Source organism: Taudactylus pleione, unplaced genomic scaffold (genome assembly GCF_031769625.1).
Source record: "Taudactylus pleione unplaced genomic scaffold, aTauple2 ptg000567l, whole genome shotgun sequence".
Classification (NCBI taxonomy): Eukaryota; Metazoa; Chordata; class Amphibia; order Anura; family Myobatrachidae; genus Taudactylus; species Taudactylus pleione.
In genome coordinates this window covers 1,441,146-1,513,234 of record NW_028284969.1, presented here as the reverse complement: position 1 = coordinate 1,513,234, position 72,089 = coordinate 1,441,146, and positions in this window count along the sequence as shown.

Here is a 72,089-nt window from a genome sequence, read left to right as displayed (position 1 = left end):
TTTTCTGTTAGAGAATTCCGTCAACTTCAAAGTAACAGTGCATTAATGAATTATTTAATGTTTTCCAAATCATGTGGAGTGTGGGCTTTGGTAACCCAGTGCTGCAAATTCCCTATCTGAAACAGATGATAACAGTACTACTGATGCAGCAGTTTTGTTTCCTGTACTGCTACCCTCATGCTACTTTGCAATCTGTTTCACCTTTAAACCTTGGGGGTCTCATTATATTTAGGAAAACATCCTGCATAGCAAAATGAAGAGAAGTGCACAGATGGTCTTCTGGATGTGGACAGGGGCAATATCCAGGCTGTATACCACCAGCAATGCAGAGCCAGTGATCCTCTATGCTCTGCTGCTCACACACATACAGGGAGCCTAGGAAGTATATGTTTGATAGATGAGTCAGCCAATTTGAGATTTCAGACAATGGAATTATAGGGCATGGAGTAGAATAACAATATGATATGTTGTCACTTGCACATTGGATCACCCAGTACAGAAAGGCTGCACACTACATCCAGGCAGCAGATGGAACTCAGGCTCGGTGCTTGCATTAATCGAATCTGACCTTGTGCAATAGAGTTGTTATCTCTCTAATTAATCAGATAATATATTATGATGAAGACATAATCAGTATCCCATAAAATATAGTAGTAGGGTTTGTCATTTATATAAAAATCTGCTGATTGAGGTTAATCAATGGACCTTCATGCAGGGTGGCATGGCTGCACAGTAGTATGTGTTGCTGCCTCACAGATGTTAAGTCTAACAAAGAATGCTCCATGGAGTTTGCATATTCACCACAAGTCCATGTGGGCTTTCTATGGGTTGCCCCACTTCCTTCCACAGTCCAAAAACATGTTGGTAATTCACTGATTTAAGCTCTTCAGGATGTTAATAATATAATATGCTGTGTTAATACTAATGATAACTTTAACAACAATACAACATGGAAATAAGAATTTGGGTAATACAGACTCAATCTACTGTACAAATATAATTCATGTAGTACATTATGTAAAACTAGCTCATGTGCCCGGTTTCACCCGGGTAGACCTTACGCAAATCAAGTGAAGTACCGTATTACAATTCAAATTAAGGCCGTATTCAATTAGTTTTGCACCCGCGATAAAGTTCTGCCTGCCGGACTTTTTGCTTACATCACGTCTTTTAGCCATGGAAACTTATCGTGTGCGTACCCGCTATTTGCCCTATTCAATTCCAAAAGACGCATAAAGGGCGACATGTGAAGTCAGAACAGGCGGAAAGTGGTGTCAGAATCGGGGAAATCAGTCTGTACCCCCCAAAAAGATGCAAAAACATTGGGGATCAATGGGGATCAATGTAGTAGGGCCCAATTAGTCCTTATAAAACTGTTTGGGGTACTTAAGTTGGTACAATTGCCTCTAATTAGAGTATTTGCACAAGTGGTGAAGAATGGCATAAAGCAGTATTTTTTTGGTGAAAATAAGTAATCCTGGCAAATTTTGGGTACCTGAAAATGGGTGTAAGCATATTTTAATGTCTCTAAAGTGAAGTTTAAATAAAAGTGAATTTCCTCCCTCCTAAAAGCACCTGCAATCCCCAAAACACGTAACCCCTTCATGGAGCACCCTCTGAACCTTATTTTGCTAGTTTGCGAAGTTGTCCCCCCACTTTGTGCTTTTTCACCCCCAAATTTAAAGTACTGGGGAGTTCTTACCTTTTTTCTTGGAATTTTATGACGGAGTTGTCCTTTGGGGGCTGTCCTATGGGTTCTGAGTGGTTCCCCCACCTTTGCCCCCCAAACTAAAAATGATGCACTTCTTTTCTCCTGCTATTCAGAGGCGAATCTTTTTCGCCTATTATATTGCATTGACTTTCCGCGTACGCAAAAAGCGGATGGAATTGGATACGGAGAGAAGTTTCCAACAGGTGAAAAGACGCAATCGGTGATACTTTTTCATGGATCTCGGCTTTTCGCTTCTAATTGAATATGGCCCTAAGGTTGTTTTCAGTATCCAGATACAAGTAAAGTGAATTTTCTAAAAAGAAAAAAACTAGTCAAAGTGCTAAGTCTTTAGCAGTGGTGGTCTCCAGAGGTGAGGCTGCAGCTCAGTCCAATATTCAAATAGGGTATCCACACCAACTGCCACCCCAAATGTTGCCAACCATCACTGGCAGTTGGTGTGGCTCCCCTATTTGAATATTGGACTGCGCTCAGGGCTGGATTATAGGGAGGGCGACAAGGGCAGTCGTCCTGGGGCCCCCACACATAGGGGGCCCCCACACTCTGGGCCTAATTCAGAACCGCTCGTGAGCGCGAGTGCTGAGCGCGAGCAAGCTGGTCAATGTTGGCCCAGTGTGCATGCGCACGACGGAGGTGGCTCCGTCTCTGTCTCTCTCTTTTTCTCTCTCTGTCTTTCTCCCTCCCTCTCCCCTTCCCTCCCCCCCTCCCTCTCTTTCTCTCACTTTTTCTCTCTCTTTTTCCCTCTCTCTTTCTCTCTCCCTCTCTCTTTCTCTCCCTCCCTCTCTCTTTTTTTCTCTCTCTCTCTCTCTCTCTTTTTCTCTCTCTGTCTTTCTCCCACCCTCTCCCCCTCCCTCCCTCTTCTCCCTCCCTCTTTCTTTTTCTCCCTCTGTCTGTGTTTGTTTTTGTTGTTATGGAGGCTCTGTTCACTATTTATACAGTTTATCTGTTTCCAAATGGTTTTGATGGAAACTCTTCTTTTTCCACAGTCCTACCACCATCACCACCACCGGCGACACCACCACCACCACCACCCAGTGGCATCTCCATGCCGTGTAAGTGCAGTACACCACATTGTTTTCTACAGCACTGTATCTCTCTCCTTTTTTTCCCTTGTCAGTCTCTCTCTATCTCTCTCCCTCTGTCTTTCTCACTCCATCTCCCCCTCCCTCTCCCACTCCCTCCCCCACCCTCCCTCTCTTTCTCTCTCTTTTTCTCTCTCTTTTTCCCTCTCTCCCTCTCTGTCTTTCTCTCCCTCCCTCTCTCTTTTTCTCTCTCTCTCTCTTTTTCTCTCTCTGTCTTTGTCCCTCCCTCTCCCCCTCCCTCCCTCTCCCCCCCTCCCCCTCCCTCTTTCTTTTTCTCCCTCTGTCTGTGTTTGTTTTTGTTGTTATGGAGGCTCTGTTCAAGATTTATACAGTTTATTTGTTTCCAAATGGTTTTGATGGAAACTGTTCTTTTTCCACAGTCCTACCACCATCACCACCACCGGCGGCACCACCACCACCACCCAGTGGCGTCTCCATGCCGCGTAAGTGCAGTACACCACATTGTTTTCTACAGCACTGTATCTCTCCCCTTTTTTTCCCTTGTCAGTCTCTCTCTCTCTCTCACTTTCTCCCTCTCTTTTTCCCTCTCTCTTTCTCTCTCCCTTTCTGTCTTTCTCTCCCTGCCTCTCTCTTTCTCTCTCTCTCTCTCTTTTTCTCTCTCTGTCTTTCTCCTTCCCTCTCCCCCTCCCTCCCTCTCCACCCCCTCCCTCTTTCTTTTTCTCCCTCTGTCTGTGTTTGTTTTTGTTGTTATGGAGCCTCTGTTCAAGATTTATACAGTTTATTTGTTTCCAAATGGATTTGATGGAAACTGTTCTTTTTCCACCGTCCTACCACCATCACCACCACCAGCGGCACCACCACCACCAACACCACCCAGTGGCATCTCCATGCTGCGTAAGTACAGTACACCACATTGTTTTCTACAGCACTGTATCTCTCTCCTTTTTGTCCCTTGTCAGTCTCTCTCTCGACTTCTCTCTTTCTTTCTCTCCCTCCCTCTTCTGTACTTGTGTAACAGAAACATAATTTTTTTTCAACAGCATCAACAACTGAAGGGCCCCAGTCCTTTGCAACCTTTAAAACGTGGCTTGCCGCCCTGAGTAAGTACCGTGCACTACTGTACAGTACATTGTGCTCTCCTTTTTACAGTGCCTCTCTCTTCCTCCTGTACTCCAAAGACCCATCTCCAACCTCTTCCCCTTACACACTAATTGTTTCTGTACTTGTGTAACAGGAATATATTTTTTTTTCCCCACAGTGCGGGAACGTGGAAGGCCACAGCCACAGCCACAGCCCCCCACCGGCCAGTTGCCGGAACCTGGGCCAAGCAGGCCTCACAGGCCGTGTAAGTACTGTACCCTACACAACTGTACATTGTCTTCTTCTGTACTGTCTCTCTCTCCTTTTTTTCTTTTCACAGCGTCTCTTTCTCTCTCTTCTGTACTACAAAGACGCATCTCCAACCTCTTCTCCTTACACACTTTGTGTTTTTATTTTTTTTATAAAGGACATCACTCTAAAGGTGCCCATCCACTTAAAGATACCGGTATGACAACCACTGATGATTACGACATTGTAATCATGCAGTCGTTTGTCAGTACAGTACAGTACAGTTGTTCAGTGCAGGGTCATCAGTCATTTGCAAACATGCTTTGCAGATACTGTACAGTAATAGTCATTAAATTGTGGGAGGTTATTGTACTGTATCTACACCACACCTAAAGTATCCCTCTGTCTGCCAGCCTGAAGCTTCAGTCACTATAATGACCTTTGGTGTAGCAATGTTTAGACTGTACAGTACTTTTCCTGCATTGTACCGTATTTTAGTGTACAGTACTGTACTTTGTTAGGAGCTACAGTAGCCAAACCATGTACAGTAGCACCATACCATATAAAGGTAAATACAGCACTGTTAATGTGAATATATTTTTTTCCAATACAGTCTTCCATCAGGGACCCCAAGGGAGGCAGGGACCACGCCTGACTTGAGGTAGAGTACAGTATTTATGGTAGTGTCAAGATTGTACAATATTGTATATTAGTGTTGTAATACTGTACCGTTTTTTTTCTTCCACAGAACAAATAATTTTTTTTTAGGGCTGTATCGCCAGATGGCCCACCACCTGGTCGATTTATTTTTTAATTTTTTGTTTACTTTATTTTTGTTTATTTTTGATTTTTATTAAAATTATTTATATACAGTACAACGTTTTCTGTTTTTACTTGGTTCTGTGAATAAAGTACAGTATACTGTATTTAAATTTATTGATACTGTAGCAACAATACGGTAAAAAAATACAGTACAGTAAGTCACCCATTCAGTACTTTTATTAATTGCACACCACTCTTAAGGGGTGATTTAATAAAGCTTGGAGAGAGATAAAATTTGAGAAACTGTAAATACAGTAGCACCAACCAATTAGCTACTACAGAAACTGTCATTTTTCAAACACAGCCTGTACAGTGAGTTAGGATCTGATTAGTTGGTGCTATTTATCTACAATTTTATCACTGTCTAAGCTTTAACTAAATAAATACACAACAACATAAACTTTTTTTAGCCAATCAAGTGTTTTTGCTCCAATGGGTGAAAAAGTGCCAACCAATGTGCTCCCAACTGTCATCTCACAGGCTGTGTTTGAAAAATGACAGTTGGGAGCTGATTGACTGATACCTCATCACTTTTTTATCACTTTTCACTCTGTCTCCTAACACTGCTTAGTACAGTAAATAGACCCCTTGGAGTGAAAAGACGAGACCGGCTAAAAAAAGTAAATAGACCCCTAAATTGAAAACGGCCCTCAGTGTATACAGTACTGTATGTCTACTGTACTGTATACTACTGTAAGTGCTGGGCAGCTGTGAAACCACTGGGATGGGCAACAGGGATACTGTACAGTATATGACTGTGGGCGGCAACCCCCATCGGCCGGCGTGCCCCTAGTGAGTGAAATCGCCCATTGTCCCATATAGTCTCCCGTGAGTGACCGTCCTGTCCCCGCCACCATCTTGTTTTGCTCAGCGGCCATTTTAGTTTCAGTCGCAAAACTGCTGTGTTTAATATCCAGCTGCCTCGGCATGCTCCGTCCCTGTAGTCACTTATTTGCGTATCAAGCTTCAATTAAACACACCGTATACCATTGATCGATTCCTAGTCGCCCATTGTCCCATATATGTCCCGTGAGTGACCGTTCTGTCCCCGCTGCCATCTTGTTTTGCTCAGCGGCCATCTTAGTTTCAGTCGCAATATTGCTGTGTTTATTGTCCTGTTTGTCTCCTTCATACGGTAGATGCATCTTTGCGTATTAAGGGGTATACTGTATGTACTGTATGAAAGCTTGATGTGAGATTAAATTGGGAAATATATATCACTAATTAGCTCAAAACTATCATTTATTAAACACAGCCTGCAAAATTAAATTTACTAGCTGATTATACTGTATATACCGGTGTACACATGTTACGGCTGATGTACAGTAAGAATGTAATACCCCCCTGTGTTCTAAAAGACTGTACAGTACTGTGTTATACAGTATATATTTTTTAAGATACTGAACATTAAATTATGTACTGTATACTGTACTCAGTCTGTATACTCAGCAACAGTACTGTACCGTATTTCTCTTGTTCTCTCCACAGAGTTTGTCGTCAAACATGGCAAAAATCAGCAAAGCCATCAGCAAGATAATTGCAAGCATGAAAAAAGAACACAAAACAACACGACAGATCCTGGCCTGGCTGAAAGAGTGTGGTGTTCTTGTTAGTTTACAGACTATCATGCATTTGAGAGAACGCGGACCAGATATAGATTTCCTTCTAAATGCACATGGTAGGTACTTTACAGCAACCTTTTTTTTATTATACTGTATGTTGCTAGATTGCTACTGTATTGTGTTCCAATTTCAACACTAACTGCCCAATAATTGCTACAATATATGCACTGTATGTGTTCTACCGTAGGAGCGTCAAAAAGATTGTGCACAAATTGACTTGTGAGGATGATGAGCGTACAGCTTTACAAATCCAACGTATTCTAAAAGCAGAATGTGACCTGAACATCTCCTGTTCCAGCATCAAACGGATGCGTAAGGAACTGGGATGGACTTTTGGCCCTACAAGGTACTATACATAAAATATATATATATATATTAATAATGCACTGATTTTACATGACAGTAAACTAAAACTTGTTTTTATTCCACAGGATAAATCCCATGATAAGGGATGTTAATAAAGTAAAGAGAGTTGAACAAGCACGACGGTGGATAGAGAGTGGAGAGAATTTTAATGATGTAATTTTCACAGATGAAACTTCGGTTTCTCTCGAAAGGTTCTCAAGACTGTCCTTCCAACACCGTGCACATCTCTCACTTAAACCACGTCCGAAGCATCCGTTAAAGGTCCATGTATGGGGAGGTATATCTCGTTGGGGTGCAGGATCGATCTATATTTTTGAAGGTGCAGTACAGTAATGTTTGTTGCAAAAATTATTTACAGTCCTGTACAGTGTACACTTGTTACTGACAATAATTTCTCATCTCTTTAGGCATCATGGATAAGACCTTCTTCCAAGAAAAAATAGTAGATTGCTGTATGGTGCCATTTGTGAGAAACTGCTTTCCATCAGGACATCGATTATTCCAGGATAATGATCCAAAACATTCGGCTTCAGCGAAATTCATGGAAGAGAGAGGCCATTTTAGAAATTGGGAACGCACACCACCAGAGTGAGTATTGTCCTATAGTACTGTATTAACTGTTTATTGTACAAAAAAGTACTGTATGTACAGTACCGAGCAGTAATTATTCTAGTACACTTTTTACTAAAGTACAGTACTGTGACTGAATATTTGATTTTTTTTACTTTCCTGTAGGTCACCGGACATGAATCCCATTGAATTGGTCTGGGCCCAGTTGAAGAGGTTCATCAGGTCTGATGTGAAACCAACAACTAAACAGGAACTTTTGGATGAGATAATGAAGTTTTGGAGAACAATATTGACACGTGCCCAGTGTAACAATTATATTGATCATCTCCATAGAGTCTTACCAGTTGTCATCGAAAGAAACGGTCAAGCAACTGCTATGTAGCTTATACTGTACTGTATATAATTAGAAATGTGGAGGAGGGGTTTAACTTCCTCTTTTCAGTTTGTGATCTGGACTGCTAAGTACTGTACACTGTGTCCATACTGTATGTACAGTATTGTGGTTGTGCTTTCTGTCCCTACATTATACAGTATACAGTATTCTCCTAATTTATTTTATAAGCTCTTTATTTACAATACCTTTCCCTTACTGTACCTTATGTACTGTACTTCATACTTTTCCTCTTTTCCTTTCATTCTTTAATTTCATTAATTTCTCTCTTCCCCTCCCCTGTCCTTGCATTTCTGCTGTCGCACACCTCTGTTCATACAGTATTTAACCCTATTCCCCAGCCATGCCCCATCACCACCGCACTGCTCCCCCTCCCGGCCACCTGGTCAAAGCCGTGAGACCTCTAACGGTCATTGCAACCACAATTAGTGGGGTTTAATCAGCAGTTTTGCACCCCCTGCTTTCCTCATGGCCCAGTACAAATCTCACAGCATTATGTCACTGCCCCTACACTGTTTAACCCTTATGCACAGCAGGTTCAATACTGTACAGTACAGTATGTGCCTAGTCAGTGTGCAAGCCCGCAGCTAATGGTTCAACCACCCCTTCCACTGGCTCCTATAGTACACCTACTTTTACTGTACATTGCCCCCTGTTTCAAGGCACACATTGGCATCGTCACAGATTGTGCTGCAGCTGCCAGTTTCTGCTACTGCGCTTGATGTTGCTGTTTGTAATGAGGATGTTTCAAGTTTTCAGGTTCCTTTGGTTCATATACAGTACAGTAGTAGTGGCTGCTTCAACATCCACATCCATAGTTGCAGACATACAGTACTATACATTAGTGGGTGCACCGTGCATTGAGAGACAGGCTTCTACTGTACATCTACTGTATGGTTGGAGTGGCGGTCCCTTCAACATCAGAATCAGGTGAGAAAAGCATTTTTGGTAATGTTAGTGCTCTGTTATCGCATTCAGATGAATCATCTGATACTTCTAGCTCCCTGCCAGTTTGTTTTTTGGGAAACCCAGGGCCACCTGCTGCTACAGTAGGGGGGGGGGTGAGTAGGGGGGTTGGAGTTATTTTCACTTTTGACCTCAAAATGACAGCTGATGTTCACCTCCATCTGGGGCACCCAAATACTGTCTTGTTTCATGTATTTTTTTTTTAATCGTTACATGGGCTGTGGGCCTAGGGGCACTGCTTACAGTATTTCACCACCAGGCTTAACTATAATACAAATTCGTTATTAATAAATTTGTTAGGCTGGGTAGTTAGGGCATACAGTATATTAATGTGGAGAAGTGGATTAGTGTGAAACTGTTAGAGCAGGAAGGGGCCCTGCACAGCGGATTCTCTCTCCTACAGTACAGGGTGTGTGGGATCGAGCAGGATGAAGAACAAGAGCATCTCCGGTGAGAACCTGTGTGTCTGTCTTTTACTGTCTGTTCATCTCTGCCTATCCTCCTTTCTTCAGGGCGTACGGTGGACCTTGCACTCCGATGCAAGGTAGAGTCTGCACCTGGTATAGGTGAAACTCTGGATCTGGGGCCAAAAGTGCCAGTGATGATTTTAACTTAAAAGCCTAATCTTTCTGTGTAGTCCTTGGTCCAGTAGGGCGTATCGGTCGGCATTGAGGAAGGACAGTTCTCACGTCATCTCCTTCCTCCTAGGTACTGTACAGTAGTCATGTCCATGTCCAGCTTGGAATTCCAGGACATGCCAGCGGCAGAAGAAAGAAGCGGGGGACAGTAGAGGACTACGGGGGTGGAAAGCTAAAGAAGTTTCCCCCCCCCTCTGTAAAGCATGTTACTGTACTGTAGGTTAAATAAAAATTGTCATTAATTTATAAAATTGGTGTTTGTACTGTATGTAATTCAGTCTTTAAGTGCGCCTGAGACCCAACACGTGCATCTGTCATTAAAAAGGTACAAAAAGTCAATAACACACAGATGCAGGGGTGTATCATCCTATTGGCAAGGATTTCACTCACTAGGGGCGCGCCAGCCGATGGGGGTTGCCGCCCACAGTCATATACTGTACAGTATCCCTGTTGCCCATCCCAGTGATTTAACAGTTGCCCGGCACTTACAGTAGTATACAGTACAGTAGACATACAGTACTGTACACACTGAGGGCCGTTTTCAATTTAGGGGTCTATTTACTTTTTTTTGCCGGTCGGCTAAAAAAACTTTCGCCGATTACGTCATTTTGCCAGGCGTAAAATTATCGCTGTATTCAATTTGAAAGCTTTTCTGCCTACTGTAGGCGGGAAGTCAATGCAATGTACATTAAGACAGTATGTGAAAAAGTTTCACCTACTGTATGAATAGCAGGCGGAAAAAATTGGTGAATTGGGGTGCAACGTTGCGGGAAGCCTTCAACGTGCAGCCTTAAGACAGTCCCCTAAAGGTACTGTAAACTGCATAACTTTAAAAAAAAAAAACAGTCAGAACACACCAAAAATTCACTTTCATTTTGGGGGCAGAAGAAAAAAAATTTGGGGGAAAAAGTTAAACATGTAGGGGTAAATTTACTAAGATGGGAGTTCTATTTAAGAAGTTACTGTACTGTATGTTGCCCATAGCAACCAATCAGATTCTACTTCTCATTTATCTACAGTAGCACCTTCTAGAAGATAATACATGGAATCTGATTGGTTGCTATGGGCAATATCACTTCTTAATAGAACTCCCATCTTAGTAAATTTACCCCCTAATATATAAAATGTACTGAGTTTAGTAAGGGTTGGATAACAATACTGAATAAAAGTAGCGAAGACTTAAAAAAGAGAAGAAGCCCTACATGGGTATACCGTAGATCTGGGCATGCGCCTGAGATACGATGACGTACAGTATTGTAGGACACACTCAAGCCAGGTGCAACCTTGGTATTGCAGGCGGCTGTAGTGTAATGGTAAATAATCAAACCAATACATTACGTCGCTTGTACAACCCTTTTTTCGGGTTCGAAACTTGAAAGGTTACACTTTTTATTTTTTATTATTATTACACAGTCAAGGTTACACTTTTTAGTCATAAAGTACTGTGGCTTAGAAATACCAGAATTTCTGGATAATGTATTAGTGAAGATTTAAAACAATATAAAGTTACTGTATACAGTATATATTTTAAAGGTCTCGAACCAGCGGCACAAGAAAATGGTAGATGCAGTAGGGCTAGGCATTAGCCCCCTAGACTACTGCATCTACTGTACTGTAGTTCCTAGAGTCATGGAATCACTACAATGTCTACCGTAAGTCCGGGACAGGGTCGACAGTATTGTACTTACTATAATACAGACAACTGGGCATGCGCAGTGCTATGAGACTCAATATGCTACAGTGTAGCGCGCAACTAGCAATGCGGTATATGGCATACCGTATGGAGCAACAAACTACAGTACTGTAGCTGGGCACATCTACAGTTCATACAGTATAATATATTGAGTTTTGTAAGGGTTGGATAACAATACTCAACTACAGTACTATAGTGAACATTAAAAAATAAATAAATTATCAAGGTCTCGAACATAAGGAGAGAAGTGTAAGCAAGACGGATCACCTAATCCCTTGCTCACAAGTCTCTCCTAGTAAGAATTGCATCTGTCCTCTACAGTACTTTATGTGACATCTACAGTACCATACGATGAAGTACTCAGGTGTCTGTAGCGTAGAGTAAGAAATCAAACTTCTACATTGCAGATGTCTGTACAACCCAGTTCCGGGTTCGAAACCTGGAAGGTTAAACTTTTTTTTTAATTTTTTTTATTATTATTAGACAGTCAAGGTTACACTTTTTATTTTTAATATTATTATTACACAGTCAGTGTGTAATACGGAGATCCCACTTTCACTGTGTGTGAATCATGACCCGCTACTGTATGATCTTCCATACTGTACACCATGGCATAGCGCTACAAGGGTATGGCTACGGCGCAGCACCACTGGCAATGCATTGCAACCCCGCCACTGGGCATGCACCAGAGATCCTATTTGTACCGTAACCCCTCAGAACTGGCTATAAGTCACCACAGCGCCAACTGTGCTGACATTGATGCAATTTTGCGGTTTAAATGCAGAGTCAGTTTTCTAGTGCAGGGACCTCTCTCTCAAACAGAGTCAACTATCAGTTAATGAACACTTTAAGTCACTAAAGTTTCCAAGTCTGGGACAGCATTGCCATTGACGCAAGTTTGCGCTCTAGAGCACAGTCAGTTTGTAATACAGAGACTTCCCTCCAAACAAAGTCCACTACTGTAGCACTTTCTGAAGTCATGAATTTACTATTGTGTATACTGTAAGTCTCGGACAGTGCAGAATGGCACAAGTGTGAAAATTCAACAGTACTGTAGCAATACAGACAACTAGGCATAGCGCTAGTTGGTTTATGGCTTGGCTCCACTGGACATGCGGCACACATTTCATTGTCGGCATGTGCTGACATTGATGCAATTTTGTGGTTTAAACGCACAATCAGTTTGTTATACAGCGACCACTCTCTTTAACAAAGCCTATTACCACTTGATGGTCATAAAAAATCACTATAATGTCCACATCTGGGTCAGCGCCGGCATTGACGCAAGTTTGCGTTCTAAGGTACAGTACTGTATGTACAATAATAAAAATCCTATTTTCGCTTTTTGACTCCCGAAGCACTGGGCATGCGCTCCACATGTACTGTATTGAATACTGAATATTTTAAGTGAAGATTTTAAAACTAATTAAAAAAAACATATTTTCAATGTCTCGAACCCACGGAACAAGAAGAGGGGAGAAGCAGTGAGACTAGGCATTAGACCGGAGAGGGGAGAAGCAGTGAGACTAGGCCACATGTTTCACCCATTACTAGAGTTATGTAGTTTGTAAAGTAATGAAACCTCTACAATGTCTAAGTCTGGGGCAGTGCCGACAGTATTTACATTTGCGCAAACACAATATGATTTCAACCGCACAGTCAGTGGTTAATACAGAGCTTAATGATTTTAAACTGTATTAGACATTCTTCTACCGCTTTATTATACCGTACATTCCTGATTCCATGTGGAAAATGCTGTAATACTGTATAGTGTACCGAATCACCGCTTCTGTCAAACAATCATCGGGCGGTGATACAGAACATACCGTACGGTACATTGGAAATCACACGCATGCGCTATGTAGTTTAGGAAAAGTGACACCTGGTGGGCAAAATGTTGTATTACACGTAATGAAATCAGACGCTTGCACTATGTAGTTTAGGAAAAGTGACATCTGGTGGGCAAAATGTTGTATTACACGTAATGAAATCAGACGCATGCGCTATGTAGTTTAGGAAAAGTGACATCTGGTGGGCAAAAAGTTGTATTACACGTAATGACTTTTTTCACTACTAAACTTTCTTTGTGGCGCGACTCATGGCATGGTGTATGGCCCATGCGTGGCGTGAGAGATAATGCTGTGATGCCACGTTATAGCTGGGCACATCAGTACATTGCATTGACTTTCCACGTATGCGAAAAGTCTTTGTAATTGAATATGGCAATACTTTTCCGCCTGGCGAAATGACATCATCCGCTATACTTTTCTGCGGATTCAGACTTTTCACCGCTAATTGAATACAGCCCTTAGTGTTGTAGCTGTGGCATTTTTCACTTCATCGTCTGTTGAGAACTTCTTTCTGCACAGTTGTTATTTCAGGGTTGGGAATGCCCAGAAATCACAGGGTGCTATGTCTGGGCTATATGGAGGGTGTTCCTGTGCTGTCCCATTCATTTCAGTCAGTGCTGCCAATGCATCAGCAGCAACAGGTGGTCGGGCTTTGTCTTGGAGCAAAAACCACTGTTTCTTCAGAAAATGTGGTCTTTTCTTCCTCATGGCTCCACTCAAATGGGTTTTCAGGATGTTTGCATGATAGTCACCATTCATTGTCTGTCCATGGGGAACCCAATGCTGCAGGATAATACCATGCGCATCAAAGAACAGCTGAAGCATTACCTTACACGCCAAAGGAATCACACAGAATTTTTTGGGAGGAGACAAATTTGCGGTTTTCCATACACTGGACTGTTGTTTGGATTCCGGATAATAATGATGAATCCACGATTTGTCACACGTCACAATTGATGGCAGGAAATCAGGTATCCTCTCTGACATTCGAACAGTGTTCTTGCATGATTCAACTCATCATCGCATCTGCTCTTCTGTGAGATTTCTGGGTACCCACCTGGCACACTCTCAATGCATTTTCAGTTCCTTAAGGCGTCCATAAGTTTATTGCAATTAAAACACAATATATAACAGCTTACACTAACTTATACTAAAAATAAAGACAGGACACGGACTGCTTTGGTTAAATGGTCATAACTCACTTTTATTAAAGGTATGACGCTGAATTAAACTTTAATTATTGAATTTAATTTATTGGGAGGCAAAGAAGGATGCTACAAACAATCAGCTCCAGCCAATGATCTTAGCCAATATTAGGGAATGACTGATACGCGCCCCCTGTGGTCATTGTAAGCTAAGCTACGAAGACTCACAACCCCTATGATATAGCATAGTAAGAGCGTGTCCGCAGAGGCAGATGCCCAAAGTCCTTCCGCAGAGGTAGGCCATACTATGACCATTTAAAGGATATGTGCTCCACAACGAATATTCTTACACTTTACGTGGCTGCTGGATTGTAGCACCTTCTCGCCACCGCCAGGTTCCAAAGAACTGCAGCCTGCCACCCAAACCAAAACACTAGACCGCATCCAAACAGGAAAAAACATCACCCAAAAACACACCTAACCCCAAATCTGATAAATGCACCCCATCAGGGCGAAAATATGAAGCCTGTTCCAAACGTAAACTTGGGTGCCGAACCACCAAACCACCTGACCTGGAGACAAAACAAGAAACAGCCTTGTTAATCTTCCTCCGAGCCTTATCTAAAGCCAACAGGTCCCTCGAACCCCTCCATACATGGCGAGGGATAATTTCCGACCAAACCAAATGCACCTCTGACCACCGGGACTGAAGGGCGCACAAATCAGCCTGCATCCGCAATATCAGATCTATACCCTTAGACTGCCCCACATCATTGCCTCCTAGGTGAATCACCAGCCATGCCATGCGCCCACAGCGCATCTCCTGGTGAAACAAGAATTCCAAAAGAGCTGGCCACCGCATGCCCCTGACTCCAAACCAACGAACCTGATGCCCCTTAACAACCGGGATGCCCTTTTTGCCATCGCATGCCTTTCAGCCCATTAAATAAACGAATGGCCCACAAGCCACACTTGCTCAGAAGACACGGACATAGCTGTAAAAAAGCAAAAAGAACTAAAACGTCAGTAAAGGAACATTATATAAAGAGGACAGAGTGGTAACTTAGGAGGAGAATGTTAGTAACAATGCCCAGGCAAACGAGAAAATCCAAAGAAAACTTCCTTCTTTTTATGAGCCGTGTATAATAAGCCAATTGAATTACGGCCCTTTTTTGGAGGAAAAATTAAAAAATCCCTTCACACCCTCAATTTTTGAATGCTAGCCATTAAAAAACTGGCGGGTAAACTACGTTTCTGGGTGAGAAAAACACAACTTAAAACTTATCACATCTAACATACAATTTATAGGCGGACGACCTCCATCTCCCAATCGCTTGAATGGCAGATGGAGGCAACCCGCTAGCCGTTGCACAAGTAGCCGCACCAATACAGAAAGAATGAGTACCGTAATGCGCAACATCCAAACCTAGCTGACCCAAACAGCACTTAAACACAGCAGCAAACTGAAACTTAGTCAAAGGGGAGGAGTCAGCATGTAATAACCAGTGTGAGCCAACTGACAGGCACAGACCCGCATATATCCCGGCCAAGCGCAAAGGGCAAATCTCAGAATTAGTATGAGGCTTGATGGTAACCCAATGCCCACGTCCTAACTGATCCATTTTAGAACTGGGAATTTTGCACAGGATAGCCCCCGCCTGGATCACCACATGCTTAAATAATAGCCCGGAATCAGCAGACCTCTTACTAGATGCCACAAGCTCACTAATCCGAAATGCGCCACAAAAAGCAAGCGCAAATGCTAAACGGAACAAAAAGGATTCAAATTCGGAACACGTGATTGACAAAACTACCCCTATCAACCACTGCAGCAATGCCAGATCAATTGGCCGGCGAGAATCAGCCCCTATGGGACTTTCTTTAGTCCAACCCTTAAGGGCCTTAGACAGCACAAAAGACTTTGTGGGATCATGACCACCATGAAGCCGAGAGAAAAAAGCAATACCTGCAAGGGCGGAAGCCATGGCCGCCTTAGATCAGCCTCTCTGATAATGGTTCCACACAAACTCAACTAAAAGCTGATCTAAAGACTTACCCACAGCAGGATACCTAATCCGATAAGCCTCCCAGTCGCGCCTCGTAAACTCGCGAAGTTGACGGAGCCAGGGACTCCCGGGCCAGACCAATTAGTCCTGCTCGACAGTCTGCCAGACAGAAGACGGAAAAGTCATCCCAATCGGATTAGCCTCAGGGGCCAACACCCGGAACCTATCAAATTGAAAGCGAGATAATGAATCCGCTATCCCGTTTCCAATGCCCGGTACATGCCGTGCCCTAAAGACAATATTCGCCTTCAAACATCTCAAAACTAAGAACCTCAACAGACGCAGTGCCATAGGAGAAAAAGAATGCTGATTATTAATAGCGTGCACCACGCCCAGGTTGTCACACCAAAAAATTATGTTCCTGTTAGACAAACTGTCATCCCACAAATCCACAGCCACTATTATCGGAGCTATCCATGATGGTGGCCATGGAGCAGCGCACCATTCCTCTTGAAAATATGCACCGAAGCCCAGTTGAACCTGCAGCATTGGTGAACAACTGCAATTCAGCATTGTCAACTGGCTGCAATGGCCAAATCAACTCCAGATTGAAATCCAACAAAAATGAAGCCCACACCTGGAGGTCATCTAGGATTTCCCGGGAAAGGCAAACACTATAATGTGGGTTGGAGACCCCTGCAATTGCCCGCTCCAGTTTATGGCAAAACACCCTCCCCATTGGGATGATCCGGCACGCAAGTGAAATGATCCAAGGATCGACTGCAATTTAACCCATTGAGAATCTAAGCAACATTGAATCTGACCTAGCAATCGCTGCACCTTATCGTCCGGCAATTGGCAGCACCCCGCAACTGTGTCCACTTCGATACCTAGGTAAGACAAGCAAGAAGTCGGACCCTCCATCTTGTCTGTGGCCACCAGTAGGCAGAGCACCCAAAAAAGGGCCTGCGCAGAAAACAAAACATCCCCACAAACTGTACTATCGTGTGGGCCGACGATCAAAAAGTCGTCCAAATAATGTGCAATGCCTGCATGGCCAATGCCAGCCTGGATACACCAATGCAAAAAGGTGCTAAACTTTTCAAAATAAGCACACGAGATAGCACAGCCCATGGGGAGGCACCTGTTAACAAAAAATTTACCATCTAACATAAAACCCACAAAACGTAGGGACTCGGGGTGCAACGGAAGCAGGCGGAAAGCAGATTCCACATCCAATTTTGCCATCAACACCCCAGGACCAAAACCCCTAATCATAGCGAGAACCTCATCAAACAACTGGTACTGGACCTGGCAAAGCGAGTGGGGGATCGCATCGTTCACAGAGCCCCCATGAGGGTACAACAAATGCTGGATCAAACGGTATTTACCCTGTACCTTTTTGGGCACGACTCCAAGAGGAGAAATGCATAGGTCCTGCAAAGGAGGGGAGGGAAAAGGCCCGGACATACGGCCCAAAGCCACTTCAGCAATGACTTTCTGTCACACCACATGGGGAAGCTCTCTGACCGACCGCAAATTCCGGGAGGAGACTACATGCAAAGAGCCCACTATGGGTAATCGAAAACCTAAACTAAAACCATCCAGCAAAAATTGGGAATCGTCCCACAAAGGATACCAGCCCAACTATTTTGCTAACTCTTCTAAAACCACCGGAGAATTGGCCTTACTTGTCAACTCCGGTAGCGTCAGACCTGCCCCCTGAACCGCCCTTTGCTCCAGACTTACAGTATTTAGCGGGGTGACTACCATTACAGATGCGGAAGCAGTGACGAAAACGACACCCTGACCCCCGGGAACACCGAGAATCATTATAGGCGAAACACTTCCCTTTACTGAGCACGTTCGCCCCAGCATGCGAAGGGAGAGAAGCCTTCCTACCCTGTGCCCCTTCCGCAGGCGCCTTAGCTTCCTGGGTAACAGCTAACCAGACCTCCACATCCTTATGGCCCAGAGGCATAACCAGCTGACCGTCCTGCTTCCTACAAAACTGTTCGTCGTAATCTCTCCAAACAAAGCCCTTGGATTTGATAAAAATATCGTGCACCAAATGAATATACTTTATTACATTACGGTGCTCCGTTGGGCGCGTTTCAAGGTAGCAGGCCAAAAAAAAAAGTATACTGCTAAGCCAATGATGAAAACCACAGCAAGAATCCTCCCTGCCACCCCCAGGTTTTTTGGCTTTATCTAAAGCTATCTTCATGTCATCGGTTAGAGAAAAAACAAACACAAACTTACCCTTGCAAATCTTGTCCCTAACCTGCTTACGTAAACCCCTGTCTACTGCCGTATTGGCACAGTGAACCATACTCGCATCTTCAACAGGCGCTACAATAGCAACCTGAGCTGACTGACACTTAGCTGCTTTCCTAACAAACGCTGTGCAACCAGTTTAGCTAATTTATGTGGACGTCGTGGAGAGCTAGACGAGGAGCTACTATCACTAGACCCTGAAGATTCCATATCAAACAGCAAAGGAGGGACCGCAGACTCACCACCTGCCAGACCCAACATCCCGTCACCAACAGCCTCAGGCACCACGGCATCAGGGGCAACGATCACGTCACCTGTAGCAGGACCGGCCACGGCGCCACCACTCGAGATCCCAGCACCACAAGAAGCCATCATGGGAACACTAGGCAAAACACTGCGGCGAGACATAGAGGATGATAAATCACTGGACACCACAGCGGGGGTACCCGGAACTGTCGCTGGGTGAAAAACCGGGACAGGAGGAGATGGAGGAGGGGCGGCGCAAACCGCACTGTGAGAAGGCGCTGGTGGGCATGGGGCAGGACCCTGTGGGGGAACAAAATGTTGCGGCCAAGATGGGGCGGAAGGTGAATAACTGGGCACAGGGTAATGTGGGAAAGAGTAAGGCTGAGCAAAAGAGGGGTGCCAGTAAGGAAAAGGGGCCCCCGCAGGAGGATAAAGAGGGTAATGGGAACCTAGGCCAGTAAAAGAAGGAAAAACAGAAGGTTGGGAAACTGAAGGAAAAACTGGGGAGGACCATGAAGTGAGGGAAGGAGCAGAGGAAAAAACAGGGAAAGCAGGATGGGCTGCTGAAAGAGGAAAGGGGGGGAGGGAGCAAACAGGCTGGGGGTGGAGGCTGGGAGGAACAGGGGGTGTTATAGAGAGGGGTGATGAGTAACAGGGCCTCCAGGGAAATTGGCCCCCATGTAAATAGAGCCTGAAGGATAGTGATATGGGGCAGGGCCCGGGGACAAAATGGCGGCCGTGGGGGAAGGGGGGGCGGCGCTGGAGGACTGGGGCCCCTGCAGCTTGATACAGCATCATGGGGGGGGATGGGTGTGCAGTGCTGGCCGCATGGAGGTCCGGGCCCCCCGCAGCTTGATACAGCATCGCGGGGGGGAGGGGTGTGCGGCGCAGGCCTCAAGGAGGACCGGGCCCCCACAGCTTTATATAGCATTGCAGGGGGGCACCTGGCAGTGGGGGACTGAAGGAGGCCAGGAGCAGAGGGAGGAAGGGCAGGGCTGGAGCTGCATGCGGGTGCCAGAAGTGACCGCGCGCCCGCGAGTTGTTGGTGGGAGGTTGCCGGTGTGAGCGATGACCCCGCAGAAGACGGGGGCCACTTGCCTTGGGGGGGAGAGGGCCCGGCAGGAAAGAGCATATACGCGGCAGTGGGGGGCGTGGCCAGTCCCCAGGCAGCAGTGGAGACCTCGGCCAGAAACAACAGGGACTGCAAGCTAAGGCGGCGCCGTGCAGGAGGAGGGGGGGGCAGGGGAATCCATGAATTGACGGGGAGGGGTTCTGAACATTTTGGGTGGGGCATGAAACAGGGGAAAGGGGGGGAGAGAGATGAAAGAGAAGGGAAGGGGGTTGATGTAACAAGGGAGTGAAAATAGGAAAAGTGAAAACCAGGAGGGAAGCAAACAGACACGAGGGGCACAATACAGGAGAATTCAAGGGGCAGGGAGAATAAAACAGACAGGGAGATATAAAAGACAGGGAGATACAAGTATAAATGTCACCGGATACAGTTCCAGAGGATGGCATCAAGGGACAAACACTGTCCAGAAAAGGAAGTTGCTGGGCGTACACCAGCCTTATAAAGTCCACCAAGCCACTCCCACGAGCTCCCACATGGTCAGCGACCAACCAACCATTATAGCCCCCCAAACTACTCTACCTAGCAACTGCTGACAAATTCCAACCAATTACAAAAAACTAAGGACTCTTATATAGATTTAAACTTAATCAATTCTCATCTCTTCTTGTCACAATATGCTGACCCCTTTCGAACGAGATGCCAATTGAAGCCGAAAGTTCGCGTAAAGTTAACCTTCTGTCATTTTGCAACATCTCCGTAGCTTTGGCAAAGTAGACATCTGTAACTGCAGTGGATGGTCTCCCAGAACGCGCTTCTTCAGTTACTCGCGTATTACTCTTTGAAGTACTTCCACCACAGAAATACTGCAGCGCTGCTAATTGTTTCTCCACCCTTTGCTTGCTGTAACGTTTCATGAGTTTCATTTCCAGTTTTTGTGTAACACAAAATTTAATAACACATCTCTACCATAATCTCACAGACACATCTCCCTTATCCGCCATGACAAAACGTACGAAGATCTTCCACTCGCTGTGTGATACCCCTGCTAGGAGTATCACAGCTGTGGCAAAACAAAGAAGACTACAACAGTCCAACCACAGGTTCAGATACATCAATGTATGAGCTTCAAAATGACCAGCATAGCATTGCCATGTCTACCTATGGGACAGAAAAACAGAGGCAGTCTAATTACAGTACTTTTCAATCTGCCCTCATATTTTGAAGAAATTATGCTTAGTGCTTATGGTGCAATTGAAAAATGTTTGGAGTCATTCTCGGGTTATATAGGACAGTGCGGAATGAACCTAATTCAATCATTCATACTGGCTGCTGTACTTTGTTTTGTCTGTGATACATTGTTCTTGCCAAAAGAGATTGTTTTCTCATTGCTGCTTGTCTCTCTTTTGCCTGTCAAGACTTTTGCTTGCTAAAAAAGATTATGGCCAGGGAATCAAGGTACAACGTTCAGTAAATATCATTCATTACACCTCAGTATTGAGCACCTGACATCTAACTGAGCTGTCGGATTGCCATTCAATATCCTGTGTTTTCTCTGTCAAACTTTTTTTTCCCTCCTCACGGAAAAAGATAAGTAATGTCAGCAACTGCAAAGTCAATCTGTTGTATTCTCATTATAGACACCCAATCTATTTAGCTTCTGACATATATATATATATATATATATATGCGTTTGCCACTGGCTTCTAGGGTCGGAACAATAGTGGATGGTTTGCCTCCCGCAAGAAGATGAACAGTTACAGTACTTTCATAGATGGGTGTGTGGAAAGCCGTGCTGATATCAAGTGTCTGATCCCAGCATCCGCACAGCAAGAAGAGATGTGTCATCCCTGGCCAGCGCTGGGATGCTGTGTCTGCTCCCAGCACCGGGTAAGCAGAGACGGTGGGTAGCTGGCGCTTAGACAGAATATCTGTTCACAGTGCCAGTCAAGCATCGGGTGCGGCGGTCCATACTTGCCTCTGGGTGCGGGCTTACTGTAGCCCGCCGCCCGGCAGCCTGGTTACAGCGGCAGGTGTATGGCTCTGGCCGTGAGCCAAACACGACTCATGGTCCAGCAGCCAATAGGAGGCAGACACGATGAGCCAATCATGGCTCGCCGCATCATAGCCCCACCCACTCGCGGCATCTTGTATTAGACGCTGCTGAGTGGGAAAGCGCAGTCCGGCGGCGGAGAGGGAGGAGACAAGACCTCCCGAAGAAAAGGGAAGCGTTCCAGCGGCCACGGAAGAGGCCAAAAGACGTCATGAACAAGAGAGAAGACAAGAGGCAATGGCTGAAGGAAGAATAGAAGAGGCAACGACGGTGGCTAGGACGGGCCAGCGGCAGAAGAATGCGGCTGAGGACCGGAGAGGACTGCGGGGGTGGAAAGTAAAAGAGCTAACAAAGCTCCCCCCCGCAGCCTCTTCCATCATAGCAGGTAGGCTCTCTGTGAGGCCTACTATTAACCTCTCCTTAGTCCACCAGGTTTGTCGAGCACTAGGCCCGTGTGGTAATTCAGGCAATAGGCCTGTGTGCATATAGGCCCAGTTCACTAAAAGGCAAATAGGTGGGTCACCCCAGACCACTAGCTGAGCCTCTACATTAGGCAGGCCCGTATGCCTGAGGCCACATGGAAAGGGGATTCTGTGCAGTAGGCCCAAGTCTCTACTGTGCCCCGCAGTAGGCAGGCACAAAGCCTGAGCCGCCAGTCCATTGAGAGTGGTCCTGGGCAATAGGCCCAGACCATTGGTATAGCAAGTAGGTAGCCCCCTGTGTAAATGTACAAGAGAGGTGCGAGTTGCTGTACAGCATTCACCCTCACTGGAACCCCCGTGGAGAGCTGTCAGGCTCCCACAAAGGTAGCAGGTAATTTTTCCAGTCACCTAGAAGAGGAGCTGACCAGCTCCAGTTAGGCAGGTAACAAACATTTAAAGGAACGGCACCGTGTTTTCCTCTTGAGTGATTACCGTCTGTGATTGTTGTTCCGTGCAGGGCAAATGTTTAGTGGTTATTTGTTATACATGCACTACACACACTGTAAGTTGAGGGTGATTTTGTCATAGTATGTGTAGTAGCGTGACACAGGTTTAGGCCCTGCACGGCTGTGGTGTTTGGTTATCTCCTTACAGGGACCAGTAGGCGAGTGAGCAGATGAAGAGCAAGAGTGAACACGGTGAGCAATATCTGTACGTACTGTCTCTCACTGTCTGTTTGTTTCTTCCTGTCAATCTTCCTTCTTGGTAGACAGTGGACCTTGCATCCCGGTGAAACTATAGGTGAAACTCAGGATCTCAGGCCAAAAGTGCCAGTGATGATCTTCAGTTAAAATCCAAATCTATTCCTCTGTCCAGTAGGGTGTGTCGGTCAACATGAGGAAGGACGGTTCTCACGTCATCTCCTTCCTCCTAGGTCATCGTGTCCGTGTCCAGCTTGGAATTCCAGGACTGTCTGAGCAACATACGGCCTGAAGGTGAGAGGGTGCAACGCGAGGTAAGATACAGAAGTACACCTGCACGGCAGCAGGCACCGCACCGCACCCCTCTTACAGGTGAATACTCACATTAGTAAGTAGGATGCGGCATGGAAAAGTGCCCGCAGTTGTGACCTATTCAGAACCAGGGTCTGTTTAATTATTGGTCATGTAGCAGCATGTTGAATGCCCAATACTATTTGTCCTTTCATCCCTCCATGCCTAATTATTTTCTGATATTTTATCGATTAGGTTCTCAAAGCTGGGTAGCTGGTGGTTGGGCCTAAGTCGCAATGAATGGAGCTCCAGGAGGAATTTCAGAAAAATATTCAGTGGGTGTTGTACCTACATAATTCCTAGGTGTGCTTCTATATGTGGTTATAGTTCATTTACAGTTTTTGTGGTACAAAACCCCCAAACTGAAGAGTACAAATCTTAACATGGACATGCAGAAACACACGGTCGGAACAGAAAGAAAGAGCCAGAAGCTTTTATAAGGCACATTTTTTATTTCCATAGTCTGTTCACTAGCAACAGATGTGGTCGACCTTAGAGCAATTAATTTAACTGAACAAGAAATTGAGTTAAATGCATTATAGATGAAGTGTTTATATGTGATGTGTCTCAGCGAGGAGTAAGGGGCAGTCAGTACAGCCTCGTTTCAGAAATACATCCTGTCAGTTTGAGCTCACGGCTAATTTCTTTACCCAATTTGCATGTTTCAGTATTGCTTTTTCATTTAGCTTTTATTCCCTAAAGACAGATGTGTCCACGGTTGCTGCAAAATACTGTTTCACTGATATGCGTTGACTAAATCCTAATGTAATCGTGTTTGGAAAGATTTTTGCTGGTTCTCTTAGTCGAGAAAAATTTATTTACCTGCAACAGAGAACCTGGGGTAAATTTACTAAACTTCGATTTTGATTTTACATTGATTTCATATTCAATTTACATTCAATTTTCATTCAATTTTGCATTTGGATATTTACTAAATGCAAAATCGAATGTAAAATCGAACATAAAACCGAATTTCACTCAATTCCCACTCAAACTCGGACATCAGAAAAACATCTGTACTTTTACATAGACCAACACACAAATCCTTTATTTACTATTATTCAATTTGAAATCGAACACAAAGTCGAACTTCAAATCGAACTTCAAATCCCCAAATGAATAGACCTGCTTCATGCTTTCGATTTTAGCATGAGCAGGTCGGATTGACAAAGTTACATGCATACATCAGTGAGCGGCATGCATGTATCTTGCTGTAAAAAGCTTAGAAAGAGTTAAAATTTAAAAATAAATTACGTGGGGTTCGCCCCCTAAATACACAACCAGCCCCAGACTTTTCATAGCCAGTCCTGGTTGTGTAAGTACAGGGTAACAATTGCATAGGGTTTCCCTGTACTTAGCACAACCAGCACTGGGCTCTGATCGTGTCCTGGTTCTGGAGAGCCGCAGGGTAACTAAAGTTTATTTTGCGGTTCCCACCATTGACTTCAATGGAGGGAGCCGTTCACTGACTGAGAAAGGTGGGCGTTGACCTCTCTCAGACAATGAACGCTCAGATAAGGATCTACAAAGGCAGAAGCTGCGTCTGAGCTCTACATTCGGGAGGTAACAACCATCATAGTTGTTACTTCATGCGTGGTTCGTGTTTTATCATTTTTCTATTTTACGAAGACCATTGATGCCTACAGGGAGAAGGGGACCACTCCAGGTAATGTAGTTGAGTATGTGTGAGTGTGTATGTATGTATGTATGTATGTATGTATGTATGTATGTATGTATCTATTAAAACATTACTATCATGGTGTGTGTGTATTGTGTTTATTTAAAAATGTCTTTACAGGTGAACTACAGGTACCAGCGGGCCCTTAATGCCTTGCATGCTGGTACTTGTGGTTCTCCAAGTACCAGCATGCGGGGGAGGCTTGCTGGGACCTGCAGTTCTACTGTAAAGACATTGGGCCTGATTCAGAGCCGGATGCAATTAGCGCTCGCTCGTCCTGAAAATAGGGGTGGCTATTCAAATGAACCGTTCGCTGTTTGCGGTCTGTTCACGCCTCTAGGTCTGAATGAGCGAACAAAACTTGCGGTCGTTTTTTGGGAAACTACGCCCCCTGGCCGCTCGCATCCTACGTCATGTCCGCTATTTATTAGATTAATCGAGTACATCGAACAGGGTATGAGCTGCTCGCAATTCTTGTGGTTGGTTTTTGCTACCACAATTTTGCGAGCAGTTCTGCCTTAAAAAAAACCCAGTGACGTGGGCAATGTGTTTATGCACACCCATAAAATGCCCGTTTTGACCTTTAAGCACACCTGCGATCGGATCTCCACTCCCCGTTTTCAAGCACCTTCCCCTGTTACCACCCACATACGCCTCATTCTGTCACTCAAATTATCAGGCATTCGCTATTTTGCGAGCACATGAATTTCGACCGCACTGACTGGTTCGTGCATGCGTATAACGATCTGTACGCATGCGCAGTTGGCCAAACATCGCTCGGAGCGAATGAGCTGCCGCTTACGAGTGGCTCTGAATCAGGCCCAATGTCTATACTCTTATTTTTTTACACTACACCTAGACTATCAACCCACCCCCACTGCCCAGGGGTAGCGGGGATAGCCCTGGGCTATCAGCCTAGACCAGAGGTGCCCTGGAGAGAGGGACCCCTTTATTGGGGGAGTCCCAAACTCCCCAGGGATCCCTGGCCTGGCCTGGCCTGACTAGTGGTTAGGGCTGATGCTTCAGCTGGGGAGCCTGGTGAAAGGGCTCCCCTGGCTGTGGCATCAGCCCCCCTCTAGAAAGGGTCCGGTGCTGGTTCTGTAGCATTTATTCCCTGTAATTCCAGAACCAGAACAGGATCAGAGCACAGTGCTGGTTGTGCAAAGTACAGGTGGAACCATACGCAATTTTTTCCCTGTACTTACACAACCAGGACTGGCTATGAAAAGTCTGGGGCTGGTTCTGTTTTAGGGAGGACCCCGCATAATTTTTTAAAGTTAATTTAACTGTTTCTAAGCTTTTTACAGTGAGATATACAAATAAGGTGTCTGCACTAATCACTATATAAAAAACATAGGCTCTGAAAATTATAAATATATTATTATTTTATTGAACATGAATAAATTAACTGCAGTTCAACTTTAAAAACATATATAAACATTACACATTGAATGAAAAAAGAAATTGAATGTTACATTAATGATCTAAACACATACTGTTTCCAATATATCATAGGAAGAAAAAGAGATGTATTAAACTCTATGTAGAGCCTTGATGGTAATCAGCATTTGTTGCTAATGGCAACCAGAATGATATCAATCTGTAAAGTAGGTATAGTCACTCTGTTGAAACCTGATATAGGGTATAGTGACTCACTAGATTATAGTGACTCTCTATATATACACACATATGGGCTCCACCTTTCTTTTTTTGCCAGTAGACTATACAAATCTATGTCAAGCATGCACATTATATCATACACTGTAGACAAACTAATTGAATAGCATGACATATAGGCAGAGATGTAGAGAATATACCATACTATAGTAACGGAAAGCAATTCACCTTTTGCATTGTTACCACACAACAGAGATCAAGGAACATCAAAGGTACAATCAACTAAATTTGATGGAAAATCTGTGATGGAAAAATGAACAAACTATAAAGAACTGGTAAAATCAATCTTTTTTCATAATAGTAATAATATTTCACTCATAAAATAAAATTATCTCTAAACAACGTAAAACTTACCCAAGGTCATGTCCCAGGAAACCAGAGTTGACACTGCCTCGAATGTTACAGTAACACAAAGAAAAGGCAGTCAGCGCTCACATGCAAGGGACAGTTATTACCACTAGCTGCTTTCCCAGAAGGTGTCCTAAACTCTCCCAATAACAGAAAATAGAAGAAAAAAGACAAAAGCGCTCTGTGGTAATGGGGTATATAGATGTAGGAATGTGTGAAGGATTTGTGGTCTGGGTGTTGTGATCCTAATAGCTGTAGTGTTTAGTATAAGTGTAGAATCTGAATTTTATGGTAAATATATATAAATATATATATACACACACATGTATACACATTTATATATATATATATATATATGGTTTTCCTTGAAGATAGATGTATGACGTCAGGTAGGCAATAACTTGAGGCTGGTAGTTGACAAATAATTAGGAATTTGTCCAATGATTGTTGCGAATAATGTCTTAATAATTAAAGCAATCAGTCTCTCTGATTCTGACAGGTGGGCAACAACTGTAGGCTGGGTGTTGTAAATTAAAAGATGATATAAAATGCCAGAGAATAGGACCATCTGTCCTTATGTAATAGGTATGAAATACTGTCAATCTATCTGGCTATACAGGTAGACAAAAACTGTAGGCTGGATGTTGTAATAAGAACTTTGTATTATGATGAAAGCTGTATGCTGTGGATGCCACCTCCTCTGTAGTCAACGCCACCTCAAAAATAGGAAACGCAGTATCAGGATGTCTTGTGACACTATATTGCAGTGTTAGGTAAGTGAGACCTACTTACCCTGGGTGGATGTCTGCTGGTCTGACTCCTCCTTGCATCCAGGTGGGCTAGGTGCATGTAATTGAGGGATCCATAATTATGTAGCATACAGATAAGCCAGTAATTGACTAAAAACTAATTTATTGAAAAATAGAATTGAACAAAATGACCATACACAGTATGGTATTGTAATCATAAATAGTCAGCATATGTCAGATAATGTTCCAACGCATTTCATCCCTATTGTGGGATTTCTTCAAGGGCAAAGAAGTCCCACAATAGGGATGAAATGCGTTGGAACATTATCTGACATATGCACACACACAGCAGCCAGGAAATAGCACTCCACTGGTGGAGGTTCATACAAGGTGGTCGACACCAGTTTTATTGTGCATTATCAATAATCAAAGAAACTAAAACATAAAATAAACCCTAGCCCGGCTGGGCACTAACTAGACAGTATGTTCCCTCACTACAGAACACTGAATAAATCCCCATCCACAGTACCTCCTGGTTTGTAGCCAACAGTGTCTCAGAGCAAGCTAACCTGAGGGCCTGCTCTCCCAGGTATGAGACACTCAGCCATAACTAAACCCAGCATAATCAGCCATTTCCAGGTGCAAGCCCTAATGAGCCTGCTACCAGGCTGAAAGGCCCAACACCTGGCATGGCCTGTGGATGGAGCCCTCCCTCTCCTCACATCCACACCCCCAGGACCCATTTTGGCTTTTCACAAAAGCTGACATTTCAAGTCTGCTTTATCCAACAGACTTCTCCTGGGGGTTTTAAAAGACATAAGACAATAATATGGGACATATATAGAAGCCATTCAACACTTCTCCAGTGCTTCTATCACATATCCCCCTTTTTGTTTTGACCTGTGGGGCGGAACAACTGCAGCTCCCAAACAATGGACACGTGACAAAGCATCTGCATTGGCCAGCTGGCTTCCTGGCCTGTGTTTTACTGTAAATTTAGAGGTTTGTAATGCCAAGAACCACCTCGTTATTCTCACATTGCTGTCTTTGTTTTCTGACATCCACTTCAAAGGGGCATGGTCAGTGATCAATCTGAACTTCCTTTCCACCAAGTAGTATCTGAGAGTTTCTAACGTCCACTTTATGGCCAATGCTTCTTTCTCGACCATAGCATAGTTTCTCTCATGTACATTTAATTTCCGGCTTAAGAAAAAAATTGGGTGTTCTTCACCCTCTTTGCTTTGGACAGGATTGCTACTATGCTACGATGCATCAGTTTGTACAACAAATTCTCTGTCAAAATCACGGGTCATCAGAACTGGTTGGGTACATAATGCTATTTTTAACTCCTGGAAAGCCTTCTCTGCTTTAGGACTCCATTCCACCATGACTTTCTGTTTGCCTTTGGTAAGGTCAGTCAGTGGTGACTGCAATGGTGGCAAAATTGGGTATAAACCTCTGATAATACCCAGTGATCCCTAAGAAGGCTCTAATCTGCTTCTTATTCAGGGGTCGTGGCCAGTTTTGTATTGCCTAAATCTTATTGCTTTATCAAACCTCTGCCAATGGTGTACCCAAGATACTGTACTTCTTCCATCCCTAGACAACACTTTTTTGGGTTGGCTGTCAAACATGCCTTATAGATGGAGTCTAACACTGCTTGTACTCTGGGCAAGTGAGACTGCCAATCAGAACTATGAATGACCACATCATCCAGATAAACAGCAGCATACTGTCTATGGGGCCTTAGAATCCTATCCATCATTCTTTGAAAGGTAGCAGGTGCCCCATGTAGCCCAAAGGGCAACATCTTGTATTGAAACAACCACTCTGGTGCAGAAAAAGCTGTCTTTTCTTTAGCGTTCTCAGTAAACGGCACTTGCCAAATCCCTTTGGTTAAGTCAAGAGTAGTTAAATATCTGGCTGTCCCCAGCCTTTCAATTAGTTCATCCACCCTAGGCATAGGGTAGGCATCAAATTTTGACACACTGTTCAATTTCTGGAAGTCATTGCAGAATCGCACACTCCCGTTGGGCTTTGGAATGAGCACAATGGGATTTGACCACTCACAATGCGATTCTTCAATTACACCCAACTCTAATATTTTTTTAATTTCCTTCGACACCAATTCTCTTTGGGCTTCTGGTAACCTATAGGGCTTTAGGTTAACCTTAACCCCTGGGTCAGTGATTATGTCATATTTAATGACCGTGGTTTTCCCTGGTATGTCAGAAAACAGCACCCTATTTCTGATCAGAAATTTCTTAACTTCCTGCTGTTAACTGGCTGACAGGGTTTTTGCCACTGTCACTTCGGGTACCAAGGGCCCTGGGTTTACTGGAGGGGCTCAGACGGTGGACATTGCTGCTCTATCCTTCCAGAGTTTAATAAGATTTACATGGTATATCTGTTCTGGCTTCCTTTTCCCCGGCTGGTAAACTTTATAATTGATTTGCCCCATTTTTTCTAAGATTTCAAAGGGTCCTTGCCATTTAGCCAAAAGTTTACTTTCTACTGTAAGAACCAACACCAACACTCTGTCCCCAGGAGCAAAGTTGCGTAAGCGAGCATTGCGGTTGTATACCCTCTGCTGTGCCTGTTGGACCTGTTCCAAGTGTTCTCTTACTATCGGCACCACAGCAGCAATTCTTTCTTGCAGTTGGGAAACATGCTCAATAACTGTTTTATACAGACTGGACTGCCCATCCCATGTCTCTTTGGCAATGTCAAGTAATCCCCTTGGATGTCTTCCGTACAATAATCAAAAGGGGAAAACCCTGTGGAGGATTGGGGAACCTCTCTTATGGCCAACAGCAAATAAGGTAACAAGTAATCCCAATCTCTACCATCTTTGTCCACTTAGCATGTGTTTTAAAGTTCTATTAAACCTCTCGACTAACCCATCTGTCTGGGGATGGTACACAGAGGTTCTTAACTGATCAATTTTAAACAGGCGCACAACTCTTTCATGATTTTTGACATAAATTGGGTACCTTGGTCAGTCAGGATCTCCTTAGGTATTCCCAACCTGCTAAAGACATGGACTAATTCTCTAGCAATGGTCTTGGTTGACGTATTGCATAATGGTATCGCTTCCGGGTACCTGGTAGCGTAATCCATTATCACCAGAATATATTGATGGCCCCGGGCAGATTTCATTAATGGCCCAACCAAATCCATAGCTATTCTTTCAAACAGAACCTCAATAATGGGTAACAGAACCAGGGGACTTTTGAAATGTGGAGCATGATACTGACATTCAGGGCAGGATGCACAATAGTCAGATACCTCTTTATGGACCCCGGGCCAGAAAAACCTCTGCATAATTCACTCAGTGGTTTTCTCTACCCCTAGGTGGCCTGCTGTTATATGACCATGGGCCAGATCTAACACTGTTCTTCTGTAAGCTTTGGGAACTATTAATTGTTCCACAATATCTTCCCCCTTCTTAGTTACCTGATACAGCAACTCCAGACATACTGCCATGTGAGGATATGAAAAAGGACTATCGCGGTCTATGGGTTTACCATTGATCACCTTGACATTCTCCCTGGCTTTTACCAGAGTAGGGTCATTTAACTGCTCCATGGCAAAGAGCTCTCTTCTGACCTCTAAATCAGGCAGACGATCAACTGGCTCAATAACACTTCCCACCTCAGTGGGAGGCACATCACTTGGTGAGCCACCATCACGCTCTGCATTCTCTAGTTCGCCAATCATACTAGAAAAGGGGAACATCTCTGACTCTGAAGAAACTTCCTCTGATACTACGCCAGTAAACTTCTCAAATGAGTCAGGGTTATTTACATCTGTGCAAAATCGGCTTTCCCACAATTTCCAGAAGTGCGCAAAGTCTCTCCCCAATATTTCATCATACATTAAGCCATGTACCAAACCCACAGAGACTATTGCGGAACCACATGGTGTCTCAATGTTCACTTCTGCAGTGATATAATAGCGAGTGTCCCCATGTATGCAGGTCACACCAACAGTTTTCCCCTTATGCTTCAAGGGGTTCACCAGCTCAGCTTTCGTAAGTGTCACCAGGCTACCAGAATCTAACAGAGCCTCTACACGGTTGTCTTCTACAGTGAGTACACACATGTGATTATCAGTCTGAGCCTGCCAGTCAGCAATACAGGCTGGCTGTGCAAAGAAAGACCCCCTGTGATATACATGAGCAGTATCACATTGCATAGGTTCAGAGGTAAGTGAACAATTAGCTGCAATATGGCCAAAGCCACCACATCGGAAACACTGAATCACATTATTATATAGTCTTTTATGGGGTAGGAACCTTCCTGGCCTGGCTGGCCTGTCTCCAGGTTCCACACCCTCAGTCTTAAGTACATTCCATTGCCCAGCGCCCTTCTCCCCTGTAACAGTCCCCAAGCGAGTTAGGATCTCCCATTTTAGCTTTGCATAGTCCTTGGCATCAGCCAGGCACAAATCATAGTAGGCCTTTTGTGGTTCTCCAGACAGGAAGTGTGCCACAAGACTTGCCCATTGTTCCTTGGGCCAACTCACCCTTTCTGTGGTTCTCTCAAAGGCCATAAGATACGCCTCCACATCATCACTCGGGGTCATCTTCTACAAAAAATGACTGGCGTGTATGGAGCGAGTGTGGTTTGGTGGGTCAGTGGAAGCATCTCCAGTCCGGGCTACTAGGTGTTGTACCACCTCTTTTATGGCCTGGCTGTTCTCTGCTAAGGCCTGGTGGGTTTCCTCGATGGTAACTTGTTTTTGCCTCTGTGTTGCCTCCAAGGCCAATAACTGCACCTGGGTGGATTCCTGCAGGACTCTGGTAGCTTCTTGCTGAGCGGATGTAGCCTAAAGCAAGGCCTTTACAACGTCCTCCATGTTGTCCTTAGGCGTAGGCTGGAAGCAGAACCTGGCCTCTCTGAACATCTGCTAACGCCACCTTCATGGATTCCACAATTTCGTGCTTGTCCCTTTAAATTTTAAAGGACAAATTTTTCCTTGCTGCAACTTCAGTGTGTGCATGCCCGCATTCTCCACCACTTATGATAAGGTCGGGGTAGGGGCTCCCTCTCCTGGGGTAGATGGACACCACCTTACACACAGCAGCCAAGAAATAGCACTCCAGTCATGGATTTTTGTACAAGCTGGTCGGCGCCAGTTTTATTGTGCAATATCAATAATCAAAGAAACAAAAACATAATATAAACCCTAGCCCGGCTGGGCACTAACTAGACAGTAAGTTCCCTCACTACAGAACACTAAATAAATCCCCATCCACAGTACCTTCTGGTTTGTAGCCAACAGTGTCTCAGAGCAAACTAACCTGCGGGCCTGCTCTCTCAGGTATGAGACACTCAGCCCTAACTAAACCCAGCATAAATCAGCCATTTCCAGGTGCAAGCACTAATGAGCCTGCTACCAGGCTGAAAGGCCCAACACCTAGCGTGGCCTGTGGGTGGAGCCCTCCCTCTCCTCACATCCACACCCCCAGGACCCATTCCGGCTTTTTATAGAAGCCGACATTTCCAGTCTGCTTTATCCAACAGACTTCTCCTGGGGGTTTTAAAAGACATAAGACAGGGATCTGGGACAGATATAGAAGCCATTCCACACTTCTCCAGTGCTTCTATCACAATATATATATATATATATATATATATATAATTATATTATTACCAAGCACCCATTGAAATTCACTTCATGAGAATATAAGATGTAGAGTCTTTTGGCCGGCACTCAAGATGACTTGACAAATCACTTAGAGCCCAAAACATATGGTCAACATTTCAGAACTATTTATTCAGTTCTTTCATCAGGAAACATAAACAAAGAAATGCACAGCACCTTTATAGATGCACACCTCGTGAGCCTGGACGTCAAAAGCCAGTCTGTGTAACAGGTTGCAATGACATCAACTAATTAATGTGAGCCCCATCCATCGCCAATACTAACAATACTGGACAGCCTACAGTATACTATACTAACTGACAAATATTATAAGCAGGGAAAATATATACAGAACAAATCTTTTGAGAAATAAAGCTATTAAATAACTATTTGTTGTAAAAGCTGGAGAAGGCAAGATCATGAGAAAATTAATATACAGCTACCGATCTGCGCTATAAGGCTATCTATTTTTACAGTAGCAATCACATCATTAAAAGTTGTAGCTTGACTTAAAGCTATCTCATCTAATACTCCAGTAAAGAGTACTAAGGACACTTTTCTACTATTGAAGCACTGTCATGTTCAAATGCTAAAATCAGGAATCACGTTTCCCCAAATAAATTTAGGAGGCTTTAGGACAAACATACACTACATATGCACTGTGGGACACTGAATTTACACATAACACCGGAGACCCGGCTGTTCATTTAATCCTTTGGGTGATAATGTGTTCAGACAGAATATCCATTCAGACTCCATTTGTAATAAGCATCAGGATCGGTCACCTCCTCTCCCCAGAGGAGGGTTTGATCTATTATCCTGTACCTGAGAGTTGCCAGACTATGTTTTACTTGTAAAAAAATGTCTGGCGACAGGTTGTTCACTCTCACTTTTTGCTAATGCGCTGTGAATGGCACTTCTTTTTTTGAACATCTGCTTTTTTCTTCTTTAAACATAGTTATCCTCCTCTAACTACTACACTGCAGTGACCTTGAGCCCAGAACATCATCTTTGTGTGAAATTCACCTATAGTATCATACTGCTTACTGTTATTTTAAATGCAGAACATGGAAGATGATGGTTTGCGATTCATCAAATCATCTTTTCTGACATAGTGCAGAGCAGACACATGTGCAGCTGACATTTTCCAGCCACATTAGTGAAAGTGCAGTCAAAAAGTGAAACAATAGATCATAAAGGCTCAGGGATGCTCATCATTGTTTATTTGTAGGGCACCATAAAATCCTGCAGTGCTTGACATTAGTACATATGAGGGTGTTCAAGGGATACACACATGAGACTGAGGATAGAGAGGGCACTGTCCATAAGCATTAACAATCCAGAGCAGTGTTTTCCAAGTCCTTTGCTTACTTACCCCCAATAGCTCATGTATTCAGTATTTCTTCAATCAAAATACATACAGGAGACCGGCAGTTGGGATGCCGAAGGTCAGAATTCCAACAGGGGCTCGGTAAGTATCCTAACCCTACCCGTTCACCCCTTAACCCTCCTTTCCTGCATCCTAACCCTCCCCCCTCATAGACTAACCCTAACCTTCCCCTTTAATGCCTAAATGTAACCCTCCCCCCTTAGTGCCTAACCTAACCATTCTCCCCCTACAGCCTAACCCTAACCCCCACCCCCACCGGTGGTGCCTAAATCTAACACCCCGTACCCCCCACGGCCTAAACCCAACCCGCCCCACTATACGTACGTTCGGGATGCTGACTGTCAGGATCCTACCGTCGGCATCTCAAGTGATGTTGGGATCCTGGCGCCAGTGATCTGGCCGTAGGTTGGGATTCCGGTGCCATGATTTCAACATCAGGCATCTCGACCACCGGCATCTTAACTGCATCCCATTCAATCAGTTTAGGTTGCAGTCTGCTTGCTAAGTCAGTAACTATCCTACCTGTTTCCACAGGTGCTTGAGGGCCAAATTTTGGGGAGCACTGGTGTACAGGGAAATAACATTGATGAATTAAGAGGAGTTAGCAGATTTCTCAGAGAACATGGAAGTTAAGCTGGTAGAACATGCAGAGAGTGCATTCTTGGTAACATAGGCTACAGTGAAGAGATAGGCTCGAAGGTTGAGTCAGGTGATGTAGGGAGTTCAAAGTGGGGAAAAACCCAGAAAAAATCTTACAGGTGTTGGCTATCAGAGAGGAGGTGATACATATGGGCAGCACAGATGGTGTAATGGTTAGCATTACTGCCTCACAGCACTGAGGTCATGGGTTTGATTCCCACTATGGCCCTAACTGTGCAGAGTTTGTATATTCTCCCTGTACTTGCGTGGGTTTCCTCTGGGTGCTCCGTTTCCTCCCACATTCCAAAAATATACTGGTAGGTTAATTGGGTCCCAACAAAAATTAACTGTTATGTGTATGTGTGTGTGAGCATGTGATAGGGAATATAGATTGTAAGCTCCACTGGGGCAGGGACTGATGTGAATGGCCAAATATTCTCTGTAAAGTGTTGCGGAATAAGCGTGCGCTTTATCAATAACTAATAATAATAGTTCAGATGAAGATTAACAATGGTGAGCAGGAGTGTAACTCACAATAAAGTCAGTTGGCAAGGGCTTAAAAATGAGTAGCTGGAATTTAATTCTTGAATTAATGGAGGATAGTGGAGGGAATAAAAGAAACCTTTCCTTTAATGATCTCTATGTTAAAAACATAGGCAATGTGGAGTGAACGTTCCTTGTAAACTGGAGACAGCCTGTATATTGCTTATCTGTTCTGTGCTGTGGGTTAAAGTTTTGAGAGATCTTCTGATAAGTGAGTATAGCAAATGTATTTTTAAAATCTGCTGCTGAAACAGTATTGTTTAACTGTGTACTGTAGGTCCTAACACAACGTCCGTATGGACACACTGCATCCGGCTTATACTTATATTTTCAGCTGTGAAATCATCCAAGATTCTTATCACCGTACCTATTGCACATCATAAACATAATATTCATTTGAATATTCAATATTATTGATAAACATATTTTCTACCCTCAATGGTTTAATAAAAACTGTAAAAATCTTAATTACTCTACACCATAACGCTGCGAATGCACAGAGATAATAAAACTACTTTCCATTCTGTCATTACCCTGGAAGAGAATTTTTAATCTGATGTAATGCACTACTGGTTACAACACTCTTGGGGGGCTAAAGACATTATCAGAACAAAATGGCAGCTTTGTTTCTTTACCAGATACTATGATAGAGCTTACTTCCTAAAACAAATATTTTTACATCTCACTTGTGATTTTGACGGATTCCAATTACAGAAGTATGGCTTGTTTCACCTTGTCCCTGATTCTGCATTGCCACAGAACAGATAATCTGTCCTGCTTTGTTACCTACAAATAAAAGATGTAAAACCTGAACACTTACCCTAGTTTCAGCCCCAGATAGATCAGGAATATATGCTCCATGATTTTACATACAAAATAATATGTATGCTATATAATAACACTTGTTTTATTTAAATATTGTAGTCTCTGCTTCAGAAATGCATTTAATTGTGTTGTGTGTGTTGGTGTTTTAAATCATTCAGTAACTTTTTGAAATCTAAAATTATTTATTGATTTTTTTAAGGCAAAACTGACAGTATTTAAGCACTTGGGCCTGAATCAGGATGGTTCGTAACTGCAACAGCGTATGCAGATCAACCGATTGTTGCGCGCTGTGCATGAGTACGTACTGCACTACATGTGCGTGGCGATAGCACTGCGATTACGGACGCACTATGGAATCCATCGCAGAGTGAGTGGCAGGCTGTGAGCATTTGGGGATGGTGACAGGGGAGTGGTTGGAGAAATGCAGGCGTGCCTGTCCATTTGAACGCCATTGCATGGGTGTGCGTAAGTTAGCTACTGCGATTGCCTACACAGCCCGAGTACTTAGCACGTGCGATGAGACTTGCAAATTCTGAGACAAGTCAGAGCTGCTGTAGTTGTGCATGAGAGGCCGATGTTCTCTGATGTTACCGATGTATACGCAGGACTGCGAGGTATTACGGATGTGAGAAGGCAGTAGTGGGCGTCTCTATGCTGGCTGAGCGGTGGCAGACATTAGCATATTTTCGCAGATTCATTGCGTACAATTACGAAGCCATGATCGCAATTGCGACCCGTGCTGAGTCAGGCTCATCTGAAATCTGAGCACACGCAAATTTAGGGGTTTCGAGTAGAACCAGGTCAAGGTTTGGATTCACTTTTGTGACCCAGTTCGAACAGAGGGCCTAATTCAGAGCCGCTCGTAAGCGGCCGCTCGTTTGATCCGAGCGATGTTCGCACATCTGCGCATGCGTATGGGTCGTAATGCGCATGCGCCAACCAGTCATTGCGGTCGGAAATCGAGCGCTCGCAAAATAGCGAGTGCCTGCTAATTTGAGTGACAGGATGAGGCATTTGTGGGTGGTAACAGGGGAAGGTGCTTGAAAATGGGGAGTGGTGATCCGAACGCAGGCGTGCCAAAAGGTCAAAACGGGCGTTTTAAGGGTGTGCATAATTAACAAAGCAGCGTCATCGACCACGTCACTTGGTTGTTTCTTAGCCTGAACTGTTCGCATGATTGCGGTAGGAAAATCCAACCACAAGCACTGCGAGCAGTTCAGATGCCTTTCGATGTACTCGATTAATCAAATAAATAGCGGAGATGACGTAGGATGTGAGCGGCCAGGGGGCGTCTTTACAAAATAGCGAACGCATGTTTCGTTCGCTCGCTCAGACATAGAGGCGTCAACAGACCGCAAAGAGCGAGCACTCAATTTAAATAGCCAGCCCCTTTTTCTGAACGAGCGAGCGCAAATAGCGTCCGGCTCTGAATCAGGCCCAGAGTGCCGGTTTGGATCTGTTGCTGGTTCGGAAACTAAGATATTGAAAACAAACTCGGGTTTTGGATTCAGACATTTTAGCTTTTTTTAGCGATTTTTAATCGATTTTTATCCAAAACCAAAACACTTGATTGTGGTTTTGCAAAACCAAAGCCAAAACATGAAGATGAATCCAGATCCAAAACGAAAACACGGGGGTCCCTGTACATCTCTAATATTAACAGGAGTAGGTCTACGCTTGGTCGATAACATGAGACAAAATGTAACAGGTTCCAAGATGCTTCAGTTTTTTATCTTACACTTAAAATAATAAAAGCAAGAACAGGCACTGGTTATCTGGCATCTTTCCTGATGTTTCTTTTTGTAATATCTGTGCTTTGCTGTTGTAGAGGATGCAACCATTAATGCAAAAGTTGCCCTTGAATTTATGTCGTTTTCTTGCAGGAAAGTCAGCGGAATTGTTTATCACATGTTATAGCAAATCTTATATACTGCAGCATCACCTCTAGAAATGAGATATGTTTTTTTGAAAATGTGCAGAGTACATTGTCTGCCGACCTCGTAAAAATTGTCAAACACTCCAAACTTCTTATTGTCTTTCCTGAACCTACGTAATACGAACTGTGATAAAGTAATCGGTGCTACATGTGGACAAGTTGATGACTTACAGTAACAGCCATGATACTTATCACTTGGCAAAGGGATGAGCACGAGAAAGACATGAATCACTGGACAACAAAGGCCAGAAAAAGTAGTTCAGACAGTCTGAAAGTCACCTGCATGTAGAGTTGTGCTGAATCAGATAATGTGAGCGTACAACTCCACAATATCATCATTCATTCTGTCCACCTCCCCATAACAAGGCAGCAACATCCTAGCTTCTGTACCAGACAATCATCCATATGTTGTGTGCCTGCTGTCTCTTCTACAGCACAGTAATACATATATTTCACAGTTTGGAATTCAGACGTTGTTATTCATCTGCTGTAAACTGTACATTTGCTGCATGTTATCAATTGTACTACATTAATACAAGTAAGTGGACACAGAAATTGCCGTTTGATCAGTATATAACTATTTTACAAGTGTTAGTTATCCTATTTCACGAAAAAAAAATTGTGGTTTGATAATCTATAGAGTATATTACCTGTCTTGTGACAGGGTTTTCAATAACCATTCCTTTACTGCCATTATATAAAGAAAGCAAAAAAAAAAAATGTCAACCAAATGTTATAGTACAGCTGATAATTGTGTGTACTTTATTAGAGGTTACATCGACATTTGTAGTTTGTAATGGAGTATATAAATCCATTAGAAGTGTTATGATAATGGCCTAATTAGGAAAAAAAAATATTAATGTCAGTTATTAATGTCAGTTTCCTGAATGGAGGAAAGTCTTCATTCCTGTTTATTTATTTTTAAAAGTTGATTGCATTTGTATTTCTGTATATTAATTTGTTTTCATTGTTCACACAATAAACATTGTGCTTTTTTTGTCATTATAAACTCCATTTAATAATGTTCTGTCTTTGTGTTCTCAACCAATTCAAGTGCCACATAGCCTTGCTATTTAAAATGCTACAATTAAGGCAGAAATTGTTTTGTTAACAGTAACTGATTACATTCAGTTATGATTTTATTTCAGGATGCAATAAGTTAGGGAGTAGCTGAAGGCTCAAAAGGAGTGCCAGCTCTTGAGCAATACCTTAGCATTAGCAAAACTGAAGGTTTAATAGTAATTGTGAGAAAGAGGGCTCATGCAGATGAGTTGCACTGCACTTACATTCCTATTTGTGCATACAGTCGCAGAACAAATTTAGATGCATTGTAGCAGAAATATAATGGGCGTTTCTGGATGGTGATTGAGAGGTAACAGGGGGTGGATAAAAAGATGCATGCGAGATATTGTATCCAATGGGATTGTCACATGTGTCCTGCTGAAAGCGGTTGTGTACAGAGACACACATAAGAGGCCATACTCAGACAGAGCAACTGCTCCTATCATAGGCTGGTGCCAGTTTCGATGGTTCGAATGATGGTGCATCTAAAAGTGCACCAGATGGTAATGCAGTGTCTTTAGGCACTGCTAGTGGGTGCCTCAGTCCCCTGGTGTTCATCCATGTGTACAAATGTGCAGGAAGGGCTTTTGTCGTGGCATTATCATAAAGTCGGAGATATGACTGCGGCAAAAAGATGCTAAGATGGCCATAACTGCGTCCTACTAAGAATCAGACTCAAAATCTGATGAGATGTTAATAATTTTTTTAGGCTTCAGATCACATAGGAATTAGAAGGATATATAACCTCAACCCTAGAACATGCCAACACACACGTTCTAATATAAAGGTTTCTGTGGGATGACTGCAGGGAAACACTGGTGATACTGTCACTTTAAGAAGTACCTCTATTGGCAATAAGGGCAAAAAGATTGCTTTGTCTTTGTTCTGAAGAAAAAAATGTTTTTCCAGATGAACAATCATCACTTTATGTCTGTGAATTGGCTTCGTCCATATCATGTAGCGCTGTTACTCATGGTCACTGACCATGATTAGCCGTGTTCTCAAAGTTTGCTATAGAAACATATTAATGTTAATTTAACCAAAGATTTATTGTAATATAGCTAATTCCCGTTAGTCATTTTCTGTAGTATTCACAGCATCTGCTGGGAATTTGATTTACTGTGGCACTCTTTCTGGTAAGACGTACTTCAGTCTTTTTACCTTTCCATATTGTTCCCTACAATTACAGATTTGGGGGCCTATTTATTTTTTAACTGGGTTTTACTCTCATAAAAGATGATTTATTTTTTTTAGCTAAGATTTTTCTGAACAATTTTACAAATGTTGCTTGCCAGAACAGTGCATCTGAAATTAGACTGTCCCTACAAATCACATTCCTAATGGAAAGTCATCAATCAAATAGGGGGAGATTTATCAAATCTTGGAGAGATATAAAGTACCAACCAATCAACTTCTAACTGTAAAATGTCAGTTAGAAGCTAACTGGTTGGCACTTTATCTCTCTCCAAGATTTGATAGATCTCCCCCTTAATGAAGAAGTGATATTTCACTTCTTAGGGTAACTCTTGTTCTGCTCTAAAAAAAATAAATCAACATATACATATATGTGTTTTAATATTAGTTGCCTGATTCACAAAAGTCCATTATGATCTTGTGATTTTCTACTACAGATAATTCAGAGCAGTATCCTTCTCAGCCACATGAGCCATGCAGAGGTGCCACTGCAGGTTGGGTAAGCAAAGATCTGTCTGATTCCACACCGATTTCTTGTACCAAATAAAGGGCATATGCAAAATGCACTTCTGTATTGATGATGACTACACATGTTGGGGAGGTTTGTGATGTCACAATAGCATGTGGTATATGAAATCCAAAAGAAAGCGACAGGGTAACAGCAAAGCAATGGGGCTTCTAGAATTACAAAAGCTGTGGGCAGCAACAGCAACATTCAACTGACTTTCAAAACGAAATTTTAGTAAATACTGTATTTTTTTTTACACTAAACCACTATCGTTGCCCCTCAGGTTGCAAAATGAAGCCAAAAACCCAGGTGTGTTTTGCACAAAACAGCTTTGCTGTTTTAAGTACTGTGGGCAAAAGCCACTATTTAGTAAATGTGTTATTTTGTTTAAATGTATTTGATTTTTTTAAGAAAAGACAAAAACAAAAACTGTCAGTATCAAACTCAGAGACATATATCTATATCAGTGACATCCTGCCCCATGGTGACACCCGGAGAGGATAGGATAGTGGTGAGCAGCAAAAGTGTGTGACCTTGTGGGTAGGGGTGTGGCCTCGCAGGTAGGGGGAGTGATACCAAACCCTTGTGTTAGTTACTCTGGGGGTCCCCGAGATGTGGACTGTCCCCGGGGACCAGTCTGTGTGCAGTGCTGGCTCCCTCACTGTCTCAGGAGCCAAGTGCTACATGTAATGCTACAGTGCAACGGGCAGGTCCTGTCACTGAGGAGGAGTCGGCACCTGCCTTGTGTCGCCACTGACCTATATATAATAAATACTGCCCAATTTACAAATGAGCATAATAAATTGATTTTAATTATGCATTTCTATCAGTTCAAATGCAATGAAAATGCATGTAATTTCTACAGATGTGCGGGTTCGGTGTTACTCGGCTCTTTTTGCCACATTAGTGCAAGTTCGGATTAGTTCGGATTTATCTTATTGGCTATCCAAAACACATGAGAGCCAGATAACCAATAAAATAAACTAATCCAAACTTGTGCTAATGTGGTGAAAAGAACCGAGTAAAACCGAACCCGCACATCTCTAGTTATTTCATAGTGCAAAATAACATTAAAAATATTTTTATCTATAGTTTCAAGATAATTTGCCTTTAATTGGCTATTATGAACTGTTCAGAGATTATACAATGCTGCACAGTCCATTTATACCATTTTCAAGCTCAATTAATAAAGTGCAAAAATTGTCTAAAGCCACATGGTCAAGACTATTGTGTAGTAATGTAAAATGCTAGTCCTATGTTTAGAATTAAAAGGAATGGGAGTTGTTTTTTAGAGCAACACAGATACCTGTATAAATGACAGAACTCAAGTGATTTCGTTTTAATCCTGTAGTGAAGATTTAAAAAAAATAAAAATATGTCCCTTGCCAGGTCTTAAACCCAGGACACCCACTCTGCAAGGTGCTCACCCAAACCTCTAGCTCACACATGACAGCCATGTCGAAAGCCACACCTGTCGTGTACAGCACACAGTGCATCAGCCTAGTGCTGATACACTGTGTGTCACTCCTGACTGGCTCCACTGGGCATGTGCAGTACTATGAGACTCCATATGCCACAGCATAGTGTGACTAGCAGGGTGCTACATGGTATACTGTATGGAATGCTGCTCACCACTTTCTTGAGAACACAGTGCATCACCAGTACAGTGGCATAAAGTAGCATAGAAATGCCAGGTGGAGGGAACTTGAGGACAATGTATTAAGTTCAGTATGCTTGGATAAGAATACTGAACTTCAATTGCTCGGTCTTTATGCAATGCTGGGAGTGCATCTTTTTGGTCAACACACATACCTGTATAAATTACAGATCTCACACACCACCAAGTGATTTCTTTTTAATCCTGTAGTGAATATTATAAAAAAAATGTCCCTTTCAAGGTCTCAAACCCGTGACGCCCACTCTGCAAGGCGCTCACCCAAACCTCTAGTCCACACACGCCAGCCGTGTCGAGAGCCGCACCTGTAGTGTACTGTATGTAATGTGATGTGTGCGAATTAGAGCAGGCAATGTGTACAATGTCATTAGCAGGATCAGCATACGGTGGCATTGAATAGAAGCAAATGATGGTTGGGGTGCATTAGTGAATAGTTATCCACCTCATTAAAACTGTGAGTGCGTGTGAAATATTTTTATAAAAAAGCTCACTCACTTAGGAGCTCATTCAGACCCGCTCGCAAGTTGCGGTCGCTTGCTTGCAAAAAGGGGCCAGATATTTAAATGAAGTGCTCGCACTGCGTCGTGTAAGGACACCCACTATGTTTTAGCGCGCTACGGCAAAGTGCCCTCGTGAGTGTCTAAAGAACCCCCTTGCCACTCTCAACACACATCATCTTCGGGAAATGTAGGATTAATTTGGACCATCGTGAGCCATCACAGCTGCTCGCAGCCCTTGGGGTTGCCTTAACCCGCCGCAAGCACAGCGATCAGTGCCAGCTGAAATACATGCACGTGATGTGTACAATGACGCAACTTTGCTAATTATGCATGCCCTTTAAATGGCATTTTGTTGGCCTGACACGCCTGCGTTCGCACATCCACTCCCCTGTTCACAAGCACCTTCCCCTGTTACCACCCACAAACAGCACTATCTGTCACTCAAAGCAGTGACCTGATAGTGGCTTACGAGCAACCAAAATCAGATTGCAATGAATGGCTTGCGCACACGCACTGCGAATTATACGCATGCGCAGATGGGAGAAAAACGCTAAGAGCGAGTGATCGTGCCTTAGCGAGCGGGTCTGAATCAGGTCCTTAATGTAATGATTTATTACACATTCTTCTACAGCCCTTATTCCATGAGGAAAACGCTGTACTATAGTGTACCGAATCACAGTTTCTGTCAGCCAATCATCGGGCGGTGATACAGAAAATTCATTGGATATCGGACGTGTGCGCAGTGTAGTTTAGGAAAAGCGACACCTGGTGGACAAAAAGTTGTTTTACACGTTATGTCTTTTTCCTGCGCCACGGTACGTTCCGTTACAATTAATACTGAATGGCGCGACTCAAGGCATACCGTGTGGCGCGAGATGCATGGCACGCTACATGGAAGACTTTAAAATGATTCATGTAATGTGAGTGGATAGAGCACTGCAACATCCATAAAGAAAACACCTACACATAATGGCCCTCATTCAGAGCCACTTGTTAACAGCAGTACGCTCGTTGCGTTCCAATGTTGAATAACCGCGCATGCGTCGGTGTAACACTGCGCATGTGCGTACTGCAGATTGCGAGTTTTTTTGGACTCGTTCCTAAAATAGCGTACAGGAAGTGACATGTCAAATGTGATTGACAGAACAGGGCGTTTTAGGGTGTTGACGAGGGTGGAGATGGAAAAACGCAGGCGTGGCGAGGCGTTTTTGGGGCGTACATACATTAGCAGATGCGAGCGTAAAATGTGTACGGACCGACTCCTACGTCACTGGATGATCCTCTTTCCCTTCCAAATGCTCGCACAGCTTAGGGTCTGGATTACTCGACCACATTGGCGATGGCCTTCTCCTCCGTCCCTGGACTCCACGATGTTGTTGCGATTAATCGCGGGCGGGCAGAAAAGCAATTAGTGTTGGATTGAGAACCGGCTTGGTATGTGTTTTGAAATCAGTTTTTTGGGATAGCACAAAACGTACGCAGGTGGAACACAGAGCTGCTAATGTCAGGATGACACAGTCAATTTCCGTACATTTGGGGGGGTTTATTTGGGCAGCAATTTGGTGGTTAGGGCCTATTGTAACAATAATTTCATCATGTTTTCAGTTTCGCACCATTTTATTTGTGCCTCTTGAATTTGCCGAATTATATGAATTTTTAAACGTTACTTAAAGAGCCCTTTTTTTTTTTTTGGCCGAGTTTTTGCCTTTTGGCCCAGGATTAAATGTATCCCATTTGTACAATAATTTCACAATCCAATGTCATTGTTTAATTTCCAATTTATTGCTCAAACAAAAAAACTTATTTTAAAAATTTTGGGGACATCTTTTTTGCCCAAAGATATGTTCCCAAATCAAACAAATTGGCCCAACATAACTGTTGACATAAACATACATCAAAAAAATAAAAACATTTCACAAGAAAGGAGAGGGAAGTTTTGACCCGAAAGGAATATGAGCCAAGCACAGAAGGATTGTGGGAAAAGTCACCATTGCTGTCACCGTTTTTTCACCCGTTTGGATGGGGGAGGGAGGGCGCCAGACCGGGTCCGGGATGTCATCGGGCTGGCCTGTCCAGAGGCAGATGTTGTGGCCTCTGGACTAGGCACAGGGCTAGGCACATTTGGAGGATTGGCTGATGTTGTGCCAGAGGTGGAGGATCCTGATGTTCCGGCAGGAAGGGAGGTCGGCTCCACCATGTGCTGGCGAACGAGCTGCTCCAGGGCATTGGCGATGCGGATGTTGGCCCTGGTATTTTCCGCCAGGGCCTGACCAATGGTCTCGTTGGCCGCAGCATTTTGCTCCAGGGCCTCAGCCACCCATAGCAGACTGGCGTCCATCCTCTGCAGAATCTCCGTATGGGAATCCGATTTGAAATTGAGTTCTGTGAGGAGGGCCACTGCCTGCGAGGGGGATTGTCCTGGACTGGCTTCTGCAGGGTCCTCAGCCGGATGTACTGGTTCCTCCCCTGCAGAGCCAGCAGAAATTCGGCGGCCAAGGCTCCCCTCTGGAGCAGACTCATCCGCCTGTGTCTCTGTTAGGAAAAAAGAGAAAAGCCTCACATTACAATCTACATATTGGCACAATAACATTTCAGAGTTGATGACATCCAAAGATTTACCTGGGACAACATGAGGAGCCGCAAAGTCTGGCATGTCCGTATCCATGTTGGACACGCCAAACACCTCCACAGGCTGCACACACCCCTGTGCCAGCTCTTCTAAATCCGTCAACTCCAATGACACAGGGGTGGGACCCCCACCTGTCCCCCTTGCATGCCTAGCCCTGTCCGCGAGTTTTTGTTTTAAGCGATATTTGAAGTCGCCCCATCTGTGGGAAAAAATGGAAGCCATTATCATTTGGTTTAAAATGGGGTTTGTTTTTAGGGGGGGCAAGGGTTTACTTACCGCCGTTTGACATCCCGGGCTAGACGGACATTATCACCCACCCTATTGACAGCAACGGCTACCTCTTCCCACATTCTCCACTTCTGGCTTAGACTCATATTCCTGTCTGCCTGTGGCAGGATGTCCACACACTTCTGGATCAAAACCTCCATCTCCTTTCTTGTGAAATGTGGCTGCCTTTTTTTTTTGGCCGCTTTGGCCGGAATACTGGGCCCAGCAGCCTCTTCCATGTCATTCTCCTCACCTATTTGTGTAAATTTACAGAATTCACAAAATCACAACTTGCCTAATCTTATGTTTCAAATTAATCATTGATACAAAATGCATGAAAGACTTACCGCCTGACTCTTGGGCATTTTTTCCCTGGTCTGTCGCCATGTCTGAGGTCCAAACAAGAAATACACCAGAATTTGAATGTGTTTTCGTGACGTATTTATACATGCGTCCTTATTTTGAGGCCGCATCATTGATTGTGCGGCCCTATGATCCCTCCTTAATTTGTGCGGGAAACGAAACACTATTTATGGCTTGGTGTGTCTCAAGTCGAGGTGGCGTTTTTGGATTGTTGGAGGTTATCTTGGCTGGAGTTTATTGATTGCGTAGAAAGGAGTTGGCGGTTGGAGATTCGTTTGTTGGTTAGATTTGCGTTTTTTTTTTCCGTTATCTTTGTTGGTTTATATTTTTGGGACCTCGTTTCTTGATTTGGTAAGTTTTGTGAAGTCTAACTTTTGTTCAATTGTTGTTTCATTGTGTTTCTTATTTTTTGTAAATTTTGGATCCATAATTTCTTCTATTTTAGATTTTGTTTATTTTCGACCCAAAAGACCTTTTGATTTTGACTCTTATATATTTGCTCTTGGTAAGTCCATTTTTTATCTTGTATTTGCAAACTAATTAGCGCATTTTTAGTAGTTACTCTTGTGACTTGTATTAGCTAACTAATTAGCGCATTTTTAGTAGTTACTCTTGTGACTTGTATTAGCGAACTAATTAGCGCATTTTTAACAGCTTAATAATCATTCTAACTTTTTGGTGGTTTCTCTTTCGCTTTTTGTGCCAACATTTCGACCCATTTTGATGTACTGTGTTAAATGTCGCTTTGCTGTTTTGCTAAATGGGTGTTTGGCATATTTTAACTTTGGTCTAGCACAAAATTTGTAAACAAAAATGCACAGAGTGAAATGTGTCAAGTAATTTTGGTGTTTATTTTCAGTTTGGACGTATCATGACAATACCCCGGCATGTAAGCAGCAATGGATGGTATCATCAAGCTAAGTTGTTTTAATATAGTTTTGGGGTGGGTCAAAAGCCTTACTTTAAAATCTTTGAATTTCAGGTTGATCTGGGGCGGATTGTTCTGGCCATGCTCCTGGAAGCCGACCAACCTCAATCTCGTCCCAGGCGTAGGCATCGTAGGCATGCAAGGCCCCAGATATTTCGAACACGTGTCACCCTTTTTGGAATGCCCAATGATGAGGTTTTAAGACGCTACCGTCTACCTCCCAAAATCATCATAGACACTCTCTCATTAATAGAAAGTGATCTTGAGCGGCAAATTGACAGTCCAACAGCAATACCACCACTTACGCAATTTATGGCGGTGTTACATTTCTCAGGATCGTTTCAAACAACGGTGGGAATAGTGGCGGGCATCTCCCAATCCTCCTTTTCCCGGATCCTGAGGGCAGTAATGGAGGCACTTTTCAAGCACCTCCATCATTTTATTCAAATGCCTTTGGATATGGGTGCCCTTAGTGTGGCCAAGGCCAATTTTTACCAAATAGCTGCCTTCCCACACATCATAGGGGTTGTGGATGGTACTCACATATGGCTGGAGGCCATATTTAGAAACAGAAAACACTATCACTCCCTGAATGTAATGGTGGTATGTGATGCCTCCCTCCAGATCCTGTCCCTGAATGCTAAATTACCTGGAAGTGCACATGACTCCTTCGTCATCCGGCAATCAGGGATATGGCACAAATTAACCAACCTACAAGCTGGTGATGCGTGGCTTCTGGGTAAGTGGAGACCTTTAGTACATAACAATGTTAAGCTTGATACACAGTGTTCCTGATGTTGTCAATTCTTTTCCATAGGAGACAGTGGATATCCTTGCATGTCCTGGCTGCTCACTCCTTATTTGGCTCCCACACCAGGCCCACAAAGTGCATTTAATTCCGCACTTACAGCCACCAGGCAAGTGGTGGAGCGCTGTATCGGCCTTTTAAAAGGCCGATTCAGATGCCTCCACCGCTCTGGTGGCGAGCTCATGTATTTGCCGGATATGGTGTCGAAAATTGTGGTCCTGTGTGGGATATTTCACAACATTGCCATAAGGAGTGGTGTCCCAATGCAGCCAGAGGATGCCTTACCTGAGGATGGCCCCCCCGAGGTTGGTCGGAGGTCAGTATGTGGGGGGGCCATACGTGATGATGTGGTGGCCAGATTTTTTAGGTAAGTTTGAACAAAACAGTGTTTTAACCTAATGTGTTTGTGTTTGTTTGCGAACATCTAATTTTGTTTTCTTTTTTTCAACATCTTCGGTTTGTTCACATAATCTTTGGCACTACAACGCTCACTACTTCATGCTACCCTTACCAAACCTGGATCTGCTCATTTTGGGAATATATTCTGGAACCCATATCGCAACGCCATGTTTGTGGAATCATTTTGGCATGGTCCTTCCTCAACCAGTTCTTGATTTGTTTTTTTTTTTATTGGGTATGTGTTGTATTTGAGATTCTCACTGTGTGTTTTTTTTGTGAGTGACCACTTTGATTTCTCAGTTATGTTGTGAATAAATGTTTGGAGAGTTAAATGTTCTTCCTTTTTTTGGACGTTACCAGCAAGTTTAACCAGGTTAACACACCTTACATTTGACTAAGGGGTAATCCAGTACTGACGCCAGTTGAGCAAAAATGAAATATGTTTTCAGGTTCCCAACCAACACCAAAAGGAAGCCTGTCCAATCATTTGGCTTTGTAAGATTCGCCTAAGCAGCTTGCCCACCAACTAGGAACCTGTAAAATGTAGAAATATCTAATTGCCACTACACACAAAAAGGGAAATGACATTGTTACTGTTATGTGTTTCTTGAGGGTGTTTTACATACAAATACAAAACCCAATCTAATTTTTAAAAAATGCAAAACCTTGCAGGAACAGTCTACTTAAGTCAGGGTTAACTATCTTTGGTTTTGAAAAAACGAATGAGGCAGAACGTATATTAGAAATAAACAATTTATTTTGAAAAAGATAAAAACAAAAAAAAACTACTGCCGAAGGATGCCAGACAGCCGGTCAAGGGCCACAAGCACCCCAATTACATTTTGGCGCATGTGTGCCACACAATCTTCGACCTCTTGCCGACGCCTCTGTTCCTCTGTGGGTGAGAAAAGTGTGTGGATTAATCAAACAATAGGGAATCCACATTAAAAAAACAAAAACACAACGAAATCACTCCAAAACCAAAATTTAAAAAAAAAGGGGTGCTGCAAAAATTACAAGGCCTATGTAGAAATACCCACAGGTGTGATATGTGTATGTTGAAATCAGCAGGAAGAGGTAAAGGCAAACTGCTAAATCACCAAAAAAGAACCCAAAAATCCCGAATAAAGGAACGACACATGATTACATACAAACAGTTTGTGGTTAAAAAAAACGCAAAAGAAAAACATACCGGTAGCCAAAACGGCAGATCCCGAAGTCCCTCCATCTTCATCCTCGGAGGAGCCTTCATTCCCCAAAGAACGGGGCGGGGTTATCACGGACTCTGGGGAGGGGGTAATTGGAAGAGGGGTGGTTGGAGGAGAGGGGGAAGGGGGACGGAGGGGAAGGAGGCCCGACAGTTCCGGGAGAGGGTCTTGGAAGGCTTGGGAGGAGGGGGGAATAGGGGAATTATTTGGGGTGGAGTGTTGGCTGGGGGTGGGTGAGAGTGGGCGGGACCGCCGTCTGGCCGGACGGTGACGGAGTAGTCTTGCCTGTCCCCCTAAAAGATGTCAAACAAATTGTGGTTAGTTTCTGGCCAAATCCTGCCCAAATAACATTTTAAAATCACCCACCACCAACAAAAAACATGCAAATATGAGTAGAATGAATATATCAGAAATAGAGGGAAAACATGGTCATGCAGATATGAGGAGAATGAATAAATAGGACAGACATAAAAACATGCACACGCAGTTTGCCCCACAAAGACAAACATGAAAACCACAATACATAACACTTACTTTCCACTATCTGCATGCGAAAGCATGCCAGCAAGCGGGGCGTTCGCCGTTGCAGGTCAGACCACCTGCGCTCCAGCTGGCCGATGTTGCGGCGTGAGCCGAAGGAGCGCAGGCGGGCCCGTGCCTCCGCATACGCGGAACGCTTTTCCCGGTTGGTGATGGGTGGAGGCTGGCTGGTGATACGCCGATCCATCACCTCCGTTAGCACCAGCAGCTCGCGCCTGGTGAATGCGGAGGCTCTCATGATGGCAATGGTGTTTTTCTTAAAATTCATTTTTGATAAAGTGTGCCAAAAATTTCTGATTGGCTAATGTAGCTTGGAAATTAACAGGAGCAATTTCATTGGTTAGTGTATGAGTCATGTGTTCGACAGGGCCAGAAATCTCTGGAGAGTTATGATAGGCTTGATGCAGTGACATGCGTAAGCAAATTTAAATAAAGAAATGAACCCCGGAAAATATGCGGGGATCCACAGCAATAGAACAATTGTCTCATTGTGGCTAACATGTTTTTTGAGCAATAAAAGCGAATGTTTAAGCCGTACGTATTCTGCGGGTAAACACAAACACGGACAAGAGTAAAGTTTCTTGCATTGTGTTGAAAAAAAAAAACATTAAGCTAATTGATACATTGATTGGCATGATACGATTGATGGAGGTAGGCAGAATAAAGGAGCAGGTAATCGACATCTGACATGGCCACTTCCGGTTTATACTTGTGCGTGCGTTCCCTTCAAGCCATTTCGGGGATGTACGCTCGCTATTTCGCACGCTCGTTAGTTAGAGGAGGGGTCGTCTGAGTTTGGGGAGGATTTTTAGATGCGATCGAAAATACGAGCGAGCCCTTGAATTTAAATATTTTTGTACGTACGCCTAACGTACGTGCGCCCGCTTGCGAGTGGCTCTGAATGAGGGCCAATGACCTTAACTTCTGTACATTTATTTATTGATCGCACATTTTAACCTGTATATAGTATCTATGCTTGATATGCCCTTCTTTGAAAACATCATAAGAGTCTTCCCTGCAAAGAAGTCTCCCATTCTAGACATGACTGTGAAACAGCTTTTCTTCATATTTTCAGCAGAATTTCAGCTTTAGAGAAGTTAAGACAAGTAAATTTGCATTACTTTACATACCAGTGCATCAGCTTTACATTAATATTTGAGACCATCAGTTTAATATCATTGGCATGGATGTTTAATTCCACGCATTTCAAATTACCACCAGAATTTTTATGTTGACCCTTTCATGTATAGAGGTCACTACAGTGGACAGCTGTTTTTAAGTAGTTACATCCTATAGAAACTCTTTTTTGACATCACTAGTGCATGGTATCCTCGTCTTTGGACCTCTAGCAAAAGTCAAAAGTATGCCACCTAGTGGCAGCTTCTAATTCCTAAAAAACCAATAAGATCAAATTAAAATGGCAGAGAAATGATCACCAGTACCGAGCACTTCAGGGATTTCTGTAAAATCTTTTTACTCAAAGGTAATGTAGCAGAGCAGGAAAAAAAAATCAAGGAAAGTAATGTTTAGGGCAAATAGATGTTTTGATCAAATACTCAATTTATTTTTTTCACAGTTTATATAAAATCATACTGTATATCCTCTGAAGTGGATGTTGTGCAATACATAGGCCCTCATTCAGAGCCGCTCGTTAACAGCAGTACGCTCGTTGCGTTCCGATGTTGAGAAACACTGCGCATGTGCGTACGGCAGATTGTGAGCTTTTTTTCACTCGTTCGGCAAATTGCGAACAGGAAGTGACATGTCAAATGTGATTGACAGAACAGGCCGTTTTTGGGCGGTGACGGGGGTGGAGATGGAAAAACGCAGGCGTGGCAAGGCGTTTTTGGGGCGTACATAAATTAGCTCATGCGAACGTCCAATGTGTTCGTACCAACTCATACGTCACGCGCTGATCCTCTTTCCGTTCAAACTGCTCGCACAGCTTAGGGTCTGGATTACTCGACCACAATGGCGATGGCCTTGTCCTTTCGCCCGGGCCTCCACGATGTTTCATCGATTTATCACGGCTTGTCAGATAAACAATCAACTTTGGATTGAAAACCAGCTTGTTTTTTTTTTTTTTCACTTTGTAATAGCACAAAACCGTACGCAGCTGAAAATCTCAGCTGCTAATTTCAGGATTACACAATCAATTAGCGTTTTTTGGTAGTAATGTATTTTAAAATTTGGTTAGTATTTTTGCATTTTGTAACAAGATTGTATTCATCTTTGTGTGTACTGTAACCTTTTGCCTTTTTTTTGTTTTTTTTAAAACATTTATTCCAAAGTGTTTTTTAAAGTAACAGTTTGTTTTAACCCTTGATTTTTTGCAAGTCCCAAACTCCGATTTCGTTTTTACCTTGTGGGACAGAATTAACTATAAAACAATTGTCAATTAATGAAACAATACAGTTGAGAACAATTTGTATGTTTTATTTGCAAAACACATTTTTAAACAAATCATGTGCATTGTCCTGTACATTTTTGGGCTCCTTGTTACCCACTAATATTGGACACATATTTTTGGATTCAATGATATTTTTGGCACAGAAAAGATAAAAAAATGAAAAACAATTCACAAGAAAGGAGAGGGAAGTTTTGGCCAATATGGGGCAAGCACAGAAGGTGTGTGGGCAAAGTAGCCAGTGCTGTCATCGTTTTTTTCCCTGTTTGGCTGGGATAGGGTGGGTGCCAGACCGGGTCCGGGATGTCCTCTGGCTGGCCTGTCCAGAGGCAGATGTTGTGGCCTCTGGACTAGGCACAGGGCTAGGCACATTTGGAGGAATGGCTGTTGTTGTGCCAGAGGTGGAGGATCCTGATGTTCCGGCAGGAAGGGAGGTCGGCTCCACCATGTGCTGACGAACGAGCTGCTCCAGGGCATTGGCGATGCAGATGTTGGCCCTGGTATTTTCAGCCAGGGCCTGACCAATGGTCACGTTGGCCACCGCATTTTGCTCCAGGGCCTCAGCCACCCGTAGCAGACTGGCGTCCATCCTCTGCAGAATCTCCGTATGGGAATCCGATTTAAAATTGAGTTCTGTGAGGAGTGCCACTGCCTGCGAGGGGGATTGCCCAGGACTGGCTTCTGCAGGGTCCTCAGCCGGATGTACTGGTTCATCCCCTGCAGAGCAAGCAGAAATTCGGCGGCCAAGGCTCCCCTCTGGAGCAGACTCATCCGCCTGTGTCTCTGTGAGAAAAAAGAGAAAAGAGGAACATTACAATCTACATATTGTCACAATAACATTTCAGAGTTGGTTACATCACAACATTTACCTGGGACAACATGAGGAGCCGCAAAGTCTGGCATGTCCGTATCCATGTTGGACACGCCAAACACCTCCACATCCTGCACACACCCCTGTGCCAGCTCTTCCAAATCATTAAACTCCAATGACACAGGGGTGGGACCCCCACCTGTCCCCCTTGCATGCCTAGCCCTGTCCACCATTTTTTGTTTCAGGCGATATTTGAAGTCTTGCCATCTGTGGGTGAAAGAGTAACCATTATTCCTGCATTTTTTCTTTTTTTGGTTTTAGGGGGGTCAAGTTTTTACTTACCGCCGTTTGACATCCCAGGCTAGACCGACATAATCACCCACCCTATTGACAGCACTGGCTATCTCCTCCCACATTTTCCACTTCTGGCTTACACCCATATTCCTGTCTGCCTGTGGCAGGATGTCCACACACTTCTGAACCAAAACCTCCATCTCCTTTCTTGTGAATTGTGGCTGCATTTTCTTTTTCCCTGCTTTGGCCGGAATACTGGGCCCAGCAGCCTCTTCCATGTCATCCTCCACACCTATTTTTTAAAACATTGAGAAATTGTAGCGTGCAAACTTTCACTATATTATGTTTCAAAATAATCCTTGTTTGGAAATGCCTGAAAAACTTACCGGCCGCCTCTTGGCCATTGTTTGGCTGGTCTGTATCCATTTCTTAGAGCAAAACAAGAAATACACCTGACCGTTTTTTTGGGGTCGTGACGTATTTATACATGCGTCCTTATTTTTCGTCCGCATCATTGATTGTGCGTTCCTATGATCCCTCCTTAATTTGAGCGGGAAAAGAAACACTATTTATGGCTTTGGCCATCTCGAGTCTAGGTGGCGGGTGTTGGTTGTTGGAGGTTACGTTGGTCGGAGTGGATTGTTGGCGGGAATTGGATTTGGCGGTGTTTGGCGTTTTTTTTTTGTGCGTTTTTTTGGAGTTTATCTTTCCGTTCGCTTGTTTTGGTGTGGTTCTTTTATTTGTCGTGTCTTTTTTTGGTAAGTTTTTGGCCTTCTTCCTTTTGTTCAATTTGGCTATCCTTCTTTTGTTTAAATTTTGTTATCTAATTTTTTTTCAATTATCCTTTGGTAGGTTTCTTTTGGCTCTGCCCCAACGACCTTTTTCTCCGGTGACTTATATATCCTGTATTGGTAAGTTTGGATTTTCACTTGTTTATTAAATGTTCATGTTATTTTTTTCGCAACTTTGGTTCACCTTCCAGCTTTTCCCTTTGGTTTTGTGATTCCTAAATGTCTGAACTAATTAGCGCATTTTTGCCTGCTTCTTTTCTGTATAGTAATTGCGAACTAATTAGCGCATTTTTGCCTGCTTCTTTTCTGTATTGTAATTGCGAACTAATTAGCGCATTTTTGCCTGCTTCTTTTCTGTATAGTAATTGCGAACTAATTAGCGCATTTTTGCCTGCTTCTTTTCTGTATTGTAATTGCGAACTAATTAGCGCATTTTTGTCTGCTTCTTTTCTGTATAGTAATTGCGAACTAATTAGCGCATTTTTGCCTGCTTCTTTTCTGTATAGTAATTGCAAACTAATTAGCGCATTTTTGTCTGCTTCTTTTCTGTATTGTAATTGCGAACTAATTAGCACATTTTTGCCTGCTTCTTTTCTGTAGTTAAATTGTTTGAGATTTACCGTTAGCAATCTTGTATTTTTTGGGGGTCTAAAATTGTGGTAGTCTGCGCACTGTCGTTTTGCTCTTTGGAGAAATGTGTGTTTATCCCCTTTTATGTTTTGTATTTTACCCCATTTTGATTCCTAAATGGCCACCCCAAATTTTTCCATTGTTCGCTTTCAAATTTTTTAGGCTTGGTAAATCCTGACAATACCCTGGCATGTAAGCATCATTGGATTGTATCGTAAAGATAAGTATTTTTTTTTAATTTTTGGGGGGCAAACAAACCTTACATTCAATTCTTGCCATTTCAGGTTGATCTTGGTCGGATTGTTGTGGCCATGCTCCCGGAAGCCGACCAACCTCAATCTCGTCCCAGGCATAGGCATCGTAGGCGTGCAAGGCCCCAGATATATCGAACACGTGTCACCCTTTTTGGAATGCCCGATGATGAGGTGTTAAGACGCTACCGTCTTTCGCCCCAAATCATCATAGACACTCTCTCATTAATAGAGAGTGATCTTGAGCGGCAAATTGACAGTCCTACAGCAATACCACCACTTACGCAATTTAGCGGTGTTACATTTCTGTGCCTCAGGATCCTTTCAAACCACGGTGGGAATAGTTGCGGGAATCTCCCAATCCTCCTTTTCCAGGATCCTGAGGGCAGTGATGGAGGCCCTTTTCAAGCACCTCCATCATTTTATTAAAATGCCTTTGGATATGGGTACCCTTAGTGTGGCCAAGGCCAATTTTTACCAAATAGCTGGCTTCCCACACATCATAGGGGTTGTGGATGGTACTCACATACTACTTCAGCCTCCAGCACGGCTGGAGGCCATTTTTCGGAACCGCAAACACTATCACTCCCTGAATGTAATGGTGGTATGTGATGCCTCCCTCCAGATCCTGTCCCTGAATGCTAAATTACCCGGGAGTGCACATGACTCATTCGTCATCCGGCAATCAGGGATATGGCAAAAATTAGACAACCTACAAGCTGGTGATGCATGGCTTCTGGGTAAGTGGAGACCTTTAGTACATAACAATGTTAAGCTTGATACACAGTGATCCTGATGTTGTCACTTCTTTTTCACAGGAGACAGTGGCTACCCTTGCACGCCCTGGCTGCTCACTCCTTATTTGGCTCCCACACCAGGGCCACAAAGTGATTTTAATTCCGCACTTACAGCCACCAGACAAATGGTGGAGCGCTGTATCGGCCTTTTAAAAGCCCGATTCAGATGCCTCCACCACTCTGGTGGCGAGCTCATGTATTTGCCGGGTATGGTTTCGAAAATTGTTGTCCTGTGAGGGATATTTCACAACATCGCCATAAGGAGTGTTGTCCCAATGCAGCCAGAGGATGCCTTGCCTGAGGATGGCCCCCCCGAGGTTGGTCGGAGGTCAGTATGTGGGGGGGCCATACGCGATGATGTGGTGGCCAGATATTTTAGGTAATTATTGGCACAAAAGAAGTTCTTTGACACAATGTGGTAAGAATTTTTGGAGACCATCTAATTAATTTGTTTATTATTTCCCATCTTCTGTTTGATTTCATAATCTTTTGGACTGAAACAATGACTACTTCCTGCTACCCAAAACAAACCTTCATGGGGACACATTGGATATATATTCTGGACCCAATATTGCAACGCCAAATTTGTGGAATCATGTTGGCATGCTCATTCGACAACCAGTTCTTGATTTTTCTTTAATTTTTTCATATGGTGTTTGATGGTTTTTACATTTTGTTATCACTGTGTGTATTGTTTGTTAGCCAACACTTTGGTTTTTTATTTATGTGGTGAATAAATTTTTTGAGTTTGTAATTTCCTAAATTTTCTTGAACATTACAAGCAAGTGTAACCAGGTTCACCCACATTAAAATTGCTTAAGGGTTAATCCTGTAATGTCGCAATTTGCACAATATTTAACTATGCTTTCTGGGTCCAAACCAACACCAAAAGGTATTATGTAGAATCAGTATGCTTTGGAATCTCGGTCTAAGCAGTTTGCCCCCAAAATTGGAACATGTAAAATGTACTAAGTGAAAAAATGTAAAACAAAAAAATGCCCCAAGCCGATTGTTACTGTTAGCTGTTTCATGTGCCTGTTTTCTAAAAATCAACAACACACAATCTTAGTGACATTAGTTGCAAATACTTGCTGCAAGAGTCTACTTATGTAAGTGTAAACAATCTAAGATTTGGAGACAAGGAATGAGACTGAACTCAAAATTTAACTTTTTAATTATGAAAAATAATTTGGCTATAAAATAAAAAAATTATGGACGCAGGATCCCTGCCATACAATCCAGGATCACCAGCAGGCCGATCACGTGGCCCCGCATCACTTGGACGCACCCGGCTAGGTCCGCCAAACGCCTCTGGTCCTCTGTGGGTTAGAAAATTGTGGGGCTTACTACATAATTTAAGAATCACCCAAAAAAAACAAGCAAAACAGAGCTATCAAAAAATGACAATAGTGTGACCAAAAGCACATTTATCCAAAAAAACAGAAGGCCCAAAAAATGGACAAAAAAAAAAACAAAAAAAAAACAGACAGACAAGTTTGACTGTTTTGCCATGTGGGATATGTGTATGGGGAAATCAGCAGTAAAAGGTAAAGACAAACAGAGATATAACAAAACTTTTGTCAAACCAAAAAAAGGAAAAGGCACAGACACAGGATTAGATCAACACATTTTAAACAACAAAAAAGGATAAAAGGGAAACATACCGTTCAGAATGACGGCTGGCCCAGAACCAACTCCCTCATCCTCCTCGGAGGTGGGCAAATTTCCCAACGAGGTGGGAGGGGTGATGACCGATTCCGGCGATGGGGTAGTCACGAGAGGGGTGGTTTGAGGGGAGGGGGAATTGGGATGGAGGGGAAGTAGCACAGAGGGATGTGCGACAGGGTCTGGGCAGGTTGGGGAGGAGGGGGAATTTAGGGTATTTTGGGGAGAGGATGTCTGGCTGGGGGTTGGGGAGAGGGGACGAGAGCGCCGTCTTTGACGGCGATGACGCCGTAGTCTTCGCTCTACCCCTAAATGATGGAAAACAAATTGAGGTTAGTTTAGAACATCACCTTGTTAAACGCTAATTGTTGAACCCCAAAAAATGAAAACATGCACATGCAGATATGAGTACAAAGAATAAACAGGCCATACATGAAAACATGCACATGCAGATATGAGTACAAAGAATAAACAGGCCATACATGAAAACATGCACATGCAGATATGAGTACAAAGAATAAACAGGCCATACATAAAAACATGCACATGCAGATATGAGTACAAAGAATAAACAGGCCATACATGAAAACATGCACATGCAGATATGAGTACAAAGAATAAACAGGCCATACATGAAAACATGCACATGCAGATATGAGTACAAAGAATAAACAGGCCATACATGAAAACATGCACATGCAGATATGAGTACAAAGAATAAACAGGCCATACAAGAAAACATGCACACGCAGTTAGGGCCACAAAGAAAAAGTGGAAAAACAAAGTCAAATAAACTTACTTTCCGCTATCTGCATGCGAAAGCATGCCAGCAAGCGGGGCGTCCGCCGTTGCAGGTCAGACCACCTGCACTCCAGCTGGCCGATCTGGCGGTGTGAGCTGAAGGAACGCAGGCGGCCACGTACCTCCGCATATGCGGAACGCTTTTCCCGATTGGTGATGAGGGAGGCTGGCTGGTGATCCGCCTCTCCATCACCTCGGTTAATACCAGGAGCTCGCGCTTGGTGAATGCCGAGGCTCTCATGATGGCAATGGTGTATTTTTAATAAAACAATTTTAATAAAGACCAGAAAATAATTTTGATTGGCTAATGTATTTGGGTAATTAACAGGACCAATTCTATTGGTTAGTGTATGAGTCATGTGTTCGACAGGGCCACAAATCTATTGAGAGTTATGATAGGCTTGATGCAGTGACATGCGTAAGCTAATTTAAATAAAGAAATGAACCCAGTAAAATATGCGTGGGTAAAAACACAGAAAACAAATGGATAATTGCCTCAAACATGTATTTTGACAAATAAAAGCGAATGTTTAAGCCGTACGTATTCTGCGGGTAAACACAAACACGGACAAGAGTAAAGTTTATTGCATGTAAAAAAAAAAAAAAAAACTTGTGACGAGCAATTAAGCTCATTGATATATTGATTGGCATGATACGATTGAGGGAGGTAGGCAGAATAAGCGAGCAGGTAATCGGAATCTGACAGGCCCACTTCCGGTTTGTACTTGTGCGTGCGTTCCCTGCAAGCAACATTGGGGATGTACGCTCGCTATTTGGCTCACTCGTTAGCTAGAGGAGGGGTCGGTAGACTTTGGGGAGGAAGTTTAGCTGCGTTCGAAATTACGAGCGAGCGCTTAAATTAACATATTTCGGTACGTACGCCGAACGTACGAACGGCCACTTGCGTCCGGGTCTGAATCAGAGCCATAGATCACTACTGTTAATTCATTTGTCCACTTCAGTGGACGTCATAAAATCAAATTCAGTTCACAAAAGTGAAACAGGCTAACTTTCTAGGTATGAAGCAAACTCAGAAACAAATGAAAATGTTTGTGTTATAAACACTGCGGGCATTTTTTTTTCTGGATGAATATATCCATAAATACAGTAGGCATAATTTTTTTTATTGTTTTCAACTTATAAGATTTTTGGTTTCTGGAGAAAAGCAGCATGATCAGAACAAATTGGAAACATACCAGACATTTGATTTATAATTTTACCATACTTTTTTGCAAAAAAACCCAAAATGTACTTTCACAGTTGCTGTTCCACGATAATAAGGTAACTTTTTATTTTATGATGTGGATGTATGTTGTCCGCTATTTTCAAAAGCCCTGAAGACTAATAAAATACATTTTTTTTTAAATCTTGCATTAGGTTATCATAATTCATGCATGAAAGGGTTAAGGTCCATTTTAGATGTATTTTCCAAAGGCTGTACTCAGAAGATACTGTGTTTATAATTGCTCCTGTCTGCCATTTGGCTATAGATTGTAAGCTTGCGAGCAGGGCCTTCCTGTCTATATATCTGTCTGTTATTACCCAGTTTTGTTCTATTAATGTTCCAATTGTAACGCGCAATGGAATATGCTATGCTGTATAAGAAACTATTAATAAATAAATAATAAATAAATGAATATTGACAAAGATGAATGTTTATAGCAAGCAGAAGTACCCTGACACCTTTATAGGTTTGTAGATCACACAGGAAAGGTCAATAGCAAAAGTACAATGATACCTTTATTTACAAAGCACACAAAGGAATAGTACAAAAAAGTAACTTGAAATTTGTATGATTCTATATTTCATATGAGATTGCTTTGTAAGTGTCCATGAGATGTTCTGGTTCTTTCTGATCCAGGCTGACTTGACCCCTCTTCCCTCTACCGATGTGATAGAGACAGATATCTGTCACTGATCCATGGGTTTCTACCAGTGGACATAGTATAGAAAGACTGTATCTGAGTTCTCCTCTCTGACAGTCCCACCCTGACAGCTTTCCTGTGTCATTTCCCTTGGATCTAACATGGTGGGTTCCAAGATGCCACCTCCGAGATTATCCACGGAGGAAACCCATGCAAGCTCTGGGAAAAGATATGTACAAACACAACCATAGGGTCATGGTGGAACTCAGACCCAACCCCTCAGTGCTGTGAGGCAGTATTGCTAACCTTACACCAACAGTAAATCACCTACACTTTATTATTTTTTTTTTACAGAATAACAATTTTAAACAAAATGTTTTATTGGATGCTTATTGCCAAGCATATCATTGATTGGGTGACTGCTCTGGTACATTTACATAATTTAGACATGCACAGAAGTACACTGCAGGCCTCATTTTCAGTTGAATGTAAGCAGAGATGGATTACGGCACAGTGGGGCCCTAAACAAGAAACTCATTTGCCCCCCCCCCCCCCTGTAAATACATGCTGATTTGGATGGAAATCAGCCATAATTGCTTGTGCATTATGCACATGGAAATAAATGCAGATATTCACCTGTATGCAGACCCGTAAATATCTTGTGGTATGACAGCACCAAATGCGTATACTTGGCTTTCTACTCATCATTGCCATCATCATCATGCTCACTGGCATCTACCTATTCCAAGTGCACAAGATATACCTGGCAACAGACATATTTTTGCTAGTGTCCAACTCTGTGTAGCCAGCCGTTGCACTGACAAACCTTCTCTGACCTTGCCTACATGAGGACTCCACAGTACAGCCCAGTTATATCTCCTCGTAAGCTGAGTTGCAGTTAAAATAATGCTAGGTTCCAGAACATAAGCAGTTAGAAGACATACAAGATGCACTGCACAGATAGACTTATGTTCAGCTCTGCTGCAGTTCACATTGAAATTGATACAAGAATGTGTTACACCATTATGCCACCCAATGTAAAATCATTTGATCATTGATCATTTCGTTACTTGATGAAAATGTATTCAAAATAGTATTTAATTCAGTACAAGTTGCCAAATGTATTTCCTCTATATGAACTTAATACCCTAAACAATTGATATCTGAATAATGATAAATAGGGTTCCAGCTTGGATATTATCACATCACTACCCTTTATATCTGTTCCTGCTCAACACTTATTTTTATATCATATCAGCGGAATATGCAATTGCCACACAAGAGAGGCTCCCAGTGGGTGTAGTTCAGAAACTGCATAAAGTTCCTTAGCAGTGTGGCTACAATTGTATTTAATTGAAAAGGTTTGAAAGACTATCAGACAACAATAAAACAACAAAGTAACAACTTTAAATCATGTATTCATGTGTTTTCTATTATAATTCATTTATTTTTTGATCCATTAAAAAAAATTCCAAAATTGAAATGCAATTAAATTTAAAACTAAACAGTGTCCCCATTGTCATATTTAATATGAGCCACAGCTAGCCTTTTACAATGCTTCCTCAGCTATAAATGTATAAAGAAAGAACCTCAACAGCAAACAATGCAGGCTGTAATTTTAGCTCTACAATAGACATTTATTTTAATTATATTTTTGCAATTATGGTGCGACGTAGATATGGTTCAATTTATATTTTGAAATATTATTAAAAGGACTGACCAAACTTTCTAAGGCATGTTCGTTTTACTTCCAAGGCTACGTGCTTGTTAGAAAAACATTGGGGTTGCTGTTAAGCACAATTAATTTTTGCTGATGGATCTTTGCATGCTCCGGAGGTGAACACACAGGTTGGTTCAGTGTCATACTCATTCACATCTCCACATGCAGTAGGGGAGGTCCACGCTAAGTGATAGTATGATTGTAACCATGTATGTTAGGTATCTGAAGAATTAATAATTGTACACAATCTATGTTAGAAATATAAGTTACTTTATTTGATTACTGGTTGCCAAATGAACTAATTATGTGGCCACTTATTTTTCCACCAACAGTCATTGACCATGAACAGGGACTTTACGCAATACGACATTACCTATCACAGCATGACACGTTACAACAATTTTTGGGGGGCAAACAAACCTTACATTCAATTCTTGCCATTTCAGGTTGATCTTGGTCGGATTGTTGTGGCCATGCTCCCGGAAGCCGACCAACCTCAATCTCGTCCCAGGCATAGGCATCGTAGGCGTGCAAGGCCCCAGATATATCGAACACGTGTCACCCTTTTTGGAATGCCCGATGATGAGGTGTTAAGACGCTACCGTCTTTCGCCCCAAATCATCATAGACACTCTCTCATTAATAGAGAGTGATCTTGAGCGGCAAATTGACAGTCCTACAGCAATACCACCACTTACGCAATTTAGCGGTGTTACATTTCTGTGCCTCAGGATCCTTTCAAACCACGGTGGGAATAGTTGCGGGAATCTCCCAATCCTCCTTTTCCAGGATCCTGAGGGCAGTGATGGAGGCCCTTTTCAAGCACCTCCATCATTTTTTTAAAATGCCTTTGGATATGGGTACCCTTAGTGTGGCCAAGGCCAATTTTTACCAAATAGCTGGCTTCCCACACATCATAGGGGTTGTGGATGGTACTCACATACTACTTCAGCCTCCAGCACGGCTGGAGGCCATTTTTCGGAACCGCAAACACTATCACTCCCTGAATGTAATGGTGGTATGTGATGCCTCCCTCCAGATCCTGTCCCTGAATGCTAAATTACCCGGGAGTGCACATGACTCATTCGTCATCCGGCAATCAGGGATATGGCAAAAATTAGACAACCTACAAGCTGGTGATGCATGGCTTCTGGGTAAGTGGAGACCTTTAGTACATAACAATGTTAAGCTTGATACACAGTGATCCTGATGTTGTCACTTCTTTTTCACAGGAGACAGTGGCTACCCTTGCACGCCCTGGCTGCTCACTCCTTATTTGGCTCCCACACCAGGGCCACAAAGTGATTTTAATTCCGCACTTACAGCCACCAGACAAATGGTGGAGCGCTGTATCGGCCTTTTAAAAGCCCGATTCAGATGCCTCCACCACTCTGGTGGCGAGCTCATGTATTTGCCGGGTATGGTTTCGAAAATTGTTGTCCTGTGAGGGATATTTCACAACATCGCCATAAGGAGTGTTGTCCCAATGCAGCCAGAGGATGCCTTGCCTGAGGATGGCCCCCCCGAGGTTGGTCGGAGGTCAGTATGTGGGGGGGCCATACGCGATGATGTGGTGGCCAGATATTTTAGGTAATTATTGGCACAAAAGAAGTTCTTTGACACAATGTGGTAAGAATTTTTGGAGACCATCTAATTAATTTGTTTATTATTTCCCATCTTCTGTTTGATTTCATAATCTTTTGGACTGAAACAATGACTACTTCCTGCTACCCAAAACAAACCTTCATGGGGACACATTGGATATATATTCTGGACCCAATATTGCAACGCCAAATTTGTGGAATCATGTTGGCATGCTCATTCGACAACCAGTTCTTGATTTTTCTTTAATTTTTTCATATGGTGTTTGATGGTTTTTACATTTTGTTATCACTGCGTGTATTGTTTGTTAGCCAACACTTTGGTTTTTTATTTATGTGGTGAATAAATTTTTTGAGTTTGTAATTTCCTAAATTTTCTTGAACATTACAAGCAAGTGTAACCAGGTTCACCCACATTAAAATTGCTTAAGGGTTAATCCTGTAATGTCGCAATTTGCACAATATTTAACTATGCTTTCTGGGTCCAAACCAACACCAAAAGGTATTATGTAGAATCAGTATGCTTTGGAATCTCGGTCTAAGCAGTTTGCCCCCAAAATTGGAACATGTAAAATGTACTAAGTGAAAAAATGTAAAACAAAAAAATGCCCCAAGCCGATTGTTACTGTTAGCTGTTTCATGTGCCTGTTTTCTAAAAATCAACAACACACAATCTTAGTGACATTAGTTGCAAATACTTGCTGCAAGAGTCTACTTATGTAAGTGTAAACAATCTAAGATTTGGAGACAAGGAATGAGACTGAACTCAAAATTTTACTTTTTAATTATGAAAAATAATTTGGCTATAAAATAAAAAAATTATGGACGCAGGATCCCTGCCATACAATCCAGGATCACCAGCAGGCCGATCACGTGGCCCCGCATCACTTGGACGCACCCGGCTAGGTCCGCCAAACGCCTCTGGTCCTCTGTGGGTTAGAAAATTGTGGGGCTTACTACATAATTTAAGAATCACCCAAAAAAAACAAGCAAAACAGAGCTATCAAAAAATGACAATAGTGTGACCAAAAGCACATTTATCCAAAAAAACAGAAGGCCCAAAAAATGGACAAAAAAAAAAACAAAAAAAAAAACAGACAGACAAGTTTGACTGTTTTGCCATGTGGGATATGTGTATGGGGAAATCAGCAGTAAAAGGTAAAGACAAACAGAGATATAACAAAACTTTTGTCAAACCAAAAAAAGGAAAAGGCACAGACACAGGATTAGATCAACACATTTTAAACAACAAAAAAGGATAAAAGGGAAACATACCGTTCAGAATGACGGCTGGCCCAGAACCAACTCCCTCATCCTCCTCGGAGGTGGGCAAATTTCCCAACGAGGTGGGAGGGGTGATGACCGATTCCGGCGATGGGGTAGTCACGAGAGGGGTGGTTTGAGGGGAGGGGGAATTGGGATGGAGGGGAAGTAGCACAGAGGGATGTGCGACAGGGTCTGGGCAGGTTGGGGAGGAGGGGGAATTTAGGGTATTTTGGGGAGAGGATGTCTGGTTGGGGAGAGGGGACGAGAGCGCCGTCTTTGACGGCGATGACGCCGTAGTCTTCGCTCTACCCCTAAATGATGGAAAACAAATTGAGGTTAGTTTAGAACATCACCTTGTTAAACGCTAATTGTTGAACCCCAAAAAATGAAAACATGCACATGCAGATATGAGTACAAAGAATAAACAGGCCATACATGAAAACATGCACATGCAGATATGAGTACAAAGAATAAACAGGCCATACATGAAAACATGCACATGCAGATATGAGTACAAAGAATAAACAGGCCATACATAAAAACATGCACATGCAGATATGAGTACAAAGAATAAACAGGCCATACATGAAAACATGCACATGCAGATATGAGTACAAAGAATAAACAGGCCATACATGAAAACATGCACATGCAGATATGAGTACAAAGAATAAACAGGCCATACATGAAAACATGCACATGCAGATATGAGTACAAAGAATAAACAGGCCATACAAGAAAACATGCACACGCAGTTAGGGCCACAAAGAAAAAGTGGAAAAACAAAGTCAAATAAACTTACTTTCCGCTATCTGCATGCGAAAGCATGCCAGCAAGCGGGGCGTCCGCCGTTGCAGGTCAGACCACCTGCACTCCAGCTGGCCGATCTGGCGGTGTGAGCTGAAGGAACGCAGGCGGCCACGTACCTCCGCATATGCGGAACGCTTTTCCCGATTGGTGATGAGGGAGGCTGGCTGGTGATCCGCCTCTCCATCACCTCGGTTAATACCAGGAGCTCGCGCTTGGTGAATGCCGAGGCTCTCATGATGGCAATGGTGTATTTTTAATAAAACAATTTTAATAAAGACCAGAAAATAATTTTGATTGGCTAATGTATTTGGGTAATTAACAGGACCAATTCTATTGGTTAGTGTATGAGTCATGTGTTCGACAGGGCCACAAATCTATTGAGAGTTATGATAGGCTTGATGCAGTGACATGCGTAAGCTAATTTAAATAAAGAAATGAACCCAGTAAAATATGCGTGGGTAAAAACACAGAAAACAAATGGATAATTGCCTCAAACATGTATTTTGACAAATAAAAGCGAATGTTTAAGCCGTACGTATTCTGCGGGTAAACACAAACACGGACAAGAGTAAAGTTTATTGCATGTAAAAAAAAAAAAAAAAACTTGTGACGAGCAATTAAGCTCATTGATATATTGATTGGCATGATACGATTGAGGGAGGTAGGCAGAATAAGCGAGCAGGTAATCGGAATCTGACAGGCCCACTTCCGGTTTGTACTTGTGCGTGCGTTCCCTGCAAGCAACATTGGGGATGTACGCTCGCTATTTGGCTCGCTCGTTAGCTAGAGGAGGGGTCGGTAGACTTTGGGGAGGAAGTTTAGCTGCGTTCGAAATTACGAGCGAGCGCTTAAATTAACATATTTCGGTACGTACGCCGAACGTACGAACGGCCACTTGCGTCCGGGTCTGAATCAGAGCCATAGATCACTACTGTTAATTCATTTGTCCACTTCAGTGGACGTCATAAAATCAAATTCAGTTCACAAAAGTGAAACAGGCTAACTTTCTAGGTATGAAGCAAACTCAGAAACAAATGAAAATGTTTGTGTTATAAACACTGCGGGCATTTTTTTTTCTGGATGAATATATCCATAAATACAGTAGGCATAATTTTTTTTATTGTTTTCAACTTATAAGATTTTTGGTTTCTGGAGAAAAGCAGCATGATCAGAACAAATTGGAAACATACCAGACATTTGATTTATAATTTTACCATACTTTTTTGCAAAAAAACCCAAAATGTACTTTCACAGTTGCTGTTCCACGATAATAAGGTAACTTTTTATTTTATGATGTGGATGTATGTTGTCCGCTATTTTCAAAAGCCCTGAAGACTAATAAAATACATTTTTTTTTAAATCTTGCATTAGGTTATCATAATTCATGCATGAAAGGGTTAAGGTCCATTTTAGATGTATTTTCCAAAGGCTGTACTCAGAAGATACTGTGTTTATAATTGCTCCTGTCTGCCATTTGGCTATAGATTGTAAGCTTGCGAGCAGGGCCTTCCTGTCTATATATCTGTCTGTTATTACCCAGTTTTGTTCTATTAATGTTCCAATTGTAACGCGCAATGGAATATGCTATGCTGTATAAGAAACTATTAATAAATAAATAATAAATAAATGAATATTGACAAAGATGAATGTTTATAGCAAGCAGAAGTACCCTGACACCTTTATAGGTTTGTAGATCACACAGGAAAGGTCAATAGCAAAAGTACAATGATACCTTTATTTACAAAGCACACAAAGGAATAGTACAAAAAAGTAACTTGAAATTTGTATGATTCTATATTTCATATGAGATTGCTTTGTAAGTGTCCATGAGATGTTCTGGTTCTTTCTGATCCAGGCTGACTTGACCCCTCTTCCCTCTACCGATGTGATAGAGACAGATATCTGTCACTGATCCATGGGTTTCTACCAGTGGACATAGTATAGAAAGACTGTATCTGAGTTCTCCTCTCTGACAGTCCCACCCTGACAGCTTTCCTGTGTCATTTCCCTTGGATCTAACATGGTGGGTTCCAAGATGCCACCTCCGAGATTATCCACGGAGGAAACCCATGCAAGCTCTGGGAAAAGATATGTACAAACACAACCATAGGGTCATGGTGGAACTCAGACCCAACCCCTCAGTGCTGTGAGGCAGTATTGCTAACCTTACACCAACAGTAAATCACCTACACTTTATTATTTTTTTTTTACAGAATAACAATTTTAAACAAAATGTTTTATTGGATGCTTATTGCCAAGCATATCATTGATTGGGTGACTGCTCTGGTACATTTACATAATTTAGACATGCACAGAAGTACACTGCAGGCCTCATTTTCAGTTGAATGTAAGCAGAGATGGATTACGGCACAGTGGGGCCCTAAACAAGAAACTCATTTGCCCCCCCCCCCCCCTGTAAATACATGCTGATTTGGATGGAAATCAGCCATAATTGCTTGTGCATTATGCACATGGAAATAAATGCAGATATTCACCTGTATGCAGACCCGTAAATATCTTGTGGTATGACAGCACCAAATGCGTATACTTGGCTTTCTACTCATCATTGCCATCATCATCATGCTCACTGGCATCTACCTATTCCAAGTGCACAAGATATACCTGGCAACAGACATATTTTTGCTAGTGTCCAACTCTGTGTAGCCAGCCGTTGCACTGACAAACCTTCTCTGACCTTGCCTACATGAGGACTCCACAGTACAGCCCAGTTATATCTCCTCGTAAGCTGAGTTGCAGTTAAAATAATGCTAGGTTCCAGAACATAAGCAGTTAGAAGACATACAAGATGCACTGCACAGATAGACTTATGTTCAGCTCTGCTGCAGTTCACATTGAAATTGATACAAGAATGTGTTACACCATTATGCCACCCAATGTAAAATCATTTGATCATTGATCATTTCGTTACTTGATGAAAATGTATTCAAAATAGTATTTAATTCAGTACAAGTTGCCAAATGTATTTCCTCTATATGAACTTAATACCCTAAACAATTGATATCTGAATAATGATAAATAGGGTTCCAGCTTGGATATTATCACATCACTACCCTTTATATCTGTTCCTGCTCAACACTTATTTTTATATCATATCAGCGGAATATGCAATTGCCACACAAGAGAGGCTCCCAGTGGGTGTAGTTCAGAAACTGCATAAAGTTCCCTAGCAGTGTGGCTACAATTGTATTTAATTGAAAAGGTTTGAAAGACTATCAGACAACAATAAAACAACAAAGTAACAACTTTAAATCATGTATTCATGTGTTTTCTATTATAATTCATTTATTTTTTGATCCATTAAAAAAAATTCCAAAATTGAAATGCAATTAAATTTAAAACTAAACAGTGTCCCCATTGTCATATTTAATATGAGCCACAGCTAGCCTTTTACAATGCTTCCTCAGCTATAAATGTATAAAGAAAGAACCTCAACAGCAAACAATGCAGGCTGTAATTTTAGCTCTACAATAGACATTTATTTTAATTATATTTTTGCAATTATGGTGCGACGTAGATATGGTTCAATTTATATTTTGAAATATTATTAAAAGGACTGACCAAACTTTCTAAGGCATGTTCGTTTTACTTCCAAGGCTACGTGCTTGTTAGAAAAACATTGGGGTTGCTGTTAAGCACAATTAATTTTTGCTGATGGATCTTTGCATGCTCCGGAGGTGAACACACAGGTTGGTTCAGTGTCATACTCATTCACATCTCCACATGCAGTAGGGGAGGTCCACGCTAAGTGATAGTATGATTGTAACCATGTATGTTAGGTATCTGAAGAATTAATAATTGTACACAATCTATGTTAGAAATATAAGTTACTTTATTTGATTACTGGTTGCCAAATGAACTAATTATGTGGCCACTTATTTTTCCACCAACAGTCATTGACCATGAACAGGGACTTTACGCAATACGACATTACCTATCACAGCATGACACGTTACAACCAGAACAAGTACACTTCATAGCAAAAGCTATCCATTACATACTGCAGCACAACTACTTCTGGGTTGGTGGTGAGTACTACCACCAGGTGGGATCGGTATGAAATACCGCCAGCCCTCTGGCCGGCAGTTCGCATCCCGGCAGCGGCAGACTGACAGAAGCAGAGTTCACGGCAGCGGAAGGCTGACAGCGCTGGAAATCCCGATCATCTGTAGGTAAGTAAAAACTAACCTAACCCCCTAACCCTCCTTAGGGGTGCCTAACCCTAACCTCCCCCCCAAGTGCCTAAACCTAATCCCCCCTCTAAGTGCCTAACACTAACCCCCCCTTCCCTGCTGCCTAAACCTAAGTCCCCCGGGGGGTGCCTAACCCTAACCCTCCCTCCCCCTAGCCTAACCCTCCCGGGGGGATGCCTAACCCTGAGTGTCCCCCCCGGGTGCCCTAAACCTAACCCTCCCCCCCGCGACTGTCCGCCCGCGGCGCCCGGCATCCCTTCGATCGGGATGCCGGGCGCCAGTCTCCCAGCGTCGGGAAAATGACAGGCGTCTAGATATAGACACCTGTCATTTAACCCTCACCGGGATAAAGCAGTCGGGAAGCCGGTTGTCGGGATTAAAGCAGCCAGTTTCCCGATTGCATCCCCTGCCAGGTAAGAGGGACTGTGATGGGGACAATATTTACACCAAGCTATGCTAACTTCTTTATGAGTTTCTGGGAAGACACCAATATCTGGCCTGGCATAGCTTTGGCTCAAATCTAATCCTGTGGCGGAGGTTTATAGATGTGTTTTTTATCTGGAAGGGGGATGAAAAAACACTCTTACAGTTTATGGACCTCATCAACAATAACAACCACAATTTCACATTTACCACAGAATACAACAAAAGAGTGTTAACTTTCTTGACATCACGGTGTATGCCGACGATAAAAAAGCTACATACATCAAACCAGTGGATGTAAATAGCTATATACTCTCAGGTAGTGGTTACCACCCAAACTGGTTACACAGTATCCCCATGAGCCAGTTCACCAGAATCAGAAGGAACTGTACCAAATTAGAAAATTACAGAACTCAAAGCGAAGAATTGAAAAAACAATTCCTAGCCAAAAAGTATAATGAGCAGAAGGTAATTGAGGCCTATCTTAAGGTAGAACTACTGGATAGGGATGTATTACTTACTTACAAAGAAAGAAAGAGGAAAACAACCATTTCAAAATGTCATTCATTACATAGTATAGCAAGGATACAAGAAAATGTAACCAGATTTTGAACAAACACTGGCATGTGCTAATAGAGGATGAGGCCCTAGCAGACATGTTACCAGACAAGCCCAAGATCATCTGTAGAAAGGAACCTGATTTAAAACAAAGATTAGTGAAAAACCACATCAAGAAAGAAAACTGATACAAACCACCTTAAGCAATACAAGCATAAAAGAGGGTTTCTACTATTGTAGTATCTGCAATTACTGCAAGAAAAGGTATAGTACCACCAAGAGGGTAGAAAAATCTAAGTCTAACTCAACGAATACAACATACAGGATAAAACAGCACATAAGTTGCAACAGCACAGGGGTCATTTATTTGATTGAATGCCCCTGT